Below are 66066 nucleotides of genomic sequence, written 5' to 3' on the forward strand. Positions count from 1 at the left end.
ATTGTGAGGCATTTATTGATGAAGTGGCCTTAGACAGCGTGAGATAAATCAACAGATTTCACCGCACCTTACGTGGCTTGATTCCGTGTGCTTCCTTTGTCAGTGAAAAAAGAAAATCGTCTTGATTCTAGCTCATGCCATTTGGTTCCTGGGGCACTCGTGCACCCTTCACCGGGCACGGGGCACTGCCTAGAAGTTCCAGAGGGTAGATTTACAGGTTATTTATGGCTCTGTTTCCTCTCTTATTGGATTCCTCACCTAGCCCTTGATTTCTGCTTTTATATAGTGAATGCATAGCTAGGAACGGTGGTTCAGCTCTTGCCCTCTCTTCTCCTCTCCTCCAGTCCAGCCATCTGCAGATCGTAAATCCGGGATATAACTTACCTCTGTTATGAAGGGCATGTTGAGAGAACCATGAGGGCGACTTTAAGAGATGCTTTAAGAGATGATTGCTTGACCATGCATACAGTTGGACTTTGATATTCTGTCATTCTAAGCAATAGAGATGTTTTTGATGTTTTTCTATTTTGGTTAAAGGGGACAACTGCATGGATATTTGTTCCATGATCACAGTTAGAGACATAAGGGTATGTCGCTATGCAAATTTAGCAGGATAGTGGCGATATTAATGCTGGTCTCTGATCAGCATCTACTGCCCATGAAGAGGATGAATGATTATATTGCCCCTTACAGGGAGTGGGGAAGGAGGGGCTGAGGGTAGATAGGGACTGCCTGTGAGTGTGTGTGTGTGTGTGTGTGTGTGTGTGTGTGTGTGTGTGTGTGTGTGTGTGTGTGTGTGTGTGTGTGTGTGTGTGTGTGTGTGTGTGTGTGTGTGTGTGTGTGTGTGTGTGTGTGTGTGTGTGTGTGTGTGTGTGTGTGTGTGTGTGTCTGAGGGGAGGGGGTATCCACAGGTGCACTCTCTCTCCACATGGGCCCTCTGGACACGTGACAGGCCCAACAAATGACCCACTGACATGGTCACATCAGTACGGTCGCAAAGACCAATCCCTTTTTAAAAGAGACTTTAAGAGACACTTCAAAAGACAGAGCCAGATGGACTGGGAAAAAAAACATGTGTATGTCTTTTCTTCATCTGCAATCATTCAACTTGACTCACTATTTCTCTCTTTTGCGATGCGTGAAATGTCATGCAAGGATTTATACAATTCTGACGCGGACATACTGTTGTGCTTGAGGAGACTTGAATCGAAAATCACTCAAAAAGAGTTCATTTATTGATATTATCATAAGGTTTCAGTGTGTCAATCGATACAATAAATGCAATTCTGATATCCCCTCCTGATTCATTTGTAATGCTCTAAATTCATGCGGATAAAAACGCTGAAACACTCACACACACTGTACCGTCATCGACCCTGCCATTTGCACATTAGCCTGTCTACCGTGCAGTTCTGTATACACTATGTAGTTGTGTTGACCTTACAGTAGCAGCAGACACGTGGGCTGCTCTTAATGGGGCTAGTCAGAGTTCAGGTGGGTGCTTAAGACACTCTCTCTCTCTCTCCCTCTCTCTCTCTCTCTCTCAGCTATGGGCTCTCGGATTGAGAGGACTTCATGTCAATCACTGGAGGCTTTTAGACGCCTTCTCTAAGCTCAATCTTCGTTTCCCCCTGACACTGATCTCACAATGAGGATCCGGAGGAAAGGGGAATGTCCAGCTATTCATTTTAATGATCCCTCTGTATTGATTGTTAGCAGGGTGGGGGCGGGGAGGAAGGGTAATGATTCTTTGCCTTAGCAGGCCGATCACTCCTCTTAACGGAGTAATCCACTAAATAAGCACTCTAATGGATGCCCAGCATGACCTCAGGGTGACCTGCTGGCACACCCCTGGTGGATTGGCTTCCTGACAGAGAGGAGACTATAGGATTTCTCAATAGGAGGTTTTAGTCTGGGTCACTGTCAGAATACAGTAAATGAGATGGACAGCACACCAGAAAACAATCTTTAATTAATCCAAATTGCTCTGCACGGACACATTTCGGACGCAGCCTTATTCAGCATATTATTTTTGTTTTAATTCACCTTTATTTAACCAGGTAGGCAAGTTGAGAACAAGTTCTCAATTACAATTGCGACCTGGCCAAGACAAAGCAAAGCAGTTCGACACATACAACAACACAGAGTTACACATGGAGTAAAACAAACATACAGTCAATAATACAGTATAAACAAGTCTATATACGATGTGAGCAAATGAGGTGAGATAAGGGAGGTAAAAGCAAAAAAAGGCCATGGTGGCAAAGTAAATACAATATAGCAAGTAAAACACTGGAATGGTAGATTTGCGGTGGAAGAATGTGCAAAGTAGAAATAAAAATAATGGGGTGCAAAGGAGCAAAATAAGTAAATAAAATAAATACAGTAGGGAAAGAGGTAGTTGTTTGGGCTAAATTATAGGTGGGCTATGTACAGGTGCAGTAATCTGTGAGCTGCTCAGACAGTTGGTGCTTAAAGCTAGTGAGGGAGATAAGTGTTTCCAGTTTCAGAGATTTTTGTAGTTCATTCCAGTCATTGGCAGCAGAGAACTGGAAGGAGAGGCGGCCAAAAAAAGAATTGGTTTTGGGGGTGACCAGAGAGATATACCTGCTGGAGCGCGTGCTACAGCTGGGAGATGCTATGGTGACCAGAGAGATATACCTGCTGGAGCGCGTGCTACAGGTGGATGATGCTATGGTGACCAGAGAGATATACCTGCTGGAGCGCGTGCTACAGGTGGATGATGCTATGGTGACCAGAGAGATATACCTGCTGGAGCGCGTGCTACAGGTGGGTGATGCTATGGTGACCAGAGAGATATACCTGCTGGAGCGCGTGCTACAGGTGGATGATGCTATGGTGACCAGAGAGATATACCTGCTGGAGCGCGTGCTACAGGTGGATGATGCTATGGTGACCAGAGAGATATACCTGCTGGAGCGCGTGCTACAGGTGGATGATGCTATGGTGACCAGAGAGATATACCTGCTGGAGCGCGTGCTACAGGTGGATGATGCTATGGTGACCAGAGAGATATACCTGCTGGAGCGCGTGCTACAGGTGGGTGATGCTATGGTGACCAGAGAGATATACCTGCTGGAGCGCGTGCTACAGGTGGATGATGCTATGGTGACCAGAGAGATATACCTGCTGGAGCGCGTGCTACAGGTGGGTGATGCTATGGTGACCAGAGAGATATACCTGCTGGAGCGCGTGCTACAGGTGGATGATGCTATGGTGACCAGAGAGATATACCTGCTGGAGCGCGTGCTACAGCTGGGAGATGCTATGGTGACCAGAGAGATATACCTGCTGGAGCGCGTGCTACAGGTGGATGATGCTAGAGAACATAGAGAAATAAAATGCGTAGTGAACGGCTCGGGCTCTATTCAATATGTATCGCTGAAAAGATAGAAATGTAAAGGTCATTTCTGATTGAGCCCACATATGCAGTGTTTATGCAGTCTCGGCAAACGCGGGAACTTGCCTTTAAATGCCAATCACCCTGTAGCGCTGAACTTTCGCGATACAGATTGAATAGAGCCCCTAGTCTTACCTTCACAAAAATGTATCACAAAGAGCAAAACAATTAGGTAACTTAAGAAAATAGTGTCTTCCATCACTACTAACCTTTGCCATCAATAACTGTTCACTGGTCCTCCCATTCTGTGGTCCAACAGGGTTTTCCTCACCTGATACCATTTGGGATCCAGTAATTCCCCTCACATGAGACATTTTGTGATCCATCTCAAATCGGTTTTGAATGCCCTGCTTCTTGGCCTTCAGCAGACGACTCGCAGAGGACTCACAAGGAAGTGCTTCCGCGTTTTAGAGAGCCAGTAAACACTATGGTATTTCCTCCTCTGTCCGCAGCTCAGACATTCTGTTTCATAGTCCCTACTGTGTGTATTGTAGCACAGAAAACAGTACGAATTTCTCAAAACAGCTGAGTATTATGTTAACAGAAGCCCCTGCACTCTCTGTGATGGGACTGTGTGTGTGTGTGTGTGTGTGTGTGTGTGTGTGTGTGTGTGTGTGTGTGTGTGTGTGTGGTTGTGTGCGTGCGTGTGTTTGTGTGTGTGTGTCTGTTTGTGCACGCGTGTGAATGGTGTGTGTGTGTGTGTGTGTCTGTTTGTGCACGCATGTGAACGGTGTGTGTGTGTGTATGTGTGTGTGTCTGTTTGTGCACGCGTGTGTGTGTGTGTGGTTGTGTGTGTGTGTGTGTGTGTGTGTTTGTGCACGCGTGTGAATGGTGTGCGTTTGTGGTTGTATGTGTCTGTGTGTGGGTGTGTGTCTGTTTGTGCACGTGTGTGAATGGTGTGTGTGTGTGGTTGTGTGTGTGTGTGTGTGTGTGTGTCTGTTTGGGCACGCGTGTGAATGGTGTGTGTGTGTGGTTGTGTGTGTGTGTGTGTGTGTCTGTTTGTGCACGCATGTAAATGGTGTGTGTGTGTGGTTGTGGTTGTGTGTGTGTGTGTGTGTGTGTGTGTCTGTTTGTGCACACGTGTGTGTGGTTTTTGTGTGTGTGTGTGTGTGTGTGTCTGTTTGTGCACGCGTGTGAATGGTGTGTGTCTGTGGTTGTGTGTGTGTGTGTGTGTGTGTGTGTCTGTTTGTGCACGCGTGTGAATGGTGTGTGTGGCCTCATGGTTCACGAATGGTAGAGCAGTGAAGCTTGTCACTCAAAGAGTACCTAACTCAATAATTTAATTAATCTCACAAATGTAATTTATTTTATGAAGAATTGCAAAAATGTATATGTAGCAAAAAAGAAACGTCCCCTTTTCAGGACCCTGTCTTTCAAAGACAATTCGTAAAAATCCAAATAAATTCACAGATCTTCATTGTAGAGATCTTCATTGTAGTGAGATCTTCACAGATCTTCATTGTAGTTTCCCATGCTTGTTCAATGAACCATAAACAATGAATGAACATGCACCTGTGGAACGGTCGTTAACTCTTGCTCCTACTTGAGACGCAGACGTCCCATCTAGACATCAGGAAATGCAAATGTGCTACGCTACATGCTAATAGCACTAGTTAAAACTCAAACGTTCATTAAAATACACATGCAGGGTATCAAATTAAAGCTACACTCGTTGTGAATCCAGGCCACAAGTCAGATTTTTAAAATGCTTTTCGGCGAAAGCATGAGAAGCTATTATCTGATAGCATGTAACACCCCAAAAGACCCACAGGGGACGTAAACAAAATAATTAGCATAGTCGGCGCTACACAAAACGCACAAATAAAATATAAAACATTCATTACCTTTGACCATCTTCTTTGTTGGCACTCCTTGATGTCCCATAATCAATATTGGGTCTTTTTTCAATTAAATCGGTCCATATATGGCCTAGATATCGATCTATGAAGACTGTGTGATAAACGCAAAAAAATAGCGTTTCATAACGTAACGTCATTTTTTTAAAGTAAAAAAGTCGACGATAAACTTTCACAAAACACTTCAAAATACTTTTGTAATGCAACTTTAGGTATTAGTACACGTTAATAAGCGATAAAATTCATCAGGAGGCGATGTAAATTCTATAGGTGGTCGTCTGGAAAAAATGTCCGGAAAAAACTCAACCAATACATCCTGTTGGAGGCCGGAGGGAATCGGTTCCCTTGGGTCGGTTCGACCAAGAATCAAATCCGAAGCAAATGAGAAGACTCTAGACATCCTGTGGAAGCTGTAGGTACTGCAACCTCGGCCTCATTTAATACGGTTCACCTTTAACAATTCCTGGAAGTGGCGCATGGATATTTTTTTCCATTTTCAGTGATCAGATTTTCCTGCGCTTTTCGATGAAACAGACGCTCTGTTATAGTCACAGCCGTGATTTAACCAGTTTTAGAAACGTCAGAGTGTTTTCTATCCACACATACTAATCATATGCATATACTATATTCCTGACCTGAGTAGCAGGGCGCTGAAATGTTGCGCGATTTTTAACAGAATGTTTGAAAAAGTAGGGGGGAGGAGCAAGAGGTTTTAAGACACTAACAGCTTACAGACGGTAGGCAATTAAGGTCACAGTTATGAAAATTTAGGACAATAAAGATGGCCTTCTACTGACTCTGAAAAACACTAAAAGAAAGATGCCCAGGGTCCCTGCGCATGCTGCAAGGAAGCATGAGGACTGCAGATGTGCTCAGGGCAGTAAATTAAAATGTCTGTACTGTGAGACACCTAAGACAGCACTACAGGGAGACAGGACAGACAGCTGATCGTCCTCGCAGTGGCAGACAGGATCGGTACATCCGAACATCACACCTGCGGGACAAGTAAAGGATGGCAACAACAATTACCCGAGTTGGCCTCCCGGGTGGGGCAGTGGTCTAAGGTACTGCATCACAGTGCTAGCTGTGCCACCACCAGGTGCACGGTGTTTCCTCCGACACATTGGTGCGTCTGGCTTCCGGGTTGGATGTGTATTATGTCAAGAAGCAGTGCGGCTTGGTTGGGTTGTGTTTCGGGGGACGCATGGCTCTCGACCTTCGCCTCTCCCGAGTCCGTACGGGAGTTGCAGCAATGAGACAAGACTGTAACTACTACCAATTGGATACTACGAAACTGGGGAGAAAAAAGGGGGTAAAAATAATAATAAATAATGAAAAAACAACTGCCTGAGTTACACCAGGAACGCACAATCCCTCCATCAGACTGTCCGCAATAGGCTGAGAGTGGCTGGACAGGCTTGTAGGCCTGTTGTAGTAAGGTAGGTCCTCACCAGTCATCACCAGAAACAACGTCGCCTATGGGCACAAACCCACCGTCGCTGGACCAGACAGGACTGGCAAAAAGTGCTCTTCACTGACAAGTCGCGGCTTTCTCTCACCAGGGGTGATGGTCGGATTTGCGTTTATCGTCGAAGGAATGAACGTTACACCAAGGCCTGTACTCTGGAGCGGGACCAATTTGGAGGTGGAGGGTCCGTCATCTGCTGCGGTGTATCACAACATCATCGGACTGAGCTTGTTGTCATTGCAGGCAATCTCAAAACTGTGCGTTACAGGGTTGACATCCTCCTCCCTCATGTGGTACCCTTCCTGCAGGCTTGTCCTGACATGACAATGCCACCAGCCATACTGCTCGTTCTGTGCGTGATTTCCTGCAAGACAAGAATATCAGTGTTCTGCCATGGCCAGCAAAGAGCCCGGATCTCAATCCCATTGAGCACATCTGGGACCTATTGGATCGGAGGGTGAGGGCTAGGGCCATTCCCCCCAGAAATGTCCGGGAACTTGCAGGTGCCTTGGTGGAAGAGTGGGGTAACATCTCACAGCAAGAACTGGTAAGTCTGGTGCTTTTGATTTTGACCCCCCCTTTGTTCAGGGACACATTATTCAATTTCTGTTGGTCACACGTCTGTGGAACTTGTTCAGTTTATGTCTCAGTTGTTGAATCTTGTTATGTTCATACAAATACTTACACATGTTAAGTTTGCTGAAAATAAACGCAGTTGACAGTGAGAGGACGTTTCTTTTTTTGCTAAGTTTAGTACACTGATAGTACACTCCTGACGTACGTAGGTTAGAGTGTCTGTCAGCTACAATTGGTTGATAAGGGGTGGGAGAAAGATGACATTAGAAGTAGCCATCTACTTTGTAAACCCATACTGCACTTAACCGCAAGGCAACCCTGTCATCTCCAAAGATTGTTATTTAATATAGCCCATATGGATGTTTTATCATAAAAGCCTTGCTTTGTGTTGCTAGGTGCCAACCTCAAGTGTTGCTTTTAACTTTTGATGGCCGTGTACATCGTTGCACAAAAAGAGTAGCCAAGGTCAAGACAACTGTGTAATGGGCTTCCACAAAGGGCCCAAAATGATACTATGAAGTTGCACTCAAAGTGTTTTTGATGAGTTTGGACAAAGTGGTAATTTTAATGCCTGGGAGTAAGCCAACCTTTGCGCATAACACTTTCAAATGCAGCCAAGCAGGTGGAAAGAGTAGAACGAAATCAGACATGACATAATCATATAAATAATTGTGCATAGCAGGATTCCCATAAGAACCATATGTTTCCGTCCGTCAGGAAATATAGTATGTCAAGCATCACAGTGTTAAAAAAGAAGAAGAATTTAGCAATATTAAAAGTCAGTCGCCTCCAGAGTCTGGAGGTGAATCAAATCTCATTTGGCTCCTCTGATCGCTCAGCATTCCTTTAATATTGCCTTGAATCATTTAGAGACATCCCTTTTTGGTCTCGTCCCTTTTTGGAAATCCCTTTTTGGCTTTCCAGTCCTCCCTCTCAGGCTTTTACCAGACGTGGCGTAAGGAGGGGAGTATGGTCGATTGCATAACGCCAGGCGAGACCTGATTGTCCCTGGCCTTAACACAAAATTCAATCATTCTCAGCATTCTCCTATCCCACGTCGGCCCATTAAAGAGCAGTGGGAGCTAGGATTTCCCCTCATATGTTTTCAATTTAAATTAGGATCACAATGTATGCTGTACGCATAATCAAAGGGAGCCAATAGAGGGAAACAGAGATTTGGGTCAAGAGTGAGATTTGGGTCAAGAGTGAGATTTGGGTCAAGAGCGGGCGACTGAATGAGAGAATTGGTTCGAGAGACAATAGGAGAGAGAGGAGAGAGAGAGAGAGAGAGAGAGAGAGAGAGAGAGAGCGAGAGAGAGATGACCACTGCTACTCCAATGACGAGAGAGATGGCCACTGCTACTCCAATGACGAGAGAGATGGCCACTGCTACGCCAATGACGAGAGAGATGGCCACTGCTACTCCAATGACGAGAGAGATGGCCACTGCTACTCCAATGACGAGAGAGATGGCCACTGCTACTCCAATGACGAGAGAGATGGCCACTGCTACTCCAATGACGAGAGAGATGGCCACTGCTACTCCAATGACGAGAGAGATGGCCACTGCTACTCCAATGACGAGAGAGATGGCCACTGCTACTCCAATGACGGTTTCACCAAAGCACCCACCTTCAAGTAGGTCAGGCAGTCCACCTGCATTACAGTTTGCACATTCACATAAGGAATAGCATTCCTAGAAGCAATGGCATTCACAGAAGGAATAGCATTCCTAGAAGCAATGGCATTCACAGAAGCAATGGCATTCACAGAAGGAATAGCATTCCTAGAAGCAATGGCATTCACAGAAGCAATGGCATTCACAGAAGGAATAGCATTCCTAGAAGCAATGGCATTCACAGAAGCAATGGCATTCACAGAAGCAATGGCATTCACAGAAGGAATAGCATTCCTAGAAGCAATGGCATTCACAGAAGGAATAGCATTCCTAGAAGCAATGGCATTCACAGAAGCAATGGCATTCACTGAAGGAATGGCATTCACAGAAGTAATAGCATTCACAGAAGCAATGGCATTCACAGAAGCAATGGCATTCACAGAAGGAATGGCATTCACAGAAGCAATGGCATTCCTAGAAGCAATGGCATTCACAGAAGCAATGGCATTCCTAGAAGCAATGGCATTCACAGAAGCAATGGCATTCCTAGAAGCAATGGCATTCACAGAAGCAATGGCATTCACAGAAGGAATAGCGTTCACAGAAGCAATAGCGTTCACAGAAAAAGCATCCTAGTTTGCCAGGGCTCTCTCTCGACAAATGGTGGATAAATAAAATGAATCACTTCATATATTACTTAGCACCTAAAGTTATCTAACCTCTGCTATTGATGGGCCCCTGCACACTCAAACCACTAAAGCCACAAAGAGACATAAGAGCATATGTATGGTAGGAGACAACAGGAGATGATGAACCCAGATGTCCATTGGGGATCCTTGGGGGCCGCTGGAGTCTGAATCAGGCAATGACTTGGTTCCTCAGTGCTCTCTATCTTTAGGGCCTGTAGAGAGAAAAAAGCGCACACCTGCACCCGCTCTCACTCTCACTAAGTTACTGTGAGTGGGTGGGATTCGGAAAATGATCGAGACGTGACTCTAGTGGCATGGGGCAATACCCAAGAGACATGCACAACTCCTACGGTACTTTGAGCAATTTCAAGATGCATTCAAAAAGCAGAAGGAAGGGCAAATCGAAAATGAGTAATGTAAGAAATAACAGAAGTATGGAAATTAGGATCACAATATATAGACAATTATCCTTCATCATTATCAATGTGATACAGTGATATTTATACAATTATCTTGAATATGGCTTATTATGAAAGGGCTATTTTCATGGTACAGTTGAAGTCAGAAGTTTTCATACACTTAGGTTGGAGTCATTAAAACTCCACAAATTTCTTGTTAACAAACGATAGTTTTGGCAAGTCGGTTAGGACAACTTATTTTTTTTAAAGTTGTATTCATAGCTAAATACTCTCCCATTAAATCTTGCTGGCAGATTGAAGGCGTATGTGATATCCATAGGTCTGAGCTGTATTCCAGGATGTGGACCCCTGCTCTATTCAGGTCTCGCATCTCACTCTCAGTTTGTGTTACCATTACCTTAGCCTGACATCTACTGGTCAAAGTATCTACAGTTGAAGTCGGAAGTTTACATACACTTAGGTTGGAGTCATTAAAACTCGTTTTTCAACCACTCCACAAATTTCTTGATAACAAGCTAAAGTTTTGGCAAGTTGGTTAGGACATCTACTTTGTGCATGACATGAGTCATTTTTCCAACGATTGTTTACAAACAAATTATTTCACTTATAATTCACTGTATCACAATTCCAGTGGGTCAGAAGTTTACATACACTAAGTTGACTGTGCCTTTAAACAGCTTGGAAAATTCCAGAAAATGATGTCATGGCTTTAGAAGCTTCTGATAGCCTAATTGACATCAATTGAGTCAATTGGAGGTGTACCTGTGGATGTAGTTCAAGGCCTACCTTCAAACTCAGTGCCTCTTTGCTTGACATCATGTGAAAATCAAAAGAAATCAGCCAAGACCTCAGAAAAAAAATTGTGGACCTCCACAAGTCTGTTTCATCCTTGGGAGCAATTTCCAAACGCCTGAAGGTACCATGTTCATCTGTACAAACAATAGTACTCAAGTATAAACACCATGGGACCACGCAGCTGTCATACCGCTCAGGAGGGAGACGTGTTCTGTCTCCTAGAGATTAATGTAATTTGATGTGAAAAGTGCAAATCAATCCCAGAACAACAGCAAAGGACCTTGTGAAGATGCTGGAGGAAACAGGTACAAAAGTATCTGTATCCAGAGTTAAACGAGTCCTATATCAACATAACCTGAAAGGCCGCTCAGCAAGGAAGAAGCCACTGCTCCAAAACCGCCATCAAAAAGCCAGACTACGGTTTGCAACTGCACATGTGGACAACGATTGTACTTTTTGGAGAAATGTCCTCTGGTCTGATGAAACAAAAATAGAACTGTTTGGCCATAATGACCATCGTTATGCTTGGAGGAAAAAGGGGGATGCTTGCAAGTCGAAGAACATCATCCCAACCGTGAAGCAAGGGGGTGACAGCATCATGTTGTGGGGGTGCTTTGCTGCAGGAAGGACTGGTGCACTTCACAAAATAGATGGCATCATGAGTTAGGAAAATGATGTGGATATATTAAAGCAACATCTCAAGACATCAGTCAAGAAGTCAAAGCTTGGTCGCGAATGGGTCTTCCAAATGGACAATGTCCCTAAGCATCCTTCCAAAGTTGTGTCAAAATGGCTTAAGGACAACAAAGTCCAGGTATTGGAGTGGCCATCACAAAGTCCTGACCTCAATCCTATTGAAAATTTGTGGGCAGAACTGAAAAAGCGTGTGCGATCAAGAAGGCCTACAAACCTGTGTCCGTTACACCAGCTCTGTCAGGAGGAATGGGTCAAAATTCTCCCAACTTATTGTGGGAAGCTTGTGGAAGGCTACCCAAAACAATTGACCCAAGTTAAACAATTTAAAGGCAATTCTACCAAATACTAATTGAGTTATTGTAAACTTCTGACCTACTGGGAATGTGATGAAAGAAATAAAAGCTGAAATAAATCATTCTCTCTACTATTATTCTGTCATTTCACATTCTTAAAATAAAGTTCCTAACTAATAAAGATCCTAACTGACCTAAGACAGGACATTTTTACTAGGATTAGATGTCAGGAATTGTGAAAACTGAATTTAAATGTTTTTGGCTAAGGTTTATGTTAACTTTCTGACTTCAACTGTAAGTATGATTAGGATTACAGTGATGCTTTATATCCATGCTGGTGATAAATAAACCACAGAAAGTTGATAATGAGGTCAGCAATTAGTACAGAAATACAAAACATGTACATAAGTATACATTTTAATTGACATGAGCCATACATATACATAATTACAGTACATTACATTATAACTGCAGTAAGGTCGTATACAAATAATGTAACACAAACATTGGTTTTGAAAACTCCCATAAATTATAGACTGGTAAAGAATAAACATAAATGATCTTTTTGTTGACATTTGCAGTACTAGAAACTCAAAAATTAAGACACTGTTTTGTCCCAGTAACATATTCCAATCATCACTATTATATCACTATACTTAATTACCCTTCAAGCAAAAAAAGGCATTCATCTTCTTTAAAGAAGATTTGTAAAAAGCTTAGCAATACAATTTGATAATCTTTGTGGTCTTTGTAACAATAAAAGTCTAGTCTGAGACATCAATACACTGGCCTCCCATGGTGTTTACCTCAATATAGGCAAACTGAGTCGTATTCATTAGGGCACACTGTATAGATTTTGTATCTTCATTTGAGCCAGTTTGCTACAGCAGGAAAATAATCCTGCAACAACAGGCTATTTGAATTATTATTTGGATTATAATTAATGGGCATTTTTGTAGGGGATGATGTTTTTTTCGCAAGGAAAAATTAAGTCTGAAATGTCAAAGTGGAAATTGCAAACTTCAGAAGCCTTTTAAACCTTTTAAACCTTTTAAGTTCCTGCATTGCAGAAAAATCTATCTTGCAACAGGGTGATCAAATTAAGGCCCTACATCTGAGGCAAAACATTTTGAAACTTAATTCAACAGTAAATAAACACAAGCGATTTGGTACCATTTAGTTCCTAATCTGAGAATGTGCTTCAAAGAGATCCTTCTGCAACCATAGGGAGATATTTAATTGCTTACGCAACAGACGAGATACCTCAAAATCAGTTTAAAGAGGCAAACTCACATGATGAAAGATATATTTCCAGTGTCAACCATTTTTGTTTTCTACAGTGAGTTTCAACAGTAAGCCACATCTTGATCCCTACTTTGTGCACTTGGTGTTACAAGGGTCCCCTGATTTGAAGAGTCCATAGACACTGACCAAGGGAAACATGGACAGGGCACCCAGCATGGAGCCAAGCTGCACTACCGCTCCACACCAGACGAGGGCGCTGTGACCCTCATCCCGAAGGATCACCCCAATGATCACCTTCACATAGGAGAGGGTCAGGACAAACAACATCCAGGCTATGACCTACAACAGAGAGTAGGTAGACATTACAAACAAAATATTAGAATTGTGTTAATATGCACAGTACATTAGAGGATCATCATTTAAAAATACAAAAAAATCACCTTTATTTAACCAGATAGGCCAGTTGAGAACAAGTTCTCATTTACAACTGCGACCTGGCCATTGTAACTGCATATTGAACAACATGGACATGAGTTTGAATGTTTACTGTCATTTAGGAAGCCTTTGTTTGACCTCAAACATCCCATTTTCACTCAGAAACACGTTGTTTTCAATGGCCCAATGAAATCAAATTGAAGTCATGTTGTGTTCAGATCATATCAGCAATCTTGCAACATAACACATGTATTTTCTCTATTCCATGACGTAAAAACAGAAAGAGCCTTACTATGAGTGCGGTGCCTGAGACGCTGTGGACCAGTAGAGGACAGGGGCTCAGTGCAGCCATGGCCATGATGTAAGTACCAAACCCTGTCCCAACTATTGTCAGAAGCCCAATCAGCACCAACGACCTAAAAAAGAACAAGGAAGAGCTACACGGTCAGTTGAGGAAGTGGGTTGGAAAATTCAAGGCGTTTGGATTGTGTAAATTATCTGCTGAAGTATTGCATGTTTTAGGATGAGACAGTGCAATGTTATTTAATGCTGTTTATTCTGTATTTTCTTATAGAAATCAACTTGATTCAGTGACTGACAGTCATTCTATTCCAGCCATTACAATGAATCCTCCCCATGTCTACCTTCAACAGCCTTCACTGGTGAAAGCAAAGATCTGAGATTCTGTGTTCAGCAAATGATTCATCAGTCAGTTATGCTAATCCAATGTCGGGCTTACCTTAAGGGCAGGAACATGGCAATGAAGCAGGCCACGGGGTTGGCCACGGCTGCCATGGTGGCCGCCAGATGGTAGGCCTGGTTCCCGTAGGGCAGACAGGAGTAAGACTGCACTGAGGGCAGCACTGCATTGGTCAGGGCATTGACCCAAGCCAGAACCACAAAGATGAACGCCAGCTCCGGCCCACTGTAGAAGCCCGTCCCGAAGGAGCTCCGCCGGGCTCTCCGGTGGCTATCCGGAGAACTGATCATGGCCTTCTCCTCTTGAGGTCTGTGAGACAGGGACAGGGCTTGGTCGCTCTTCTCCTCTGCCAGGCCTCCGTTGAGGTATAGCTCGCACTTCCTCTCCCTGGCCACGGCCGGGTGGTGGTTGAGCAGGAGGAAGGCGGCCAGACACACCACCATCATGGCACTGAGGAAGAGGAAGAAGACCTGGGCCGAGAAGTTAGCGGGCTGGTATTGAGCCTGGAGCTCTCCACTGGCCCCTACAGTGGCGTTAACCCCTAAGGTCCCATTGGCTAGGCTAGCCACTGTAGCATTCCGACAGTGAACCACCCCCACCCCCTGCACCAGAGCCACTACGGCAGGCACCAAGCCACTAACGCCCTCCCCTACAAAGTACGTAGTGAGGTACTGGGGACCGAGGCGCATCATGAAGGGCAGGAAGGTGACCGAGGAGGTGCAGTCCACCACAGAGATTAGGAAACAGAGCACTAGAAGGGGGACACTATGCATAGCGCCCGCTAAGGGCACCGTGTGCTTCCAGAAGAAGGCCAGGAGGAAGGTGGCGACCACGCCCAGGCCCACTATGGAGTAGATGACGGGTCGCTCGTCCAGCTTGCCCGGGCGGAAGCGGTGCATAAGGGTGACGAAAAGGGGCCCCGCATTGGCCATCTGGATGAGCACAGTGAGGTAAGAGGGCAGGTACCAACCCTCTGGAATTTCTGGCACGATGAGGGGCAGCTCCACCCACATCCCGTTGATGGCCACCCAGGAGCCCATGCCAAAAAGGCATGCCAGCACGTGGGTTAGGAGAGTCATGGTGAAGGGCAGGGGCACAGCCAGTAAACAACTTGCATAAAGGACCTGAAACACACGAACAATGCACATTATTAAAAAGCAACAACATACATTGCCATAATACTGATCATGTACTGATATATTCTATTATTTCGTTTTTTTTTATTTTTACGGTGTAGATCAGCTTTAATATTGCAGATAGATTGTAGCTTCCATCAATGTAATTGTCTGCATCACTTCCAATCCCACATTTCTTTTGTGCAAATATATATATATATATATATATATATATATATATATATATATTCATACACACACATACACATATAAATATATACATATATACATACTGTATCTTTATTTCCTTTATTACCCTCCAACCCTACCAGCCTTCCCCCATTTGGAGCAAACTAGTGAACAACATGAAGTGATATTTGTTGGGGTGTTGAAAGGCATAATTACCAGCACACTATTCCTTGTACCAGAACACAGAACTAAATCAATGTGCTGCTAAAATCCCTATTCTCAGCTCTGCAACATCGGCGCAATGACAACATTATATGAACACATTTCCATAGTTTCCTTGGTTCTCCTCAAGGTTAACCTACATGTAAATGTTGGTGGGGTCACACACGTTGTCATTGGTTACAAAAGCCAGCCTGTCTGCTACACAGTATGTGATCATAAGACTCAGACTCAGCAGCCTTCCCTCCCCCGTCCCCCCTGAATGTTGAGTCTGGCACAGAGTACCTGACCTTTCACATACAAACCCACTGGTCTCAGAACAGCCCATACAGACAGGCTGAACCTACACTTCATCCTTTTCTGTGGAAGTACACCATGGTAAGAGGGTGTTACTGTGACTTCTGCGGATTCATAGTTCCCTGTAATTCAACGTCTGTAACTGAATAGTTGATGAGTCACCTCACTCAGTGTATGGAGAGAAACACTGTTTTTATTTACATACATACCGATACGCACGCACGCACGCACGCACGCACACACACACACACACACACACACACACACACACACACACACACACACACACACACACACACACACACACACACACACACACACACACACACACACACACACACACACACACACACACACACACACACACACACACACACACACACACACACACACACACACACACCCACCCCACAGCAATATGAAGGATTGCATCTTGAATGTGATCAAGTAGAGAACTTGTCACTACACTGCTGGTGATAGAGGAACATCATCTTCACATGCAGAATCTTTCCCTCTGGTACAAACAGGGTTTAAAAAAAAAAATTCTTCAACCCTCAACCCTAGTTCCTCTTGTCCTGGTTCTTCTTCAGCTTGAATCCATCCTACACGGAAGAGATCATCATTCCACAAGCCTCTTTTAAGTCCATCTGTTCCACCCTGTAGCTGAGACATTTTGATAATTAGGCAACATGGGATGTGAGTGATGAGGAAATAGTCAAAGCAATAATACCACTGGTTAGACTATTTCCACAACCCATGTTGCCTAATTAACAAACTGGCTCAGCTTCAGTGTGGAGCAGATGGACTTACAGAGGCTTGTGGAATTACTTTCCAATCATGATCTTACCTCGTGATGGAGTGGGACTGCCTATTATATCTCCTTCTCTCTTGGGTAACTTCTCACTCCGTTGTGATCAGAGCATTATTTTTATTACATCAGCCAGCATGTGTGCCCATTCAGTTCATATTCCCTCCCCCCGTCTTTATCTCTCTTACACACACTCTCACATACACGCACACACACACACTCACGTGACTTCTGTGTCTCCCATTCAACTGACAGAACAGGCAGTGCGCAGGCTCCTCATCTCTATGACACTCTAATCCCCCGGGTTTGAAAGGAGCCTCTTTCGAAAATGATTTATCCATGTGCCCTGTCGCTCTGCCTCCCTGCGGCCCCAAGAGCACTAGAGCAAGCTGCAGTAGCAGCGGGGGGGTCAATTACTGTACCCTCCCCCTCGCCTCCACCCCTAGAAAATATGACCTTGGCTCTGCCCCCACTGAACAGAAAATGTTGGCTGTAGCGTGAGAGAGAGAGAGAGAGAGAGAGAGAGAGAGAGAGAGAGGGCGAGAGAGAGAGAGAGAGGGTGAGAGAGCGAGAGAGGCAGCTGCCTGGTAGACTACTACACACTAGTCATAAGAAGCTGTGTATTTATAATTGATTGTTGGAGGGCAGTTCTGACTACTCCAGAATGGTTTTAGGAGAATGTTGCAGTGACCTAAAGGGGTGATGATGAAACAGGTTGTTACTTTGCCCCCGAGTAACCTACTCAAAGGAAATGCAGTATATGCTACTTTGACCACTTTGTGTGAGGGAGAGTTGCAGTACTTTATAACAGAGGAACTCATGAGGAGTGTAGAGGAACTCATGTTCACTGTTGTACAAGGATGCATTGTACAACATTATATTATATTATATTGTCGATGACCTTACTGTAATACAACAACACACCCAAAACACATGAAAGGGCAGGATTTACTTGTTTGCTCAATCTTCTTCCTGTCCCATGTTCTCTCCAACAGCCTCGAGTCCTTGGAGAGTCATTAAATGTGTCTACCCCATAGAATCTTCTTCCTGTCCCATGTTCTCTCCAACAGCCTCGAGTCCTTGGAGAGTCATTAAATGTGTCTACCCCATAGAATCTTCTTCCTGTCCCATGTTCTCTCCAACAGCCTCGAGTCCTTGGAGAGTCATTAAATGTGTCTACCCCATAGAATCTTCTTCCTGTCCCATGTTCTCTCCAACAGCCTCGAGTCCTTGGAGAGTCATTAAATGTGTCTACCCCATAGAATCTTCTTCCTGTCCCATGTTCTCTCCAACAGCCTCGAGTCCTTGGAGAGTCATTAAATGTGTCTACCCCATAGAATCTTCTTCCTGTCCCATGTTCTCTCCAACAGCCTCGAGTCCTTGGAGAGTCATTAAATGTGTCTACCCCATAGAATCTTCTTCCTGTCCCATGTTCTCTCCAACAGCCTCGAGTCCTTGGAGAGTCATTAAATGTGTCTACCCCATAGAATCTTCTTCCTGTCCCATGTTCTCTCCAACAGCCTCGAGTCCTTGGAGAGTCATTAAATGTGTCTACCCCATAGAGATTGATTCATTGTGTTTATCTCTATGTTCTACCCTCTAGTATGGTGCCTATATAATGTTGTCACAATCATATTGTGCTGTTGATCTTTTCCGAATTGCTAATTTGACAAAACACGATTTTGTCTGGGGTTCAATCCGAAACCGTATTACAGCGAGATTGACATTTAAAGGTGATTTCCAACTGAGCTGGCATCTGTTTACCTGGAACGTTGTCGACAAGGCTTTGCCTCAAACCTTTTCTCACAGTGGGATTCAGTCAGCTAACATTTGCTTTAGATTGCTCTGGTTTAACGATTGTCTCCTGATTCAGATGAATGTCGGGCTGTGGAAATTGGACCCAACACTGCATTATCTAGCTGGAGCATATGAACCAGTCTAATGAGAAAAAAAAGGATTATTACCTAACGGTTCTTCCATTGTCCCCGAACAGAAACAGCAGCTATTTCCTCAATCTCTTACAACTTGTTTTTTTGTGTGCCAAAAAACAGATGGGTGCAGCCTATAGTGAACATATGTTTCTTCACAGTGAAGAAATGGCCGTGAAGTGCACTTTTGGCAAAATACAAACATTATCACACATCAGTGTAGCAAACTCTTGTTTTATGAAACAAGTAATTAAACTAAGTCCTTTTTTGTTTAACCATTCACAATAAATCTTCAGTAGAAATCAACAAAATCTCACGCGGCCATATGGTACTACTAAAACGCTATTGAATATACGGCACATTGCCAGTAAACCAGTAGATGGCGCTAAAAGCATCTGATTTCGTTTTTCTTCCTTCACCTCACATTGGAAGTAGCCCAGACAGTTATACAAGAGAAGGACAAAGTGATATGAAGACGGATGAGAAAGTACATTCATCTGCATTTTAGATGACCATGCAATGCAATGGCAATTGTATTTCAACTACCCCATGTAATTCCAAGGAAAAGCGATAACATCATCCATACTGTATTTCACCCATTTCAATTCGTTTGGTATTGTATAGCTGTAGCCAATCCCCAGCCATAATCACGGTGACAGAGAGACCATTCGTCTTTTCCTTCCTTGTGCAACCCTTGGTAAAGTTTCCGTGCGTTGTTGACTGTAAAAATAAAACATGGAAATAAGTGCAGTCAAGTTAGTTTCACACAGGCTACTCGCTAGAAGAAGGAAAACCAAAGAACACCAAACTTCATATCGGATGTACTGCACTGTACCACTAATTGCTAGAAAAGGGGGTATACAACTTAATTCATGTGAATTGGCATTTAAATCCTATGAGGTAGGTCATCTTAGGTAAGATGGGGTTAGTTTGGGACACCTGCAAATACATACAGTACAGCGCGGTAAAGTAAGGAAAATAGAAAGGTCCTCAATTATCTTTGAAGAGACCTGATTAACTTGTTGCAGCTCTCAATCCAAAATGTTACGTCATTTCTCCTCCCAACACAGTCATATATGCTTCTGTTAGTCCATCCCAATTACCGTGGGAACTTGATAAATGATAGTAATGCACACCTGAAAAGTAATTGTCATGGGTCAAATCAAATCTAGAGAAAGACAGTACAATAAAAGTGAGAATTTTATAGCTCAATAAGCAAGCAGGAAATATACCGCCCTCATTATATACCTATACCAGTGATCCCTCAACCTCAGATGGCAATGTAGCATGATGGGAGTCAACACCTAACGCAACTATTTTCAAAACATGATATAGTAGTCCTTGACCTACACATTTCCAAACCTGACGAAACACCTAACAGGAAGCTCCTACCTGACTCTGTAAGCTTCCTCTCGGTCAGACAGAGTTGGATGCAGTTGATGGATGTTGGCTGCCGGTGTTTGAGTCCCACAGCGCGATGTGATGGACCTCTGACAGAGTATGTGTGTGTGTGTGTGAGGTTGCCGTGCTGATACACTACGGTCTGGAGCGACCTTGTGCAGGTTGCTGATGTGTCTGTCTGTTAAAATAACAGTGGGATGGTGCTGTGTGTGTATAACTACTGTATCAGAATGTCACGCGACTCTGGAGGGCTTCGCTGCACTTTGGTTCACGGGGATCCAGTCAGGGAGCCAATGTCCTGTGCTACAGAGGCTGGAGAGGGGTAGAGGAGTTGGGTGGCTGTGGAAGTGAGGTAGGGTGGAGTAGCAGGGTTATGCCCTCCCTAATGGTTGGAAGGCTGGGTGTGTAGCACAGCTTAGCCAACCATACGACGGCTTCAGACAGCGGCTTGTGATGTTTGACTTCAGAAGGAGGGGGGCTGCAGGGTAGCTTTTGTTATGCTGTCAAATTAATGGGCCTGGTTGGCCTGGAGCTTGATTAGATGGGAGTTGATTTGAGTGCAGAGAACGAGCACCCCTCTACCTTCTATCTCAACCCCCCTCCTCTACTCAATTAAGGCCAGATAATGATTCTCTTGAACATTTCCTAAAATTATTTTCACCCTGATTTGAGGCTTCTTCATTAAAACTTGAGCATGCTCACAGTAGATGCATTTTACTGAGTGTCTATCATCTGAATCTTTGAAAGAGGGTTAACACCCACACTACCAAACTTATCACATTTTTGGTGTTGGGAGTTACTGACCCCAAAATCAACATTGTAGAAAACAATTCTAAAGAATCCTGCACACATCCGTTACCTCTGCACATTTGTTGTCAACATTCTTTGTCACATTTATATTTCACAAGTTTTTATTTTGGGGCGTATACTTTTAATTGTTCTCTGCTGATAAAGTTCTGGAGTTATGAAAACATACGGTTTATTATTTTACTACTTTATTTTATTAGTTTTTAGCATGTGCTGTGAATTCCCCAAAACAAAAAAAGTGACAAATAAACTAACAACCACGTTTGTTCTCTGAGCCCTCCCCATTTATCCTACATACCTGTGTGGCAGGGTAGCCTAGTGGTTAGTTCAAATCCCAGAGCTGACAAGGTACAAATCTGTCATTCTGCCCCTGAACAGGCAGTTAACCAACTGTTCCTAGGCTGTCATTGAAAATAAGAATTTGTTCCTAACTGACTTGCCTAGTTAAATAAAGGTAACATACATTTTAAAAATGCCTTTGTTACTATTTGCTCAGATTTACTATTTGCAATCCAGGCTGGTTTTGTCAGATTCATGTGCCCTATAGCCATGGGATTAAGGTGGATCTCAGGCAGTGTTTGGCTGTGAATCGTGAACCATCCTCAGTAAACACAGTTCACTGGTCTCTCATTAAGTTAGCTCTTTCCTGTCTTTGGGAAGGGATCCAAGCTGCAAGGCATTGTTCGGACTGTTCGTTACTTCATTACCAGCACAGTGAGAGTGTTGAGTCTGCCAAGTAGGACGTAAAAAACTCACACTCGACTGTGCAGACGAAGGAGCCCATGATTGGCCTGGAGGAATTTGCTCTCATCGTTCTCACCGGGCACGTTCACTGGAACGCTTCAGCTTTACAGATTGAATAGAGCCCTAGATCAAAGTATTTGAGAGAAAACAACTACTATTTGAACCCAGGCCTGGTGGGCACTCACGAGCTGGACACAAGTCCAGTCACAGGGCACCATGGTGGTTACACTTCAGGCCAAGCCGGTCAAGCAGGTCACTCTCATGACCTGAGTTGGTGCTGGCTGTGTGTATGTGTGGAAACACAATTGAGCGTTTTCTTCCCCTTCTCTCTTTCTGCCGGGTCTTTGTGGCTCCATTTTGCACCATACATATTCGTGCGTTTTGGCTGACATGCATTAATAGGACGTTGGACATGAAGGGTCTGAGTTTGGAGAAAGCCAAAAACAAAGGTTACAGAGTAAGACGACCACCTGGGTATTATGTTAGATGTTGTTCTTTCTACACTCGTATTAGGTACAGGAACAAAAGACGTGATCATTTGAGACTAAGGATAGCTTCTTCCTCGATTTTATGTGTGCATCGTGACCCAGCATCCTTCAGTACCCGGTTCATGCTAGCCGATGCCATCAGGATGTTTTCCTATCTCTAAATGATTTCACAGAGTACTAACATAGAGTACACTATGCATACATTTATGAGCCTCCGTGTCACTTCTCTGTAACATTCAAATATGAGAACATGGGCACATTTGAATTAAAAAGGAGGTTTTGAACCCCATGTTTTTAAATGTAGCAGTGATGATGTCTCAAGGTCAGAAATAAATTATAGGAAATTAACACTAAAAAGTAAGTGTGCAATAAAATATGAAACATTATCTCCATTTCATTACAAATGGTTTATTTTACAATGGACTTAAAACATTATTAGTTTCATTCTTCTACAGTGTTCCTAAATTAGATGCCAGAACAAGCGCTGGATATAGAAATTGACATGTACAGTACAGAAAGATAGGGGTGCATAGCAGTAGAGGAATCTGGATATTGTGTTTTACAGTACATTGAGATTCTGTATTGCCCAACATTCTCACATTGAAGCGTAAAATGACAATGGAATGAATCGGAAACAAAGGAGTTCGACATTTTGTTTTTTGTTTTTCTTAATCATAACTGCATAAGCCCAAACCTTATTGTGTACACACATGTAAAGTACACAATCCATTGCTTTTGTCATGTAAGATTGTACCTTTCTTGGACCAGTCTCAATAAAAAAATGAAAACCCATACTTAACACATGCCCACACACACACTTGCTAACAGTGGTAACACACACACACTTGCTTACAGTGGTACAATTTACCAGATATACAGTAAACCATAGAGAAGGCAAGCACAATACAAGATTAAGCAGGGACAAGTCCAGATGCCACCTATAGACAAAATATTTGTACGTTGTCCATTTTAGGACATCGTCAGCCTCAAGCCTCACACCTCATCTGTCTGAGGTAGAGTTGAGGGTGTAGACTTTCACAAGCGGGTCACATGATATACAGTTTTCTTTGGGGTTTATAATATTGATATGAATTGTAGCACCGGCACAGTCATGGTGAGCGGCATCAACCCTCTGTCTGACAGTTGTTGTATGCAGAGGTGTAATTGTTTGAGACACACGTGGGGAACGTTTGCTATAGGTGGGACATTTTGCTTTTATGCCTAGGCTCAAAAGGAGGAAAGAGACATAAATGAATGTGTTGCTTTGCCTAAAATAGTCAGAATTAAGACCGAATGGAGGAAAGAAAGCCAAGATCTCATTGAGAACTACACTTTTGTATTTTGGGAGGGCCACACCCTGTGAAACCCTACAGTTGTTCATCAGAAATCAAATAAACTCCCGTCTATTTCTCTAGTCTTAAACACTGAAACTAAGTGAATTAAATCACAAAAAGTGACACACACATACAGAACCAAACCAAAGAAAAAGTGCATTCCATGGGGAGAAGTTCATGTGTGAAGAACACAACTTGCCCTTCAAATGTCCCGCCATATAAAACCTCCACTGGCTTCTCAGCGGTGACATAAAAAGTACATCTACAATCTCACAGTAATGTTCCACGTAAACATTCAACCCTTAAACATCAAAAGGCAAAACCAAACCTGAGAAAATAATCTCAACAAAACAATGACCCATGCCCATCTTCATACACGTTTTGACCTTAAAATGTAGCATTTAAAACAATACTTACAGGACGTTAAAAAGAAACCTTTACACTGACAGTGTAGCGTCTGTTCAGGTTGAAGTTGTAACATGAAACAGCAATGTGGCCCCGCCAGCAGTGTTTCCTTAGCCTGGTCCCAGATCTGTTTGTGCTGGCTTGCAAACTCCTATGGACGCTGTTGGCGAAACAGTACAAGCAGATCTGGGACCAGGCTAGTGTTTCCTATTATGTCATGGGAAAAGAATTACAACGGTGAAAGATGATGGAACCATTGGCTCTGTAGGCTTTGGCATCATCCTTTGGACGGTCTGTGTCTTGTTACTAAATACAGCGTCTACTAGCACACCTTCACGTACTTGCATTTGAGCGCATTTTACAGACCCACTTACTTCAAAGGAGAAATGCAGTACACACAGTAACATAAGGGAACTAATTATGACGGTCGCTGATGAAACCCTGACTTCATATAGCTTAGAAAACGATGATCCAGTTTCTGCTAATACACGCGTTTGTTCTTGCAGAGTTTTGTGATTTAGCTTCAGGCCACACCGTTGCTTGATCACAGCTTGCCCTGACATCGTTATAAGGGTGCAGGGGTAAAACAAATGTTGTAGATTGTAAGCTTTGCCGATAGCCGCCATGCGATTCGTATCCATGCAGACTGTTCCAATATCTTTATTCTCGGATACTGTCATATTCGGAAAGCCAGTATTGAAGTTGTTCAGATGATCGAAATGATGACTATGTCAATATAACGACTCAGAGAGGAGAGTAGTGGGTTATGTCCAGGTTTAGGTCAGAGGTCATGTCCAGATCCCTAGCTGACCAATCGATGGCTCTCCAGAGAGCCTGCAAACACAGTGTCCAATAGTGTATCTGGCCCTTTTGTATCACTTTCTGAAGGTTGTGGAGTTTGTGACTGAGGCCTTGTCTTGTTGGTCTCTCGCTCTCTCTCTCTCTCTCTCTCTCTCTGGACCCCAAGGCTGTGGTGGAGCTCATCACTGTGCCGTTCACATGATGCGTGTTGTGGACATACCTTCCTCATCATGTGGGCAGTCTTTCAGCTTCCTCTGAAAAATACAAAAGCCATCATTTGTATTTCTTTATTTCACCTTTATTTAACCAGGTAGGTCAGTTGAGAACAAGTTCTCATTTACAACTGCGACCTGGCCAAGATAAAGCAAAGCAGTGCGACATCAACAACAACACAGAGTTACACATAAGCAAACTTAAAATCAATAACTCATAAGAAAATAAAAATAGAAAAATCTATGTACAGTGTGTGCAAATGATTGTATTAAAAGCATGGGGAAAGAGCTCTACAGAGTTCTTCTTAGGTCCCCACGGCCTCTGTCCCCATGCTTTCTGGACGTTGCTAAATAGGCCCTAGAGGTGAAAATAATTACAATTTAGCATTAATACTGGAGTGATAGATGTGTAGATGATGATGTGCAAGTAGGGATACTGGGGTGCAAAAGAGCAAGAGGGTGAGTAATAATATGGGGATGAGGTAGTCGGGTGTGCTATTTACAGATTGGCTGTGTACAGGTACAGTGATCGGTAAGCTGCTCTGACAGCTGATGCTTAAAGTTAGAGAGGGAGATAAAAGACTCCAGCGTCAGAGATTTTTGCACTTTGTTCCAGTCATTGGCAGTAGTAGAGAACCGGAAGGAAAGCCAGCCAAAGGAAGTGTTGGCTTTGGGGATGACCAGTGCAATATAGTCCATGCGGGTGGGTGTTGCTCTGGTGACCAGTGACCAGTGAGCTGAGATAAGGTGGGGCTTTACCTAGCAAAGATTTAAAGATGACCTGGAGCCAGTGGGTTTGGTGACGGATATGTAGTGAGGGCCAGCCAACGAGAGCATACAGGTCGCAGTGGTGGGTAGTATATGGGGCTTTGGTGATAAAACAGATGGCACTATGATAGACTACATCCAGTTTGCTGAGTAGAGTGTTGGGGGCTATTTTGTAAATGACATCGCCCGAAGTCAAGGATAGGAAGGATAGTCAGTTTTATGAGGGTATGTTTGGCGGCATGAGTGAAGGAGGCTTTGTTGCGAAATGGGATGCCGATTTGAGATTTAATTTTGGATTGGAGATGCTTAATGTGAGTCTGGAAGGAGAGTTTACAGTCTAACCAGACACCTAGGTATTTGTAGATGTCCACATATTCTAGGTCAGAACCGTCCAGAGTTGTGATGCTAGTCGGGAGGGAGGGTGCGGGCAGCAATTGGTTGAAGACCATGCACTTAGTTTTACTGTCATTTAAAAGCAGTTGGAGGCCACGGAAGGAGAGTTGTATGGCATGAAGCTCGTCTGAAGGGTTGTTAACACAGTGTCCAAAGAAGGGCCAGAAGTATACAGAATGGTGTCGTCTGCGTAGAGGTGGATCAGAGAATCACCAGCAGCAAGAACAACATCATTGATATATATTCAGAGAAAAGAGTCGGCCCGAGAATTGAACCCTGTGGCACCCCCATAGAGACTGTCCGGACAACAGGCCCTCCAATTTGACATACTGAACTCTATCTGAGAAGCAGTTGGTGAAACAGGCGAGGCAGTCATTTGAGAAGACAAGGCTATTGAGTCTGCTGATAAGAATGCGGTGATTGGCAGAATCGAAAGCCTTGGCCAGGTCGATGAAGACGGCTGCACAGTACTGTCTTTTATCGATGGTGGTTATGATATTGTTTAGAACCTTGAGCGTGGCTGAGATGCACCCATGACCAGCTCGGAGACCAGATTGCATAGTGGAGAAGGTACGGTGGAGAAGGTATGGCTTTCGAAGATTTTAGAAAGGCAGGGCAGGATGGATATAGGTCTATAACAGTTTAGAGTGTCTCCCCCTTTGAAGAGGGGGATGACCGCGGCAGCTTTCCAATCTTTGGGGATCTCAGAAGGTATAAAAGAGAGGTTGAATAGGGTAGTAATAGGGGTTGCAACAATTTTGGCAGATCATTTTAGAAAGAGAGGGTCCAGATTGTCTAGCTGTCTAGCCCAGCTGATTTGTAGGGATCCAGATTTGAATCCCCATCATGTCAGTTGAGGAGCTATCATGTTGAACTCATTTGAACTTCACTATAATTGCAAGTCAATTTCCATTCACATAGGGTTTATTTACTGTACACACCTGATGGTGAAAGAGAATCGTCATCCCCCGCAGTGGAGAACTGTAGATCTGACCCCAGAGCAGCTATGGAGCTCCTGGGCCGGATGCAGCGGTCACCTGAGAGACTCCTCCGCAGTAAGGCCTGGAACATGGGCTTAGAGATGAGTTAACCATGATACTAGCCATCTCAATGACATGAATAGGTGAGCTTACCTTATTGCTTTGAGGACTACCATACTACTACAAAGGAGTGTGTGTTATTTTTATCTATTTATTTTACCTTTAATTAACTAGACAAGTCAGTTAAGAACAAATTCTTATTTACAATGATGGCATAGGAACAGTGGGTTAACTGCCTTGTTCAGGGGCAGAACGACAGATTCTTACCTCGTCAGCTCAGGGATTCAAGCTAGCAACCTTTCAGTTACTGGCCCAACGCTCTAACCACTAGGCTACCTGATGCCCCAACAGAGTGTGTTGGTTTTGGGCTAGAACAAAGTTACAGCAGCAAGCTTACCTTGTTGGTTTGTAGGCTTATACACAGTTAGTGATGTGACTGTTTCTGGGTCTGGTAGTACACTACGATGGAGGAGATCTTACCTTGCGTGTTAGGGGGCTGCTAGGAGCCGAGGCGCTGCTGTAGAGACTCAGGCTGGAGTTGGACCTGCTGACCGTCAGGGTTTTAGATGAGCCTCCTCTCCGAGAGTTGTCGAACAAGTACTTCTCCTTTATCTTTAGGTTCGTCCGACCTTTCACTGTGACATAAGTAACAGATGTCAATGGTCATTATGAATCTGGCTTCATTTTTGGAGGATGTAGTGGATGCAATGCTAGTGGAAATTGATTGTATTAAAAGTATGGGGAAAGAGCTCTACAGAGTTCTTCTTAGGTCCCCACGGCCTCTGTCCCCATGCTTTCTGGACGTTGCTAAATAACCAGCTAACAAACTTCAAAACGGTTTGGATGAAATGACAACATCCAAGATAAGTTAAAACCTTATTTTTGAGAATTATACGGTCCTACTGCACTTTAAGTCTCCACTAACCTCTACAAGGGTCGTTCTTGACCAGGAATTCATCAAGTGCTGTCCAGCCTCCTCCCACCCGTACCATTAGGGTACTGCGCAGGATACGCACCATCCGCAACTGTTGGGAATCCCCAAACTACAGCAGAGACCAACAAAAAACATAACTAGTTTTAATAGTCTGGCATTAATCAAGGCATTAACAACCCTATATCCAACATTTTCACTGGGTTCAGTTAAACACATGTTCCTTGTTCCAATGACCTACATACAATCAAAAGGTCAAAGGTTAAAGGTCCCTCACCCTGTAGCGGTTGGCACTGATCTGCTCCACCTGGAACCTCTTGGGACAGTTGCACTGAGACACCTGTCGACCCACCTGAGGGAGATACGGGAGTCAGTCAGTCAGACAACTTTCATCAAACCCAACTGTGGTTAGGTGTAATACGTTGAACTGTATGCTGTTACATTGTTGAAGATCATGGGCATGAAAACAACTCTGAGAGACATTTCACCTCCTCGTTGATCTGATCTGCATCTAGCGTCCTCCTGTAGGGATCCCGGCTGGGATGGAGGGCACTCACAAACTCATAGTAGTCAATGAAACCGTCCCCATTCATGTCAAAGATATTGGCCACTGCATTCATCTCCAGGGAGTTGGTGGGGAATTCTAAAAAGGTCATATGTGGATTTGTTCATGTGGATTTGTTTAAGTTTTAGACTTTGAATCAGTGATGGAAGTTGAAATTTCAATAACATTTTAATAACAGACTGATCAAAGTTTTATGCTGATTTAGTAAGGCCATCGTTCTCTCCAGGACATTAGTGCCAAGTGGCAGTTTTATACATGAATCAAATCAATAATGAATGGGCGTTGAGTAAATGAACATAGGGCTTGAGGGACAGATGCTGAGAGGCTGGGAGTGGGGATGGGGGCAGGGCTTACTGGATGCCAGGACGTTGTCGATTAACTCCTTCTTGCTGATTCGTCCGTCCTGGTCCCTGTCGATGTTTCGGAACACATCTAGGATCCGAGACTTGAGGTGGCTGATCCACTGCATGTAGCGCTTTCGCCAGACGTTGAAGTCGAAATTCGCAAATTCATCCATCTGTTTGTTGAAAATCAATAATATTAGCGACAAATGACATTAACACTGTACAACGAGTAATTTCTGTCTGGTTTTGAAGCTATTGAAAGGGAAACTAACAAACTAGAGCTAACACATCGGTGGCAGTATGTTGTGCCAGTCACCTCTTGAAGTCCCTGCTCGTGCTGCTCTAGGCGGCCCTGTCTGGCCAGAGCCAGGAGCCAGAGTTTCTGCCAGTGGCTGACCAGCTGACATAGCTGAGGGGTCTGAGGGTCCAGGTTCTCCAGGGGGAGAGGGATTACTGTAGGCTGGAGTTTCAGAGTGCTCCTCCTCTCTGGAGCAAATGCAGAAGATGGATACCTCAAATAGCTTAGTAGATACAAACTTCAAGGAACATTTTACCTTAACATACATATATATATATTTTTTATCTCAATATAAAATAATTTCTGGGTAAAAAACAAATACAAAAATAGCAAAGAACAATTTCTCAAGCAATAATTTATCAAGGACTGTCTGGGAGTGATCTGATTGGGGGGACGGGGGACTGAAAACAAGCAGTTATTGACCGAGAGGTTTGGAACTCTCTTTCGTCTTTTCAGTAATTTACCACCTGGTGATGTCAATAGGCAGGCCGAAACTCTTACATGAGAAGGGCATTATCATAATTTTCACAATTTCACAGTATTATTCCAACTTCATAGCGTGGAAATATATATAAAACACAGGACAATTACGTGTTTGACTGCATTGGGCCTTTAATGTAAAATTAGTCCATATTTCACATAATCCCTCAAAAAAGGTGCACATCAACATTTTAATATGGCTCAGATTAGAGCCGTAAGTAAAACAGTTATTCAATAAAATACAAAGTCCCGAAGCCAAGTGGTTGCTAACCCTAACCCTTCACTTACTTGTCAGTGCCTTGCGGCACGGTGAAGCCTGCTGTTTGGGGATCAGCTTCACTTTGCAGGATTTTGTGGCATGTTCAACCTCTGGTAGTTTTCGATTCAGCTCCTCCATGAATACCTGGAGGTAGGAATGGTGAGTTATTAACAGTCTTAACAAAAAAATATTTGAGTCTGTAAAAAAATTTTTTAATAGTATTTTGGGAACTAATACTCACACTTTTTCCCCCTTAATAACTCTGACTTCGCTGATAGCTACTTTATTGTGGGAAATATATGTGGTTGTCCCACCTAGCTCTTAAGATGAATGCACAAACTAACTGTATGTCGCCCTGGATAAGAGTGTCTGCTAAATGACAAAAATGTCAAATGTAAATGTATTTGATAATTGTATACTGTGTGAATTGGAACTGTTTAGCTGTGTTTGTTAGTTCTGTGCTCTGCATGGTTTGAGACTGCGTGTTTATATGGTTTGAGACTGTGTGTTTATGCACGATACCATGTGTTGGACGATGAGTTCCTGGTTGTGTTCTATGCTCTCAGCCGGTGGCTCCTGGTCTCTGAGGTTGAGGGCCTCCTCGGCGGATGAGATCCAGTCCAGTAGACGCTGTAGCTTCTCCCGCTCAGCCTCCAGAGCAGACAGGCTGGCCTGGATCCTCTGGCCCTGCTGCTGGGCCCAAGTCTGCACCTGAATCAGAGAGAGAGAGAGAGGGGGGACACCAGCAAAAAGTCACACCTGGATTCTGTGTTGTCTACAGGGAATCAGCGAGAACACCTAACAGAAAATGACTAACTGCAGACTGACTGCAGATTGACTGACAGGCTGCCAAAGCAGCAACAAAAACATAATTTTTCTTCAAAATGGATCAAACATTCACAGTTTTTTTTTTTTGGGGGGGGGGTCAATGTAAATATAACCTAGTGTAGTAGCAGGCGTAGAAAGATGCTTGAGTAGAGTTCCCACTTCAGTTTTTAGGGGAAGCAGAATGTTTGGCTGTAAAATACTGTATCCCTGAAAACCGGATGTTAGTGTTTTCTGGCGACTCCGCAAAGGCTAATTTAAATACCTCAGAGAAATAAGACTACAACGCTCAAGTCATAGTTATTATATTTTTGTCCTACGTAAAGTCCCAAGTAGGTAAGAGTGGACTCACCTCTTCGTAGCGGGTCTTGGTGACGCTGATCCAGGACTTGAGTGTGATGATGGAGTCTGGATGACAGGAGGACAGGATTTCCTCATTCAGACACCGGATGCTCTCTAGCTCCATCTCCTGGGAGCGCAGGGAAGTGATTGACTCCTACACACAGGGCATAAACACAGAGCTCGTTACACCCCTGTCTACTGGGTAATGCCATCAAAATATACTCTGAGTAAATACAAAATGCTTGGTAGCTTGAAAGCTTGGTATCTTGAAAGTCAGTAAAACTGTAAAGGTAAACACAAAACTGAAACGACCTTCCTCCAGCCATCTGAGTCCATCACCATCTTTCAGTCTAGCCCTACCTCTTCAGCATGGCTTACCCTTAACCCCACTATCCTCACACACTCTTCTCAAGCACCCGCTATTTTCCACATACTCACACACACAACACCTGCTCGCTCAGTCATGCACCGACACATCACACCTTTTCCCTTCCTTGAGCCCAGACCCTACTCTTTATTCCATGTTTTTGTCCCTTTCTTTAGTTTGGCATTGTTTTGTTTTGATTTCAGTTTCTAAATTTCTAAATTTTAAAGCAACTTTGGGTTCTTGAAAAATGCTTTGTAATTTCCATGACCTATTATTATTCTTATTATTACTATAATTATTAATATAAAAAGCTAGATAAAGCATCAGGCTTTTATAACTTGTATTTTGCAACCTCTACAAGCCCTGATGTTAATTGTTATTATGCTATTTATACACCTTAATAATGGAGGCTACAGTCATATTAGGCCTACATGTCTACCTACCTCATGTTGTTTGCGGAAGGCCAGCAGAGCTTCCTCCTCCTCAGGGATGACCCCGTACCTCAGCACCCTCTCTGCCTCCGCCAGATGCTCCAGGAAGGAGTGGACCAACCTGTCAAACTTCTCAGCCTGACAGAGACACACATATGAAAGGACAATTGAGACAAACCATCCTTCAGAGAAAGACATAAAGCCTCAAGCATGTTTATAACAAGTCATAAATCATTATACCTGCAAAGCTTTAAGTAAAGTGTTTAGGAAGGATAGGCTTTATTGTCCAAGAGGTGGGAAATTGTCTCGGACTATTTTTGGGGGCTCATCCGAGATGTGAACTTTGATATACCCTGTCCACACGAGACAATTACATAACAAGATAGGTCAGTGTTATCATAAAATGTGAATAAGATAGTATGGTGAGTTACCTGTTGAAGGGCTGCCTCCAGCCTGGCCTGCTTGGATACGGACAGTTTACACACGTCCTCCCATCGTGCCTCCAATTCGTCCATCTGCTCCTGCAACCAATGGGCATCAGCAGTGCTGCTCCTGGTCAGGTCCCTCACCGAGCGCTTCAGGGTCCTAATGCACCCGGCTCGCTTCCCCAACTCCTTCTGGAACACCTGAGAAACAAGAGAGTCCAAGAGAGTGTCAGCTGTCCGCTGTCTGCTGTCACACAGTTTACAGGTGAAGCCTCAAAGAAAGGCATTTTTATGGTGTCCATAGAAAAGCCTCAATATCTTATCGGATCAAATACACAGAATGTATCAAAAAAATGACCTTGTGCTTGTCGATCAGATTGTTGACCATGTCTTTTTCCCCGCCGACAGGTACGTCTTCAGCCAGCTGTGGCTCTGCTCTGTATAACCAGTCATTCAGGGCTTGAAGGGCGTCTGTGAATCTGCCTGAAAACAGCAGTGCTTCCTCCAGTTTGTGTTGCCTGAGGAAAATGTAATTGGATTATATACTCTATCAAAGTTGCCATGTTGCCCAAACTGATTCCGATCACAATCCACTCTCTATCCCTACCCTTGGCTTTGATGTTTGCAGATCCCTTCAATGTTTGCGAATCTGTAAGGTGGAAGCAAAATTGTGGATAGTCCACAACTATTTGGATTGAACCTATCCTATCACTTCAGGTCTACAGATATCAAAGGCCTAGGGGAAGAGGTAGGGAGCGAATTGGGACCAGTGTTTGAAATCATTTTAGGTGTGTGGAAATGCTATTTCTCAGTGCATTGTGTCCCTCACCTTTCCATGGATTTGCCGCTGATGGTATCCCATGAGTCCCGGAGCTCAGAGAGCAGGTTCTCCAGGTGCTGTCTGTCCTGGGCGCTCTGAGACCTCTCATGGAGGCCCCGCCCACTCTTTAGAGTGGCCTCATACATGGGTCGCTTCGAGCGCAGAAGCTTCTGGAAGTCCTAGGAGCACACAAACAGAAAAATACAGGAATGAAAGGGATAGTTCAGTGAAATATGTCATTTAAAAAGTAAAAACTATGGATTTAAATTATACATTCCAAGCTAGAAAAATATTCACAAGAGCTATAATTATTTATATAATTTCTTTAGGCCTACCTTCTGTTCGGTGAGCTGCAGTTTAATTTCCTCGTGGTCCACAGCAATCTCTTTATGTGTGTCCAGCGTCTGCTCCACCTCAGTCATCCAGTCCACTAGGAGGCGCCAAGATTCACTGAACTGAAATATTAGAGGTTTACACCCGCTTGTTATCATGAGAGCCCTTCTAAATTGGACTATTGAAACTGAGGCATTAGCTGTTTGGAAGGTTATTATGAGTTACTAGATAGAGGATGTTGGGAAAAATGACTATGTGGGGTGGAAAATACAGAATAGTTAACAAAAAAAACGATATTTCAGAGAATATCTGATGGCTCTGTATCTCTACCTGTTTTGCATTCTTCTTGACGTCCTCTAGTGTTCGGCCCCTCTCTGTGGCTCGCTGGTGAAGTTTCCTGTAGCGGTCGTGTACGGTCATGATCAGGTTGTGAACCACGTCACAGTCCTCCTTCCTGCTCAACTCGGTCAGCCTGGAGCCTGCAGTCTCCACCACTGTCTTCTTCTCACCGTAGCAGTTCACCTCACTCACCAGAGTCTGAGGGGGTGGTGGTGGGGGTGGGGGTACACTATGATTTATCATATACACGCAGACATAATTCGCACATGCACACCCATATGCACAAACATACACTTTACTCTCACACACATAGACACACAAATGCATGTGCATATGCATGCTAATATGCACAAATACAAACTCACGTGCAGGCACAGAGACACACACACAAACCCACCCGGTGGTCTTGAAGCTGGCCACAGACTGTGTCCAGGACAAAGCTGGGGACAGGCAGGACTCCTATGGCCTCCTCACACTTGGCCATCCTGGTCAGCAGCTCCTGGACATTACAGTGGAACTCCTTCGCCAGGCTCAACCCTTCGGTTAGCTTAGCCTACAAACAGAACAGATACCACACTTTTACTCAGGTCGTTCACAAACATATTGTAGTTAATCATCCTGTTTTTAGGCCCCTAGTCGGTGTCACTTAGCCTGGTCCCAGATCTGGGTTGGAAGTAAACTGACTGAAAAAGGGAGGGACTACCTGAACTTATCCAGTAAGAAAGGCTCCTTTTCGTTTTCTGTAGCTAAAACATTGCTGCCTGTATGTGATGCCTGTATGTGATGTTAACAATGGCCAGAGGAGTTGGCTAATGCACGTAGATCCGGGAGCAAGATAAGTCTCACTCTCACCTTGCGGTCCTGTACTTTCCCATAGACGGTAGTCCACTTCTGCTCCAGGATACAAAGGCTGTGTTCCGTGCTGGAGCCCCGGGTCACGTTGCTGCTCTCCAACATCCTGCGGATGGCGTTCCTCACGTCTGTGTAGGCATGGAGCTTGGAGTCCATCTCATTACACAGTTCCTGGTGTGGGGGGGGTACAGAGAGGGAAAGGGAAAGGGGGGATACCTAGTCAGTGGTACAACTGAAGGCCTTCAACTGTAATGTGTCTTCCGCATTCAACCCAACCCCTGAGAGGGGCGTTGAAAAGAGATACTAGAGTGTGGCGTAGGCCTTGTGGTTGACGCAGCGGACTCTGGACCACATCCCCTTGCAGTGGGGGATTGAACCCTGCTCAGCATCCACTATGTCCACTTATATACAGTACGTCCACTTTCCTTTCAAACTGATATATATATATATATATATATATTTTAAATGTACAAAATATTATTCTTTATGTATGCAGTCAAACAGTCATCTACTCACTAGTTTACCGTCCACCATAACTGTGTAACACAGGAGAGGAATAGCCTATTGACTAATTGTCATCTTTTTGCAAATCGGTTGATATGAGGCTGCAATAAATGTGACACCGTTATACTCTAGTGATAACATTATTAAATATGCTCTCTGAGCCATTGCCATCAATACCTTCCGTCTGTGAGTCTGTGCAGCAAGGAGGAGCTCTACAGCACAGTGGCATTGTGACATTGAACAAAGAGGATGAGGGTATTTTGGGACAGGCACTGAGCATTAGCACCCAGTCCTTTCTCAGGACCCTCTGGGGAGTGCCAGTGTTGTAGTACTAAAGTCCAGTTTAGCGACTTGACTACAACACTAGGCCCAGCACACTGACACTGTGCTGTCAGCTCAAGAGGAAGATCATATTTTGGTACAGGCACTGGGCTCTAGCACCCTCTCCTGTCCCAAGGACCCTTGGGGAAGTGCAAACCACACTGACACTCTGTACTGTCAGCTCCGTAACACCCTGAGAGTGGTGTGAGACTGGTGGAGTGGTCTTGATGCACTCCAGAAGGCATCTGTCACTGAGACTAGTCCCAGGGAGAATAGTAAGAGAGAACACCATGTCAAACTGCCTAAGCTCATTAGAACCTAGGGGGATTGACAGCCATCCTCAGCCCTAATAAGGCTCCTAGCTTCCTGGCTGCCTGGGAGGAAGAACATTGGACAGTGTGAGATAAGTAATTCATCACTAAGCCTGTGTCCATCGCATTGCCTGCCTGCCGCTCCATCTTAAAGAGAGAGAGAGAGAGAGAGAGAGAGAGAGAGAGAGAGAGAGAGAGAGAGAGCGAGAGAGAGAGAGAGAGAGAGAGAGAGAGAGAGAGAGATGGCAGACAATAACATTTAGTTGAAGCTCTTAGAAGCTCTTAGAGTTGCTTGCTAATAAGATGAAAGCATACCTTGGGACAGGTTTACTCTGACTGGGATTCACGGTGACTTTTCTCCACCAGATTTTAAAGGTAAAATGTTACATACTGTATTACAACAGTCTCAATGGTGACCATGGCTTCATGTTTACACCGTTTTAAGCAATACCTTCATCATTTCCATGTCTTCACCATGTCTGGAACTTACTGACATCTAGTGGTAAAGAGGTGTGCTCACATAGGCAAAAGTCCTCACCAAATGTCATTTTTGTTGTTGTTTTATGTCTAATAGTTTGTACAATATTTTGCCTTTGCTAATTGTTTGCCATATTGCTATAATCATAAACAGTTGACATTATTTTCCAAGACTGAACGGAGGCAGAGTGAGTTTGGTTTCTGTTATGTTTCTTGGTAACTCGTGGGAGGAGTCCATTTCAATCATATTAACATGCCCTTTGATCCAGCCCCAGCTCACATCGACGAGGAAGGAATAGCACAGACGATCCCTGTGTGTGAAAAAGAATGGCTGCCAGTTTGTCTCTCTTGGAGGAGCACCTCTCTTGTCCCGTGTGCTGTGACATCTTCAGGAACCCTGTGGTCCTGAAATGCAGCCACAGCTTCTGTGAGGAGTGTCTGCAGAAATACTGGAAGGATATGGAGAATCCGCTGTGTCCTGCATGCAGGGCAGAGTGTTCATCTGAGGAGCAGGGTTTAAGCCTCGCCTTAAAGAGTCTCTGTGATTCCTTACAGAAGGGGGGTGAAAAGATCAGATCTGATACCTGCCGGCTGCATGGAGAGAAAATGAAAATCTTCTGTTTTGATGATAAACAGCCCATCTGTGTTGTCTGCTACACATCAAAAAAACATAAAGGTCATAACTGTTATCCCATTGAGGAGGCTGTACCGGATTTGAAGGTGAGACCATTATGTAAACTTTCTGTTTACTTTGCTTTCATTTACCTGCCAATGTGTCTCCCTCAGTGACGGAATAAAGGTCTTAATCAGCATTATTTTGTGAGTTCAGTGGACTTTGAGTTCAATTTGAAAAGGCTTGTTGGGTAAAATGACAAATTCCTGTTTGCCTGTGGAAGGCAATGACAAAAGACATTGCACAAACGCACTTTCATCTTGGAAGAGGAACTTTCATCACCAGAGAGGAAACCACAATCTACTCTCTTTGGCAACACGATTTCCCAACGTGCCGCCTGTTGGTCTTGTCCTGGACCCGTATTGAAAAAGCGTCTCAGAGTAGGTGCCTGGCTCCCAAGTGGATGGGCTTATGCCCTCCCAGGCTGGAGGAAATCCATACATTAGGGCCTAAATAATTGACTTCCATTAACCAATTTCCTTATATGAACTGTAACTCAGTAAAATTGTTGAAATTGTTGCATGTTGTGTTCATATATTTGTTCCGTTTAAATTATACACCAGATAGGTGCGATGGAATAAATCAAATCAAATCAAATCAAATTGTATTTGTCACATACACATGGTTAGCAGATGTTAATGCGAGTGTAGCGAAATGCTTGTGCTTCTAGTTCCGACAATGCAGTAATAACGAGCAAGTAATCTAACTAACAATTCCAAAAAAACTACTGTCTTATACACAGTGTAAGGGGATAAAGAATATGTACATAAGGATATATGAATGAGTGATGGTACAGAGCAGCATAGGCAAGATACAGTAGATGATATCGAGTACAGTATATACATATGAGATAAGTATGTAAACCAAGTGGCATAGTTAAAGTGGCTAGTGATACATGTATTACATAAGGATGCAGTCGATGATATAGAGTACAGTATCAACGTATGCATATGAGATGAACAATGTAGGGTAAGTAACATTATATAAGGTAGCATTGTTTAAAGTGGCTAGTGATATATTTACATCATTTCCCATCAATTCCCATGATTAAAGTGGCTGGAGTAGAGTCAGTGTCATTGACAGTGTGTTGGCAGTAGCCACTCAATGTTAGTGGTGGCTGTTTAACAGTCTGATGGCCTTGAGATAGAAGCTGTTTTTCAGTCTCTCGGTCCCAGCTTTGATGCACCTGTACTGACCTCGCCTTCTGGATGACAGCGGGGTGAACAGGCAGTGGCTCGGGTGGTTGATGTCCTTGATGATCTTTATGGCCTTCCTGTAGCATCGGGTGGTGTAGGTGTCCTGGAGGGCAGGTAGTTTGCCCCCGGTGATGCGTTGTGCAGACCTCACTACCCTCTGGAGAGCCTTACGGTTGAGGGCGGTGCAGTTGCCATACCAGGCGGTGATACAGCCCGCCAGGATGCTCTCGATTGTGCATCTGTAGAAGTTTGTGAGTGCTTTTGGTGACAAGCCGAATTTCTTCAGCCTCCTGAGGTTGAAGAGGCGCTGCTGCGCCTTCCTCACGATGCTGTCTGTGTGAGTGGACCAATTCAGTTTGTCTGTGATGTGTATGCCGAGGAACTTAAAACTTGCTACCCTCTCCACTACTGTTCCATCGATGTGGATGGGGGTGTTCCCTCTGCTGTTTCCTGAAGTCCACAATCATCTCCTTAGTTTTGTTGACGTTGAGTGTGAGGTTATTTTCCTGACACCACACTCCGAGGGCCCTCACCTCCTCCCTGTAGGCCGTCTCGTCGTTGTTGGTAATCAAGCCTACCACTGTTGTGTCGTCCGCAAACTTGATGATTGAGTTGGAGGCGTGCATGGCCACGCAGTCGTGGGTGAACAGGGAGTACAGGAGGGGCTCAGAACGCACCCTTGTGGGGCCCCAGTGTTGAGGATCAGCGGGGAGGAGATGTTGTTGCCTACCCTCACCACCTGGGGGCGGCCCGTCAGGAAGTCCAGTACCCAGTTGCACAGGGCGGGGTCGAGACCCAGGGTCTCGAGCTTGATGACGAGCTTGGAGGGTACTATGGTGTTGAATGCCGAGCTGTAGTCGATGAACAGCATTCTCACATAGGTATTCCTCTTGTCCAGATGGGTTAGGGCAGTGTGCAGTGTGGTTGAGATTGCATCGTCTGTGGACCTATTTGGGCGGTAAGCAAATTGGAGTGGGTCAAGGGTGTCAGGTAGGGTGGAGGTGATATGGTCCTTGACTAGTCTCTCAAAGCACTTCATGATGACGGATGTGAGTGCTACGGGCGGTAGTCGTTTAGCTCAGTTACCTTAGCTTTCTTGGGAACAGGAACAATGGTGGCCCTCTTGAAGCATGTGGGAACAGCAGACTGGTATAGGGATTGGTTGAATATGTCCGTAAACACACCGGCCAGCTGGTCTGCGCATGCTCTGAGGGCGCGGCTGGGGATGCCGTCTGGGCCTGCAGACGTAGTAGTACGGCTTGGGTATTCGAACCAGCGACCTTTCAGTTACTGGCCCAGGGGGTAACCTCCTGGTTCTATGTACATATACTGTTCCCCGAGGGGTTCAGTCCTTAACACCACCTTTCCAACTATTTATCCCACTATCCCTTATTCTGCATTTGTCTGAATAAAGTACAAAACCCTTTAAAAATATAAATATATATTTAAATATATCAGGGGAGAGCCCAGCAGGAGGTTAGAGGGCTTCAGATCATTCAACACAGGCAACCAACCAGCTGCAATACGATTTCTTGTTATTCATTTGTTGGTTGAGCTAATATGCCTAAATGTTGAGCAAACTAAAAACGGTACTGCAGCTGGTTGCCTAGATGTTCTGAAGCTCAATCAACACGTTTTTGTTTTTTTGTTTTTTTACAGTGTGACAGAGTTGTGTAACTAAAAAAAAGATGTGTTCCAATTATCACTTCCAATCTAGAGTGAAATTCAGGCTGTGGTTTCCACTTTGAAGAACAAACTAGCAAACAGGAATGCAGCCAAGATGGGCCATCAAAGCTGGGAGGAGCACATCAAGGTAGCTATCGCAGTACAATTTAAGCAACATGCGAATTGGAGTGAGCACTTGAGCAGTGTTGAAAAGTGAGCCGAATGTTTTCTACTGTAGGGCCAGGCCCAATGTGCAGAGGAGCAGATAAGGAGGGAGTTTAAGAAACTCCAGCAGTTCCTAGAAGAGGAAGAGACGGCCAGGATAGCTACCCTGCGAGAGGAAGAACAGAAGAAATCTGAAGTGATGCGAGAAAGAGCCGAGACATTGGCCAGAGAGATCACAACCCTTTCAGAGGCAATTGTAGCTATCGATAAGGAAATGGAAGTGGACAATATCACATTCCTCAAGGTAAGGGGTCGGTCAAAATGTTTCAAATCCCATTGCTGTGAAACTATTTCTCTCACAGTTACCTAATAACAAAAGTGATGTTTGTCCTCATTCTTTTTTTATAGAACTACAAGGCCATACTTAACAGGTAAATCAATAAAAAATATATCTAAATATCTATATTTTTTTCCATTTCTCTGACGCCATATCTTTTTTACCATAGAGCCGACTGCACATTCCCAGATACTGCAGATACTGAGGTAGTATCAGGAGCACTGATTGACATGGCCAAACATGTAGGATCTCTCAAGTTCAAAGTTTGGGAGAAGATGCTTGAGTTTGTTGACTACAGTGAGTGCATTCCCCTCCCGCCCAAAATAAATGTGTTTCTCTACTGTCTCCCCCACCAATATAGTTCAATATTAATATACAACATCTCTGCACACATCCCTATAGCTCCTGTGATCATGGATCCGAACACAATGTCCACTAAGTTCACCCTCTCTGATGACCTCACCACTATGACATACTGTGACGAGAGGCAGAGTCTCCCAGACAATCCCGAAAGGTTTCTTAACGTAGGAGTGTTGGGTTCTGAAGGGTACAGTAAAGGCACCCATTACTGGGACGTGGACGTCGGAGATAATGATAACTGGATCTTAGGAGTAGCCAAAGAGTCCATTCCACGCAAGACGCAGGTCAAAATGGAGCCTCGGAGTGGGTTGTGGATCATCAAATACATCCGTGGGAAATACAAAGCAGGTATAAAATCATACGTCCAGATCGAGGTAGACGAGAGCCCACGAGTGATCCGAGTACAACTGGACTGTAACAGAGGGGAGGTGAAATTCTTTGACCTCACCAAGAACACGACCCTCTGCACCTTCAAAGACAAATTCACTGAAAAGATGTTCCCATACTTTAACAGTGGAAGTGGGATTTGCCCACTACGCCTTTTAGGAAAGGCAAAAACTAGCTAAATTGCCAGGGTCAAGTGAGGACAAAATGTACTAACATATGAAATGATGTAATGACTTCATGTACTGACTAGCTGAAGGGTTGTGAAGATAGTTAATGACTCAAACGCCATGTAATTAACAGTAAAACTCGCCTTTGATATAAGACACACTGCCATCTCAGAAGTAATGAACAAGTGTTTCAAGCAGTTGATACAGTATATAAAAAAATGTAATGTCAGTAACACAAATAAATAATATATGTAATTTTCCATTGCACCTTTCAATTCACCCTTGAATTTACACATTCAAAGAAAAAGTTTGAATTAAAGAGATCAACTACTAGATGGGGTTATCCAGGTATATAGATATCACTGTTGCTCGATGTAAATGTGCATACTCAAAGATTAGGTTCCTCTGAGCTGAGGCAAAACCTTGTAGAAATCATACAATTCCAATACACATTGGGTTTTAATGAGATGCAGTTGGATGGGGAAAGTGTTCTCACCCTATATTATTATGAATCTCTGAACTTGGATATCATTTTTTCAGCAAGGCACAGGACAGTTTCAGCGGCAGTTACTAGATAGGTTACTGCGGTGGGGTACAGTTGGTGTGAGATGTTGGGTTGGCCTTACCAGATGTGCATTGAGCCTCTCGCTGGCAGAGTCAGGCATCCCCCACACTGTCTTACTGGAGGACAGTCTCAGGTCTGTGTTCTCCAACCACTGAAGAAGGTCCTGGATCTCCATGGTAACATCTTGGACCTAGGGCAGAAAAAAATGAAGATAAATAAATTTCTGAAAACCACATTTATAATTATTTAACAATCAATTAGTTATCTGTTACGACTGCAATATTTCTTATTAGTCGGATTCAGACACTGGCCCCTAGAGGGCACCACAGAGCAGATGATCATTCAGTACTGTGGACTAACGATATCGCAATGTTGGGGCGAAAACCTACTAAGTAGCTAGACCTAAGACTTCTAATAAGTTTGGCATCTCTTTGCGATAGCAAATGAAAAAGAGAGATGAAGGGACCATGAAAAAATAACCTTTAACTTGCCTCTTGGTCTATTCCCCCATTCCCAATCTCTCCCCACCTGACTGAGGTTGTTCTCCAGCCGTAGCTGTCTGCGCTCTGTCTCACAGCGGACAAACTCCCAGCGTTCGTTCAGCTGCTCCAGCCGCAGGTGCAGACCGTGAGGGCTGTCCCCAGTCCCCACCTCCAACAGGCCCCGCCCCGCCTGGTTCAAAGACTCCACCGTACGCACGTGGGACATGACGTCATTACGCAGCACCTAGAGTGGGGAGAACATAGTACATGCATATCCAATATATCCAATGAGTATCATCCTTCCTCAAACACACACATCCATAGGTGTCAGAAGCATTAAAATGGCATTGATCCCAATAAACTGTGTTGATTCATTTAAGTCACGAACCTTGTGTTTGGCCAGCTCTATCTCGCATGCCTGCAGGTCGATGCTGATTGGGCGGCTGCCCTGGAGGAGGTCGGCTGTGTGGGAGAGCCAGGTGTGCAGCTCGTCCAGAGTGTTCTGGAACTGACCCAGACCCAGCAGAGCACACTCCAACTGATGCTGCAACCACAAGTAGTGAAAACACATTCACGCATTGTCCGACCTCTTCAATAACATAACCCTTAAAAAAACACTGAACAGGCATCGGTTTCCCGAACACAGGCTAAGCCTTATCCGAGACCAAAAAAACATCCTCAATGGAATTTCTCCATGGAAAGTGCTTCTTAATCCAGGACTCGGGTTAATCTGTGTCTGGGAAACCAGTCCCAGCCAATTGGATCCCACATATTGATGAGTGATTGAGTGGAGTCTGACCTGTCTGCTGACGGTCTCTGCCTCCAGGCTGTCCCAGCGCTGTCTGAAGTCACACAGGGGAGAGACTGATCCGGGACGCTCAGAGCCTGGAGACAGCCTGCACACGAAGCGGTGGTTCAGGCTCTCCACCTCGATCTTCTTCTGGTACAGCTCCCGTTTAAAGTCCTGAGGAGAAAGGGGCACCTGGTTTTATATACTTTACAGAGCTGGCAACGTGGAAAGACCTGTCAAAGACTCAAAGGCTTAAAGTGACAATTATGGAATGTCTTGCTTCTCGCTCCCATGATAAACCATTGGTTTGAGTTTAGAAAAGAGTGGGAGCTCTTCAGTATGTTTTGTTTGCGTAGAGTAGACTGACCTTGAGATCACACAGTTGCTCTTTGACTGACTCCAGGTCAGTTCCTACCAAGAACTCCTCTGTGGATCTCAGCTCTGCTGACCTGAGCCACTCGAAAAGCCCCTGTGGAAAAATAAGGAACGGATTGTTTTTGTATGATTAAAAACATCATTCATTCATATACGCACAAGTTTGTGTCACAGGAGACTATGAATAGTTGCTATGTATTTTGAAGTGGTGAAATAACTTCCATATTTAACAATGAAACATGCGATCCTGCGGACTTGTATAAGTGGTGACACTGAGGCTGGCTTCCCAGACCTCGGGTATAGACGGGTGTCTCTCACAGTTAATACCATCAACACCATTTGTTTCCCACTGGCAGGGAAGTGCACAGTCTGTCAGTCCCTCATCACCAACATTACAGGGAGCTAGAGTCTGGTTTCTGCCATTGTAATGGACATAAAAGACTAGTGGAGGTCTTTGTTGGCTGATTTCCACCGCACTGGGGGGAGTTAAGAGGAGAAGCGGCAGCCAAGCAAAGTTATGTGACAATACGGATATGTTAGTGACCAGCTCCCACACACAGACGCGCACAAACGCATTCACGAATGCACGCACGCACTACACATGCACGCACACACACCGTACACACGCACCTGTATGGTGTCCTGGTAGTGTAGAGCCATCTGTAAAGATTCCTCCAGCGTTTTGTGACACTCACTCCAGAGTTTACTCAGGTTGTTCCATGTGCAGTAGAGCTATGGAGTCAGTGACGAAGTTGTTTCGAAAACACATTGGAAAATGATTGTCTGGCGGAAAGTGAATGTTAAAATGAATGTTACCGCCTCTCACTCCTCACCTCATCTAGGCTCTTGGTGACATCAGGTTTGTCTGTATCCCCACATGCTGACATCAGGTCCATTCCCAGTATGCCAAGCGTGTCCAGCTCCCCCTGTAGACTGTCAATGTCCTTCCTGAGTGTCTGTAAGGCGATATCGTCAGGGGTGAGAGGACCCACAATGCAATTGGTAAGAAGGGAGATAAATAGAAGCAGGCAGCATAAAGTACATTAGTTGAAATACATCGTCTTGGTACCTGACAGAGGACGAAACAAACACATGACAGAAGATGAAAAAAAAACACATTCACTGGAAATATTAAGATCAAACCAACAGCTCCACCGGCCGCAGTTACCTGCATGGTCTCCAGGCTCTGGCGGATGGTCTCTGAGTCTGTCCTACTGGCGTTCAGGTCCAGGACAGCCTGTTGGGCATCGTTCAGGCCGGCCGCCACGTCACTAACATCGCTCCAGAACTTGAGAGCCAGGTCCAGCAGATTGAGCAGCCAGCCATCTCTCTCCTGAGCCTGCGTCTGAGCCTCCTCCCACAGCTGGGTCAGGCTGGACACCTGCTCCTGGATCGCTAGGTAGAACACGGAACACAGTCAATATAAGACATTGTGTTTTAGTCGTTTAGCACACGACACACACGTCAACCGCATATCACAAACATTGCAAGTCACAGTGACATCTCTGCGTTTTCTCTCAAATTACGTTCTCTACACACTCCAAAAAAAATGGAACCCATTGTAGGGAACCTATGCAGCATCTCTGTCAAAGGTGTTTCAAGATAAATTCATGACACACAGGCAAGCAAGCAAAACACCTGCTATGTATTCCCCCTCTCCAGATGTCTGCTGCTAAACAAGAAAAGCTCCCTATTGGTGGAAACAACTCACACAAAAGAAAGTTACACACCCTTTAGTTACACACCCTTTAGTTACACCGTGTAACGCAAAGAACCGACATGGGTGTACCTGTACCGATGGAGGCGTCCCCAGCTGCCAGCGTGTTGGCCAGGAGCTCGTCAGCCTGGGTCCGGACACTCCCCAGCCCCAGCTCCAGCTTGGAGAGCTCAGCCAGGGTGTGCTTGTTGTCCTGTAGCTGCTCCTGGATGCGAGGGGTCTGGCCCTGCAGAGAGACTGGGGACTGCATGTGGCCAAGCAGACGATCCAGACTCTCTCTAATCAGCGTCATCCTCTCATTCAACTACAGAGACAAGACACCATTGTGTTACTGTGTGCGTGTGATGGTCAAACGTTTACATGTGTATAGTCTATTCTCACAGTATGTAGTCTGGCAACACTGCTGTGTGTTCTGTATTTAAATATACATGTACCATGTGCGTGTCTTCATGTGTGTCTCTTTATGCATGAGTGTGTGTGTGGGTGCGTGTGCTTCGGGTGTGTGTGTGTGTGTTTGTGTTGCACGTGTGTCTTTTTAAAAATGTTAACCCTTATTTTACCAGGTAACTTGACTGAGAACACATTCTCACTTACAGCAACAACCTGGGAAATAGTTACAGGGGAGAGGAGGGGGATGAATGAGCCAATTGTAAGCTGGGGATGATTAGGTGGCCATGATGGTATGAGGGCCAGATTGTGAATTTAGCCAGGACACCGGGGATAACACCCCTACTCACGATAAGTGTCATGGGATCTATAGTGACCACAAAGAGTCCGAAAGACAGTCTTCGTGCATGCTTGCGTGCGCATGTGTTCATGCAGCAGTGCGTGTATAACTGTCACCTGTGTGTATCTTGGCAGGGACTCTTCCAGCAGATTGGCAGCCTCTCTGACCCTGTCCCTGATGGCCCTGTGCTGCTCCTCAGCCTCTGTGGCGCTATGACAGAACTCCTCCCCCTGGGCGGGACTAAGCTCTGACAGACGCTTCCCCAGCGAGCACAGCCGTGCTATCAGAGGTCTATGCTCTGCTATGGACTCCCTTAGGCCCTAGGTGAGAAACGGTTAGGGGTCATAGAAATAGATCCCTAGACACAAAGATCTGGGTTGTATTCATTTAGGGCACACAGTAGTAAAACATTTTAAAACTGAAAACTAAAAGGACCGTTAGGTAATTCCTCTACGTTTTCTTCCGTTTGGTACCTAATGAATATGACCCAGATAACTTTTTGGACATGGTAAAGGCATTGTAGAGTGCACTTAAATGGCTATGTTTGAAAAACGAGGAGTCTCAATTCTATCCCTGAGAACTGTTGAAGAGGAAAGGTAAAACGGGTCACCTTGTCTCACTTTCCATTAACTACCTAGGATAATGGAGATGTCTTTATGTACCTGTGGGAATGTTCAATGTTATCCTTTCAGGAAGTAGATTAAAGTACACTAATGAACGGAGCCAAACAATCTACAAGGGAAGAACAGTAGAACAGCACATTTGAGCAGAAAACGTAGGGGGAGCTATGAAGTCTAAAAGGGAATCATTGTTGAACGGGGAGAAAAAAGACGACAAAAAAAGAATTGTCACTCCACTCAAAGGCAGGTCTCTGGTACAGTACCTGTAAGAGGTCCTGTTGTTCTCGGAATGCCTTGTAGCTAATGGTGCTCAGGGAGAGCTGGCCAATGAGCGCTTGGGTTTCCTGTAGCCATGGTGACACCTCAGCAAAGCCCTCAGTGAACTGAACCAAGAGGGATTGGGCATGCTCCAGCTGCAGGACCACATGGGAGTTGGTGGCTGATGTGGTGTTGCATTGTTCCTGTAAGCCATCCAACGGGGTCTGGGGAGATCGGATGACAACAGCTTTAACGTGACCTGTATGCTAGTAGCTTGTCTCATTTGTTTGAACGTTTTCTATTCAGATGATATCACGGCTAAGATGGTACAGTATGTACCTGCAGATCAGTTATTTCCCCTTCATCGCCGTATGTCTGCAAGATTTCAGCGATCTTCACCATCTTCTCAATGTTGAACTTGTGTTGCAGAATCTCCACCGCAAGGATCTTCATGCACACAACAACACAAAAGCAAGGCATATTTTACAATCTAAAATGAAGGCAATGTAAAATACTGTGCAAACACACAAGCCTTTGCAAACCAAGAAATATTTTCTAACTTCACACATCATCAGACCTCTACACAAATCTACATAGCTGGTTGTGAAACAAAACACGGCATACGTAGAGGTGGCTGAACAGGCTTGTATAGGGTGGCCCTAAGGGACAAAGTAGCTTTTAAATTGTAGTTCGAATGGGTCTCTTCACCTTCTGTTCATAGAGTTGGGCAGAGATAAGCTCAGGCTCCAGAGTAATGGCTTTGAGTTGCTCCAGGCCTAGGGCAGTGTCTCTGAACCAGGCCATCTCCTTCACCACAGCCTGCTCCAACTGACAATAAATAACACACACATACAGACAGGTTAACAAAAGGTTAACACAAGTACACATTGCTGTTTAGTTGAAGTGTGTGCAGAGTTCCTACTACTTCATCCTTATCAGAAGACTATCAAAATGGACTAAATGCACAGGACCCAATGAGTAGTCGTAACTGGTGAGTAAGCAATCCATCAACCTCATATCAATTATTGTACACAGGCAATATTGCTAAGCCCCGCTTCTTACCCTCTGTCTCTCTGCAGCACAGAGCGCCGTGTCTCCACCCCCAGTCTGCCCCCCAGCAGGCCCCAGCAGTTCCCTCTCGATGCGGCCCAGCCACAGGTGGAGGTCTTCCTGGCTGGAGGTACAGCGGCTGGATGCCTCCAGGGCCTGCTCCAGTCTCTGCAGCACGTCACCACTGGTCAGGCTCAACACCGAGCAGCGTATCCTCAGGCTGTCCACACGCTCTTGCACCTGCTGGGCTTCCTCTTCTGTGGGGACCACACCAACACAAAGACGTGTAGGATTAGCATGTTGCTACACTTAGCATGTGGATAATCTTAGCATGTTAGTACTCTTAGCATGTTGGTACTCTTAGCATGTTAGTACTCTTAGCATGTTAGTACTCTTAACATGTTAGTAGTCTTAACATGTCGGTACTCTTAGCATGTTAGTACTCTTAGCATGTTATTACTATTAGTATGTAGCACAGGAGGTTGGTGGCACCTTCATTGGGGAGAACAGGCTGGTGGTAATGACTGGAGCGGAATGGGTGGAATGGTATCAAATACATCAACCACATGGTTTCCATGTGTTTGATGCCATTCCATTTGCTCCGTTCCGGCCATTATTATGTGTTGTTCTCCCTCCTGTGGAATGTCGCTTCTCATGTTGTTTCTCTATGTAAGTCATCTGTTGATGGATTTTGTGTATTGGTAAGGGTAAACACTTACAAACGCATTGATTTTGCAACATTCATTTATGTACCTGAAATCTTCTCCTTGAGGTCATGACCGCTCTGTTGAATTTTCACCAAGTCAGCGTTTTTCGCCTTGATCTCTTCCACCACAGCCTGAGGGGTATTCCAAAAATAGGTCAGCCATTTTGTGTCAGACGATTTCTCCGCCCACCAGCCTCCACTGGTATATAAACATGCAGTATATGGCACTGTATATAGGTCTGCATACAGAAGAAACGTATACATAGATGATGTCCTACCTTGGCTTCCTCCGTACCCTCGGGGAGGTGTAGCATTTCCCTCTCAGCATTGCGTAGCTTGGCCAGGTCCTGCTCCACAGAGATGAGCCATTGCTGCAGGCTGTCCACCCTCTCCTGGAAGAGCTTGGCCCTGGGCAGGATGAGCTCCAGATTGCCCCGCCTGTCAACACCAATACACAACACCCATTACATTACAGCTCAGCCACGCTGCCAACAGCATGATAGCATAGCATAGCATAACATAGCAAAGCAAAGCAAAATAAAACATAACATGACATAGCATAGCAAAGCATAGCATAGCTTAACATGAAGGGAGAGCACCACAGTTCAATGAGCTGACCTGTTCACCGCATCTACCAGTAAGGCCTCCCATTTGTGTCTGAGCGTGGAGAGCTGGACCCTGGCCTGCTCCCCCTCCTCCCCTGGGAAGGCCTCGGCCATATGAGGGCCCTCCAGCATCATGGTGTCCATACTATGCCTTCGGTCCTCCAGGAGACGCTGCAGGAGCTGTGAGATGATAATGGATACTTAGCCATTGCCTTATTGTTGTTATGACCAGGAGTTTTACCTGACCACAGTACCTGACCAGGGAAAACGCCAATTCTTACTCGTTGTCTTTCTGATGGTGAGACTCATAGATATTTTCTCAGTGATAAAAAAAAGTAAAAACCTGTGATAAGTCGGGGATGGGCTACTTTGGAACATTCCGTGTAATCTTACAAATGCTTGAAAATAGGCTGCAACTATTGAGAAGTGAAGTGTAAAGCCAGAGATGACCTCAAATAGACGTATTAGGAGTTAGGACAACCCCAGCTCAGACGACTCCGGTCTTAGCTGCAGGGAGTCACTGCTACTTGCTAGCCCTGAGAATTTACATTTGGGTATACAGTATGTGCCTTTTCTTGTCTCTCCTGCCTTTGTGTGAGTGCAGTGAAAGCACCATCTCAAGTGTCAGGCCTGCATTGTGAGGAGCCAGGCAGGTTTCACCTCACCCACTGTACTCACAATGGGCGCCGGTTCACACTGAAAGGTGAATGGCTTAAAAAAAAAAAAATCATTCCAGGAATTGTACGAGTGAACCTTCCCTATTCATCCCTGAATACAAGGGATTTAATAGAATAAAGGGAGCATTTGACTATTTCCATGATCTCAGTGCCATTTTCCATAGATAAAGTGTCCTCATGCGATTGATCGAACATTGTAGTTACTTAGCCGTGGGTGCTGTGTGTAAGTTTAGATATTTTGTGTACCGTGTTGTAAATGAAAGTACCAGTCAAATGTTTGGACCCACCTACTCATTCAAGGGTTTTTCTTTATTTTGACTATTTTCTACTTTGTAGAATAAAAACGAGGAAGTAACACATATGGGATCATGTAGTAGACAAAAAAGTGTCAAACAAATCAAAATATATTTTAGATTCTTCAAAGTAGCCACCCGTTGCCTTGGCGACAGCTTTGCACACTCTTGGCGTTCTCTCAACCTGCATCCTTGAGGAAGGCTTTTCCAACAGTCTTGAAGGAGTTCCCACATATACTGAGCACTCGTTGGCTGCTTTTCCTTCACTCTGCAGTCTAACTCATCCCAAACCATCTCAATTGGGTTGAGGTCAGGTGATTGTAGAAGACAGGTCATCTGACGCAGCACTCCATCACTCTAATTCTTGGTCAAATAGCCCTTACACATCCTGGAGGGGTGTTGGGTCATTGTCCTGTGGAAAAACAAATCATAGTCCCACTAAGCGCAAAACAGATGGGATGGCATATCGCTGCAGAATGCTGTGGTAGCCATGCTGGTTAAGTGTGCCTTGAATTCTAAATAAATCACTGACAGTGTCACCAGCAATGCACCCCCACACCATCACACTTCCTCCTCCATGCTTCACGGTGGGAACCACACATGCGGAGATCATCCGTTCACCTACTCTGGTTCTCACAAAGACACAGCGGTTGGAACAGAAAATATCAAATTTGTCCTCACTAGACCAACGGACAGATTTCCACCAGTCTAATGTCCATTGCTCGTGTTTCTTAGCCCAAGCAAGTCTCGTATTATTATTGGTGTCCTTTAGCAGTGGTTTCTTTTAACCAATTTGACCATGAAGGCCTGATTCACACAGTCTCCTCTGACCAGTTGATGTTGACATGTGTCTGTTACTTGAACTCTGTGAAGCATTCATTTGGGCTGCAATCTGAGGAGCAGTTAACTCTAATAAACGTATCTTCTGCAGCAAAGGTAACTCTGAGTCTTCCTTTCCTGTGGCGGTTCTTATGAGAGCCAATTTCATCATAGCGCTTTATGGTTTTTGCGACTGCACTTGAAGAAACAAGTTCTTGACATTTTCCTGATTGACGGACCTTCATGTCTTAAAGTAATGATGGACTGTCATTTGTCTTTGCTTATTTGAGCTGTTCTTGCCATAATATGGACTTGGTCTTTTAGCAAATAGGGCTATCTTCTGTATATCACCCCTACTTTGACACAATACAACTGATTGGCTCAAATGCATTAAGAGGAAAGAAATTCCACAAATGAACTTTTAACAAGGCACACATGTTAATTGAAATGCATTCCATGTGACTACCTCATGAAGCTGGTTAAGAGAATTCCAAGAGTGTGCAAAGCTGTCATCAATGCAAAGGGTGGCTACTTTGAAGATGTCTTCACTATTATTCTACAATGTAGAAAATAGTAAAAATCAAGAAAAACCCTTGAATGAGTAGGTGTGTCCAAACGTTTGACTGGTACTGTACCTTCTGCTCTTGCAGCTGTGCTTTCACTACTTTGACCTCTGAAGATGGAGGCTTCTGATTGGCTGTCAGCTCCTCTATCTCACAGACCCAGGTCAACAGTGCTTCCAGGGATTGATGGAACGTTTCAGAATCTGCAAAATCATCTCTCAGAGTCAAGACAGATCTCGTTCCCTGGGGAAAAAGAGAGCATGACACAGCATTAACACTGTTTATAGTAACTCAACCATATGAAAACATGGACACCATGGAACCATTCTGTAATATCAGTGTTACCTTCATACTGTGCAGAGGCAATTGAGATAAAGCTAAATAGTAAATCACATTAAAAAAACAGACCAATGCACTGGATATCTTACCCTCCAACGATCCAAGCTGGAATCTTGGTCTGAACTAGAATGTCCATCACTTTGCAGCTGGGATAGAAATATAAAAGTCAACACAACAGCCGACTTCATTGCGCAATCTACTTCTCTGAAAAAGAGCACCGTCCTGACAAAAATATAACACATTCTGTAGCACATGCTGCTGAAGAGATGTTAAGGAAATTGCAGAGCGGTAAAGATGAAAAGGTGAAGTTCAGGCGTTCAATGAAAGAATGGAATGGAAAGGGGGGAAAAGGAAAGTCAAATCCTAGTCTACTGTACTGAATAATAACAGACACTTTAGAGAGGCTGTTTGCTGTTGAAGTTATATTGACCTCAGCGAGTTCCTCAGCTGCTCCAGTCAGAACCCTAACAGTCCTGGTGACTATGGGGTCTCCGCCCTTCTCTCCAGACGGGTACTCCGTCACCTCCACAATCTCTGTCACAACTGTCTCTGTCACTTCCGTCACCTCCGTGACCTCGCGGGAGGCCAAGGTCTTCCAGGACCAGGGGCTGCCCTCTCTAGAGTCTCTCCTTTGGAGGCTTCCTTCTCTGGAGTCTTTCCTCTGGAGGCTGGCCCTCCTCTCCGCTGAGCCTGGGACTGAGCCAGGCTGGGCTAGAGGGGATCTCCCATAGGGGATCTCTTGGACCACGGCCTTCCTAGTCAGGGTGCTGTTCCTGGAAGTCTTGATGGGGGAGGGGGTGCCTTGCCAGGCATTGTCCAGAGTACTGGTGGTGGTGACCGTGGGGGCGGGGGAGGGGTTGGTCCTTAGGGGTTTGTCCGAGGGAGGGGTGTTGCTGTGAGACACCTCATCCTCTACCTCATCCTCCTTCGTCCTGTCTGTCACCCTCTCCTCCTCCTCCTCCTCCCTCTCTCTGACCACCTCCTCCCGCCTGGTCTCCCCGTGGTGCGTCAGGGGCGGAGCTTGCCATTCGCGGCGCCGCTGGTAGCACTCTTTCAGGAAGTCCTCGTCGGACCTCACCTGCTTGGACTTCTGGCCCAGGCAGCTGGGCCGGCTGATCAGATTACCCATAACCTTTCAGCCCAGGGGATAGTGAGGTAATAGGCGAGAGTGGGCCCCTCTGCCATGCATGCAGGAGATCCTTCAGATGCCTAGAGTGAGACAAGGGGGCTTGGGGTGAGCATCCAGCTTAACTGTAAAATCATTCCTCTTTGACCCCCCAAAACAGTTTGATTTATATTACATGTTTTGTTGATCTCTGATGTTATTGCACCAAGTTTGGATAATGGTAAATATCATTATTTGCAATGTGCACGACTTGTGAAAGCAATCACTAACTAAAATATGGTGAAAACTACTACAACTGCAGAAAGATATCCATCGCTAACCACGTGCCACCACAGCCACAGCCCATTTGTTGAGAGAGAGAGAGAGTAGAACAGTAAAATCAACTGAAGCACAGCAGAGCCAGGGACTCCTGGCTGGCTTACTGTGCAGACAAGCCTAGTTCTTTGTCATACATGCACGGATCTGGGCTCTCTTGGTCTTGGATGGTCTGCACCAGGCACCAGCTAAGACACTCTGGCTATTGAAATGTGTGTGACAGGCCTGTCCACTGAAAGCAGAATGTTCAAGGATACCCACTGTTAGGAAACCCACTGTTGAGCTCTGGCAGGCAGGACCACTATTTAGGAAACTATTTAGCCCATAATCAAATATGACAGGCATAAAAACACCCCCTCAGTGATGCATAGTCGGGGAATCACAGATAAAAGATGTCTATGATGACACAGGACACCGTTCCGCTTTCTGATCTTCTTGTGATGACCTGACATAACTGCAGTGACACTGGGCTCACGAAGCATTGTGAACAGGTTGTACTGTACAGAATTGTGAATGGTAATAGCAGCAATATTGCTGCTGTGACTGATCACTAACAAATCACATCATCACAACAATTTGGACTGTAAGCCACAGTCCACCATTTTCAAGTATTAAACATCTTTGCGTGGCTTACAATGCATCCTTTTCCAAGAGTTCATTGGCTAATTCCAACAAAACTGCCATGAGTTTTATCCATGACTAGGGACTCAAAGGGTTCAAAGGTGAGTGTATTTGTCCTGGCCTATAGGGGCTGAGGTGGGCCCATCAGGGGCTACCAGGGAGGGGCTCTGCTATACTCGGCTGCGACTGCTTCCTCTGAGGTCAGAGTGGATTAGTGCCTCTGGATCGACAACAGGTCATTCCAGGTCACGGCTGGTCGCAACTGGTCCCGGCTGGTCGGGTCAGATAAAGTGAGGAAGTTGGCTCCAAAAAACCTGCCAAGCGGGGTTTTCTGTTTTACTGGCTCGCTGAACCAGAAGACACCAAATTTTACAGTGCCGTCTTTGCTGGCTGTATCCGCTCTTTGTTCTTTGGTTACAATGAATATTCAGTACTCACAGGTTAGGAGCTCGAAACAGTTAGCTGCATGACTAGATTTGGCTGCTCCCTTTGCTGGAGAGAAAACAGCTTGTTCGGCTTGTAGCAGAACACAAACCCCATTGTGCCTCTGTCAGCAGTTTCATGTCATACTGGAATTCTATTCTATTCTATTCATAATTCATAATTCTATTCCGTTCATTCTGCTTCACAGCCATGATCCCCATTATAAACCAGGACGTATCTGTCCTCTATGATATAATAAGGGTGTAGCTGAACTGAACATTTTGATTAGGCCTCTCTCGGTGCATTTTTGTAATTACAGTCGTACTATGCACGTGTCTTCAACGCAGATGATTTAGGCCATAGCATGGATCCCAGGGGGAACTCTGTGAATACACAGGATCAGAGAGGAGAGTGGCTCACAGACAAAGCCCCAGCCCAAGATCAATGATTACCCTGTTAGCCTTAATCACATCCTCATATTCTCCAGAGGAGAGTGTCTGTGGCCAGGAAGCTGTGCCCATGTTCAGTAGGTTAACAAACCAAGGCAAAAAGGGTGAGGGTGTGCCATGTCTGACAGGCTATTGCACCTGATGTGCTCCCAAGTGGTGCAGCGGTCTAAGGCACTGCATCTCAGTGCAAAAGGCATCCCTACAGACCCTGGTTCGATTCCAGGCTGTATCACAACCGGCCGTGATTGGAAGTACCATAGGGTGGCGCACATTTGGCCCAGCGTCATCCGGGTTAGGGTTTGGCCAGGGTAGGCTGCCGTTGTAAATAAGAATTTGTTCCAAACTGACTTGCCTAGTTAAATAAAACTTGTAGGCTGGAATTCAAACTGATACGTCCTGTTTGCCCATTGTTTCACTTCAAAATAGCAGACAATGGAAACCGAGCATATCAGGTTGGATCCCAGGCTACCTGAGTGCGCTATCGTAAACTATTCCTATGAGACATACTGTATTTAGCATGAAGATGCTGTTTGTGTATGTAGCGTGAAGATGCTGCATCCTACTGACACACTTACTACATTAACAGTGAGATGCCATCTGAAAACAAACACAGAGGACGTTAATTACCGCATCAATCCAATCAAATAAAATCGAATTGTATTTGTCACATGCTTCGTAAACAACAGGGGTGGACTGACAGTGAAACGCTTACTTACGGCCCTTCCCAACAATGCAGAGAGGAAAACTTGAAAAATGACAACACAAAGAATAAATACACAATGAGTAACGCTAACCTTGCGATTTGCAGGGGTACGAGGTCATTGAGGTAGACATGTACATATAGGTATGAGTAAAGGGACTAAGCAACAGGATAGATAATAAACAGTGGTGGCAGCGTATGTGAAGTGTCAAAGGTTAGTGCAAAAAGTGTCAATACAGATAGTCCGGGGTAGCTACTATTATAGCGACCAAACTAGCAGTTATGTATTTCAACTCTACTGTACGAGGTAATTGGGTCATTCTAAGAGCCCATCTTCCAGGTCCATCAAAATCTCAAATAATCTGCAAGGACATACTGCAATTTAACTAAGAACTCAAACAACCCAGGCAATCATTCGACAACAGGTTAAATGATACTGTTTTGACACATTTTATTAAGGCCATGTTGCTATATGATACGATTGTGCACAGTAGCTTGTCCTGCGCTAAAGCTGAAGCCAGGCAACCATTTCACCGAACCCATATCTCAGATGACCTGGTCCAATCCACCACTTAACCTCTCTAGAAATGACCCTCGATTTAGACTCTGCCCTTTGTGTGCTCTCTGCAAGACCCTTTCCCGATGAATCAAATTTAGAGTAGCAATAAAGGGCTACTCTGCAATATATGAAACATGCAATGAGACCTGAAAGGGCAGTGAAATGTCTGATACTGTTATCTCCATCATTACAAATGGAAATCTATGTATCCTATCACTGATGGACACTAGACAGTTTGAATGTGTGTGTGTTTCTTTTTCGGTGAGTGTCTGTGAGAAACCCACACCTACACCGACATACACTCACACACAAAAGAGAATCTGGTGTTTTTGGCACCATTGTCCCATAATGTATCCCAAACCCCAAAAAATGCATCCATTGACGGGCAAAACCAGACCCTTGATTCCATTAACCACAGAATAATAATCATGAATTACAATCTTGGAGCCACACAAAGACAGGCCAGTCCCAATTCACGAAGGGTCTCTATGTGGTAATCAAGATAGCGGTCTTCTAATTAAAGCCGACAGCTGTGCGTTCACCCGTCACGGGTCTTATCACAGATAAAGGTCATCCGTTCGAGACTAAAACACAAACAATTGTAGCAAACTGTTTTGTTTATTTAAACACCTCACATTGCACCTAGGAAATAATATTAAATATCTAATACATTAAACCCAAGATGCAAATTGGCTATGGTAAGACAACATGTGACGGTTGCATCCAATGGTGAAATGGTTTGATATATTGGTGAATTGCATTTAAAACTGCACATGTTTGTTCTAGCACCACAATGCTATTTTTTAAATCATTCTGATCATGACAAAATGTAGCAAGGGTCCATAGAATCGTCCCAATTTCACATATCAAACTCACTACTTTTTTCCTGAATCAAATCTGTAAATTAGAATATTCTATCTTGCACATTACCATTATCATGAAGACATTATACTTACAACTGTGTGAAACAATCAAAAATACATATTTCCTATGTGTGGAGTAAAAATAAAAACATACTTCTAGCTTCACATTCACTGTTCAGACTCGGAACTGTCCCTTTTGCCCAATGAGGACCAGTGAACCAATGGCCATAGCCACGTTGCATCATCACATGCTCTTCCAAGCTACAATCACAGAAGAGTAAACTCCTACTGAACTTTTCTTACAAGCCAATCCAGGCCTGGTGGCAGTTTTGGCGGTTTGAGATTTAGGTGACGCACACTTACCCTGGAGCAGAGATGAGGCACAACGGCTAGAGCAAAGGAATTCAGCTAGTCCTCAGTCACCATTCAAAAAGGAGAGAAAAAAATTCCTGCCTTGTTTGAGCATCCTTTGAATTGGCCTCCCTCCCTTCCCAAGAAGTCTCCTCACGCACATACACTCACAACTCACTCAGACATCCTCACATCAAAACACACTCTCTAAACAAAAACACACAAGCCCTGATAACCCATGCTTTCCGTTGCTCACAGCCACAGGCAAACAATGTCCTCCTCTCCCCTCTCACAACACCCCCTCCTCCCCTCCCACCAGCTCCGCTCCTCTCCCTCTCTCCTTTGTTGTTGGAGCTCCGATAGAGGAATTCCTTCCTTGTTCACACCACCAATAGGATGATGGTGCACCCGGATCAAGACAATGTATTTTCAACGGCTCAACTAGATTCCCTCGGTTCCCAGCCAGAAAATGGTTATTGCATTGTGATCACACTCTGGTAGATCCATATGACCGCAGGCCAGAGGCTTGTGCTCCTGTGCCAGACAGTTAGACAGCAAAGTGCTTCCCTTACCTTCCTCCTTTCTACCCCCCTCGATAGCCCCTCCCCTAGAAGGTTTTATTTGGGCTCTGAAACTCCATGCTGCTTGTGGTGGAAAAAAAAGAGAGAGTGAGAAAAAAAGCCTTCTAAAGAGCTCCGGGTCGCCCTTCTGGAAACATTCACATGCCTCCAGCTGCCTCCAGCCCCTTCTCTCTGCCTCTAGCTCACACAGCGCCGGCAGGGGCAAGCAGCGCAAGGCCACAAAAGGAGGAACCTTCACCCACCCACACCCATTCCCCCCATCTCCATTCAGTCAGTGCAGCAGCCTTCACAGCAGCAACAAAGACAGCAAATTACTGTAAAAACATCTCTGATTACTTTTCTCAACTCACTTCCAGACTCATACAACTCCTATGAAAAACAAAGAAGGTAAATGAAGACGAAATTGAGAAAATTGGATGTTGGCAAAAATAGACCTTTCTGACTCATGGGAAAGCTACGACGGAACCCTGTGGAGGTCATTTATCAAACTACATTTGCATCTAACTAAATCTCAACTATACAATAGCATCTACATGTGATTTCTCTTTTTACATTAACACTGTGTAACCTACTTGTTTTATGTCCTATTATATCTATTATAGGGAGACTAAGACTAGGGAAACCAACACCCCAGTTGAATGAAACCAGCTAATCACACACTCATGTGATCACCTGGAGATGATGTGTGTCGTGATCTCCCCTGGGATAAGAGCTGGGAGTACTACTAGCTGTGAGTAAGTGGACAGGTGCAGGGCAGCAGGTGCACTGGAAGCCCTGGAGGACAGGTGCATTTTAGGTCACTCCCTTCAAAGAGGTGTTTATTCCCTGAAGCCCTGAACAACCTAATTTAACATCTCTGTCTGTCTCTCTCTCTCCGTATCTTTCTCTCTCCCTCCTCCAAAATTCTCCCTCTCTCTCACACGCACTCTCGGTCTCTCTCTCATGGACACGCGCAAGCCCCCTCCCTCTTCTATAATCTACAGTCTTTCAAAATCAAATCAAACTTTATTTGCCACATGCGCCGAATACAACAAGTGTAGACTTTACCGTGAAATGCTTCCTTACAAGCCCTTCACCAACAGTGCAATTCAAGAAGAAGAAAATATTTACCATCTAGGCTAAAATAAAAAGTAATAATAAAAAGTAACACAATAAGAATAACAATAACTAGGCTTATATACAGGGGGCACCGGTACAGAGTCAGTGTGCAGGGGGTGCAGGCTAGTTGAGGTAATCTGTACATGTAGGTGGTGGCGAAGTGACATCGGAATCAATGTCTCTAGAATGATTAGTCAGAGGAGAAAGTGCATGGCAGATGGAACAGGGGGCGAAATATGGACTCTTTCTGTGCAAAGACAGAAGGGGACACGAAATCACATGTCCCTCCCTTTTCACTGTGCCAGGATTAGCTGATTACCAATACACCATCTTTCTGTAGTGTAAACACAACATGTTTCACACTGATGCCAAGATACTGTCATACCGGTATTTCACGTCTTCATGCGAGATTTAACCTTGCTTAGGCTTATTTTCTCAGGCGTGAATGTTTGTTTATGACAGTGTTACTTGCCACTTTGAAAACAATGAGGGACAAGGAGTAACTGGGAAAGAGGTGATAGCATGAATCACAAAGGAGACTGAAAATGCCCTGGCTGCGAAGGAAAAGTGAATTCAATAGCGTGACCCCCATGGGGTCAAGTTATTTAACCCTGTGACTACTCCATCCCTGTGTGTCCTAAGTTATACTAGCCTCACATATTAGGACCTCCCATACTTTACCTTCTCCTTCCGTCCCAGAGATCTGAACCTGCAGGCAATGACACAAATGCACGGACATCTGAAACCGACAGTTCAGAGAGATTGATACTTTCGGCAGACAAGATCAAGCTTTCGAAATAGTAGCAATACTCCAGACAAGGGTTTGGTTGGTCCCATAAGAGAGCAGCAGTGTCTTCAGCTGTTGAACGAAGAGCAAGTGTGCCGGCCCTCCTCCTTCTTCCTGAGTGGGTCTGGCATGGATGAGACCCCGGTATGCCAGTTACACTGTTCTAAACCCACAACACCTGATCCTGGTTTTCAGCTAGCTCCAAATCCTCTTCGAAATAATTGAATCGTTTCACCAAACCCGCTCTCCCTTTCCATCTCACACCATGGCCTTAACCACACGTAACCCCTGTTCCAAAAGACTGGCTGGTGTACAGTAGTTGAAGAAGCACTGGAACACTGGCTATCAATGGGGCTACGAAGCAACACACCATTAACAGGCTGGGCAGCCAAGCAATTGATAATTTCCCAGTTTCTCTACCATTAACCTCCCATCTGCCCCCTATGCTGTATGTAAGACTGGGAAGTGTAGGTTCTGATATGGGGGATATAGGGGCCTGACAGAACACGATTCCAAATTGGTTGCAAATGGGGCCAAATTTGATCACAGAGCCCATGTGCCAGAAGACCTGAGAGCACTAAAGTAGATTAATCCTGCTGGCTGCCTGGCATGTCCCCCCTTCTCCTCCACAACCTTCCTTCTCTTCCCTCTCTGCTCTGCCTTCAAATTAAACAAGACCTCAGTGGATCCTCTGTGGCTCCAGTAGCCTATGTGGTAATTAGCACTTTGGCAGCCACACCCACCCCTCAGATAGGGAGCCCTCTTCATGAGGAAATGAAAAAGGGGTCCCTTTTATGGGTCAAAACTAAAGCACCATTCAACACCATTACACACACACTCACGCATGCACGCAGGCAGGCACACACACACACACACACACACACACACACACACACACACACACACACACACACGCACACACACACACGCACACACTTCCATGAAATGTGTGGGTTTGGGTGAAAAGGAGTTAGGGGCTTCCCTGGGGTGCCTGGATACTGGAAATCTTAGTCACAGGGTGGAGGGATTCAACAACAAAATCAACAACCCAACCCCCTTATGTGATTGGTCTGTTCACAGGAAGATTCGATTGAAAGCTTCCACAACAAGTAAAGAGTCAGAACATAAAAGAAGCCGCTACATTGTCAATAACCTTTCAATATTCCGATGCAAAGGTTGTTGACAACAAATGTAAAAGAAACACAAAAACACAAACAATCCCAGGACCAGAAAGAAGTGGATAACCACAATTCAAAACATGATGAAAACACGCACACACATACACACATACACACCACCGCACACACAATCCCTCCCCTCCTTATCTTTACCACTTGGTGATTCACAGCAATCAACACCAACGCATCTTCCCAAGTCATTATCTGCCGTCATCAGAGAGAGGGGCTTCTGTTTTCCCACTGTCATCAAGACAGAGGAGAGGAGAATAGGCTGCTATCTCTCACCCCTCTTCCTGGTCTGTTTACAGGTTATGTATGCAGGGCGTATTTGAGATGCAGACTCTGCAGTGGACCAAGGGAAATTAGAGACCTTTAGAGACAGAGGGACACAGACACTCTTTATCCAGCAGTTCCTCAATAGCGGGGGGAACGGAACAAAGAGAGGAACTTTTGGCCTTAATACGTCCCTCTGAATGGAGAGATCGCTTTTCTGACTTTTGAATGACTCAAACGCAGCACTTCCTACACAGTGCCATCACTTCAAGTCATTTTCAACAGGTGGAACATTCAGCGTAAACTTCTAGGCCGACTTTTTATTTTAAACGCATCAAATTTCTGCTTCACAGCTGTTTATGAATCTCCTTCACTTGGTTTATGGAGGCTGTTAGGCTGTATGGAGAAACAAGGTGCTGTTCAACAGCCACGGAATGAAATCAAATGTCCCAAAGTGGAGTGAAACAGTGAAGTCGTTCAAAAGTCAAATGTCAAATTTTCCATTGCAAAACATTTTGCTACAGTATGTTCTAATGAACATGGCTCCACTTTGAGCATGTGTAAAGGAGCAGGTGTGTCTCTCTCCTGTGTATTGTTGGCGTGTTGAGGGAAGTTGTGTTGTGTCTCATTCATGCAGTTCGGCGAGCTAACGAACGAGTTCCCACAGACCAGACTGAAAGCAGCAGTGGTGCAGACTAGCAGCATTAACATGACAAAAGGCTTATGGAGGGATGCACTGTGATAAAGGCACAGTGCTGATAAAAGACTACCTGCATTTAACCCCATGCTCACTGGGAGAGGCACAGGAGCCCCCCCCCCTCCCCACACCCTCAGCTCACCACTGAACATAGGGGTCTACCTTATAGCTCATTTAAAAAAATCTGAAACACTGACTCCTTTAAGTTGAGTCATGCATGTGTCATACACACATTTCTGAGTCGCACGCACAAAATAAAGTGTGACGATGGCATCATAATGCAAAAGTATTTCGCAATTGAAGACTAGAGAAAAACAATTAGCTTTGGCTTGATGGATAAGTTCACCCGAAGGTCATGTGTATTTATCCAGTTTAAACCCGGATTATAAGATGAAATAATTCAGTTGTTACGCCAGTTAGCGTTATAATCAATGAATCAATCAAACAAACTGTCACGACTTCCGCCGAAGTTGGCTCCCCTGCCTGTTCGGGCGGTGCTCGGCGGTCGTCGTCACCGTCCTACTATCCACCACCGATCCCTCTTTCGTTTGTCTGTTGGTTTTGTCTTATTAGTTTCACCTGTGTTTCTGTTGTTTGGTTTAATTAGCTTCCCTATATTTAGTAGGTAGACCCGCCCTTATTTTGTGCGGGATTGTCTTTATGTTTAGGTAGTGGTGGATTTTCTTTTCTTTAACTTGGCACCCTGTGGTTTTTGGGTTGTCTCGTTGTGTGTCCCGCGCCCTGTATTTGTTGGGCTTATTATTTTGTTGTGCCTGAGTAAAGCACTTAACCTCAGTGGAACTCTCTCTCCGTCTGATTCCTGCACCCACCCAGTCCCGCGTGACAAAAACAATTAGGACAATGGAACTTTTAGTAACACTAAATGTCCCAAAACCTATCAATCACAATAAGGTCCTCCATTCCCCCTGAGGTAACACAGTGCTCACAACCACACAAAAAAATAAACACAAAGAAGACAAAAAGGCTAAAGGAATGCAGAGAGGAGCGACATGATGCTGAAACACACAGTATGGCGATTGATTCGATCAGTGTTCATGTTGTAAAGAGTCTCGGTGTGCTCTTCAGTCTGGTCATATTGATGTTTCATGCTAGTCCGCTTTAAATCTGTGGATTGGGCTAGTTATCGGAGTCGAGGCCCTTGTTCATTATCCTAAGTCTAAAAGAACACTGTTACTGTTCTTGATATAAAATGTCACCCTTCAAGACACACTAATTATTGTGCAACGCTGAGATGTCATTGTCCGCCACTAACAGATAAAAAAGACTAATGGCTGGGGGAAACACAACAAATGCCTTTATGGCCAGACCACAGGACTCGGTAAGATCCTGTTTTTCTTTCCTTCTTTTCTCTCCGTCCTCATCCTCCCATCTGAGTCTAATGTCCTTTTCAGTCTGTTCGCTCATGTGTGCAGGGGGCCTCGACTGCTGAGCGTTTCTCCAGCCTCCCTGTCCCAGCACAGCACAAAAGAGCTTGCCTGCCTGCCCCTCTCCCCAAAGGAAACTTGCTGCAGGACACGGAGGAGCTAAGACCACCACCTCGATCTCCGCTTGAGTCCGCCTGGCTCTAGATTCTTCTCTCTCACTGATTCCCTTGCTCTTTTTCCTTCTGTCTGAAGTCATACACCTGCATGTGTAATGTGTCTCCCTCTTCTGACTCGTGCTGTTGTTTGTACAGTTTTTCTCTCGTTCTCTGTTTAGTGGTATCATGCCAGCCCCCTGGGTGGGAGAGCATTTATTTCTCTGGGGCTTAGGGCATATTATTCGATAGTGATGCTCAGCCCAGCGCCATGGCGTATTACACAATAGGGGCCAGTCTCAAATCACTGTTTTTCTTTGAAATCATCTTTGGATTTCTCCCAGCCCAAACGATTACCGTTACACCAACAAGTTGCATCATGGGGGATGGGTATTGTCCAGTCTTCTAGCATCCTGTGAATGGATAATATATCAACATTGTTCACTCATTCTTCTCCTTCACTTAATATCCAGCCGCCTCTCCATCAGTGTATTTTACTCTGTGTAATTGGATGCGCAGCAACAGAGGATGGAGGACGATGTATGTCTTTAATGGTTCAGTGGATATCCATTGATGATGATGGCGATAGATTGATAGCCTCATTCAGCAGATCTCACTACAAGGATGTTGCTTTACTAAATATGCCAAGGCCCTGTTCATTCTACTGTTAACTGCGTAATGTGCACTAAACCTCTGAGAATAATTTTACGGAGGGAAAAGACTGATGTTTAGCAATGTTGACATAAAATGTATTTTTCATATATATAAAACAAATGACATTCAAGCTGTAGGTTAAATAGGTGAACGAGAGAAAGGTAAGAAACCGAGCAACTCAACAACCCAACTGACCGTATGGTCCAGAGGAGGTAGCCTCATCTCCATGCTCTTCAACCAGTGTCGCAGGGCTCGGATTTGACCTCTGAACTCCCCCTGCCATTGGCTCCACTCCTCTGACTCCCTCCTGGAAGCATACAAGCCCCACAAAGCTTGTGTCAATATCACTATTAATTTCATACATTTGAAGTCGGAAGTTTACATACACTTAGGTTGGACTCATTAAAACTCATTTTTCAACCACTCCACAAATTTCTTGTTAACAAACTAGTTTTGCCAAGTCGGTTAGGACATCTACTTTGTGCATTACACAAGTCATTTTTCCAACAAATGTTTACAGACAGATTATTTCACTTATAACTCACTGTATCATAATTCCAGTGGGTCAGAAGTTTACATACACTAAGTTGACTTTGCCTTTAAACAGCTTGGAAAATAATGTCATGGCTTTAGAAGCTTCTGATAGGCTAATTGACATAATTTGAGTCAATTGGAGGTGTACCTGTGAATGTATTTCAAGGCCTACCTTCAAACTCAGTGCCTCTGCTTGACATCATGGGAAAGTCAAAAGAAATCAGCCAAGACCTCAGAAAATAATTCTAGACCTCGACAAGTCTAGTTCATCCTTGGGAGCAATTTCCAAACGGCTGAAGGTACCACGTTCATCTGTACAAACAATAGCACGCAAGTATAAACACCATGGGACCACGCAGCCGTCATACCATTCAGGAAGGAGACAAATCTACTTGAGATTAATTTACTTTGGTGCGAAAAGTACAAATCAATCCCAGAACAACAGTGCACTGGTGCACTTCACAAAATAAATGGCATCATGAGGGAAGACAATTATGTGGATATATTGAAGAAACATCTCAAGACATCAGTCAGGAAGTTAGAGCTTGGTCGCAAATGGGTCTGCCAAATGGACAATGACCCCAAGCATACTTCCAAAGTTGTGGCAAATGGCTTAAGGACAACAAAGTCAAGGTATTGGAGTGGCCATCACAAAGCCATGACCTCAATCCTATAGAAAATGTGTAGGCAGAATTGAAAAAGCATGTGCGAGCAAGGAGGCCTACAAACCTGACTCAGTTACACCACCTATGTCAGGAGGACTGGGCCAAAATTCACCCAACTTATTGCGGGAAGCTTGTGGAAGACTACCCAAAACGTTTGACCCAAGTGAAATAATTTAAAGGCAATGCTACCAAATACTAATTGAGTGTATGTAAACTTCTAACCCACTGGGAATGTGATGAAAGAAATAATGACACATAACGGAATCCTATATACAGCCCTTAGCCGTGGTATATTGGCCATATACCACAAACCCCCGAGGTGTCTTACTGCTATTAAAAACTGGTTACCAGGGTAATTAGAGCAGTAAAAATAAATGTTTTGTCATATCCATGATATACCACGGCTGTCAGCCAATCAGCATTCAGGGCTCGAACCACCCAGTTTATAATTTAGAATCTTAGCATTTTTTGGAAGGATAAATACTGTCATTAAGATATTTCTTCCATATCGGGTGCACCATTTAGAAAGATTAGCACTTTTTTGTATACTGAACAAAAATAAATGCAACATGCAACAATTTCAAAGATTTTACAGTTACAGTTCCTAGAAGGAAATCAGTCAATTGAAATAAATTCAATAGTCCCTAATTTATGGATTTCACATGACTGGGCAGGGGATTTCACATTCTGGGAGGGCATAGGCCCACCCACCCACTTGTGAGGCAGGCCCACCCA

At 44.6% G+C, this 66066-nt stretch overlaps 3 protein-coding genes across 5 annotated transcripts; 1 reads left to right on the forward strand and 2 right to left on the reverse strand.

Moving 5' to 3' along the window:
- Positions 1-12230: 12230 nt before the first annotated feature.
- Positions 12231-17208, reverse strand: LOC112245253 (riboflavin transporter 2). 2 transcript variants are annotated; one of them, XM_042313363.1, is made up of 4 exons: positions 17064-17208; positions 14251-15335; positions 13804-13927; positions 12231-13415 (listed from the first exon to the last, which is right to left on the reverse strand). In XM_042313363.1, the coding sequence occupies exons 1-4, from the start codon at positions 17178-17180 to the stop codon at positions 13203-13205; spliced, it is 1539 nt and encodes a 512-aa protein (XP_042169297.1). In that variant the 5' UTR covers positions 17181-17208; the 3' UTR covers positions 12231-13202. The 2 variants fall into 2 exon arrangements, with proteins under 2 accessions (XP_042169297.1, XP_042169301.1); XM_042313367.1 differs by lacking the exon at positions 17064-17208 and adding an exon at positions 16879-17043.
- A 5642-nt stretch (positions 17209-22850) lies between these two features.
- LOC112233160 (microtubule-actin cross-linking factor 1) lies at positions 22851-57899 on the reverse strand. Of its 2 annotated transcripts, none has more exons than XM_024400591.2 (40): positions 57340-57899; positions 52351-53129; positions 52010-52066; positions 51654-51824; positions 49243-49409; positions 48903-49062; positions 48672-48756; positions 47931-48175; positions 47577-47696; positions 47208-47315; positions 46874-47092; positions 46107-46310; positions 45336-45567; positions 44715-44941; positions 44380-44502; positions 44177-44278; positions 43539-43640; positions 43181-43345; positions 42770-42925; positions 42428-42625; positions 41961-42089; positions 34772-34942; positions 34317-34472; positions 33911-34117; positions 33583-33702; positions 33257-33426; positions 32786-32945; positions 32434-32628; positions 32015-32140; positions 31215-31358; positions 30560-30748; positions 30067-30181; positions 29317-29486; positions 29011-29173; positions 28580-28734; positions 28369-28443; positions 28086-28203; positions 27641-27795; positions 27062-27182; positions 22851-25001 (listed from the first exon to the last, which is right to left on the reverse strand). In XM_024400591.2, the coding sequence occupies exons 2-40, from the start codon at positions 53047-53049 to the stop codon at positions 24976-24978; spliced, it is 6405 nt and encodes a 2134-aa protein (XP_024256359.1). In that variant the 5' UTR covers positions 53050-53129; positions 57340-57899; the 3' UTR covers positions 22851-24975. The 2 variants fall into 2 exon arrangements, with proteins under 2 accessions (XP_024256359.1, XP_024256368.1); XM_024400600.2 differs by lacking the exon at positions 57340-57899 and adding an exon at positions 57070-57288.
- LOC112232436 (nuclear factor 7, brain-like) lies at positions 36127-41594 on the forward strand. Its single transcript, XM_024399453.2, has 6 exons — positions 36127-37104; positions 39971-40066; positions 40157-40387; positions 40492-40514; positions 40590-40717; positions 40823-41594. The coding sequence occupies exons 1-6, from the start codon at positions 36712-36714 to the stop codon at positions 41344-41346; spliced, it is 1395 nt and encodes a 464-aa protein (XP_024255221.1). The 5' UTR covers positions 36127-36711; the 3' UTR covers positions 41347-41594.
- Positions 57900-66066: the final 8167 nt, after the last annotated feature.

Source organism: Oncorhynchus tshawytscha, linkage group LG03, assembly GCF_018296145.1.
Source record: "Oncorhynchus tshawytscha isolate Ot180627B linkage group LG03, Otsh_v2.0, whole genome shotgun sequence".
Classification (NCBI taxonomy): Eukaryota; Metazoa; Chordata; class Actinopteri; order Salmoniformes; family Salmonidae; genus Oncorhynchus; species Oncorhynchus tshawytscha.

What these genes read in the sequence shown, in the direction of transcription:
- LOC112245253 (XM_042313363.1), bottom strand. Translation starts at nt 17,180, where the DNA reads ATGGATAAATCATTTTCGAAAGAGGCTCCTTTCAAACCCGGGGGATTA. An exon ending in ATGGGAGACACAGAAGTCAC is followed by an intron (nt 15,336 to 17,063) that starts GTGAGTGTGTGT and finishes CGTGTGTTTCAG; the next exon opens with GTCCTTTATGCAAGTTGTTT. An exon ending in TCTCAGGCACCGCACTCATA is followed by an intron (nt 13,416 to 13,803) that starts GTAAGGCTCTTT and finishes TCTCTGTTGTAG; the next exon opens with GTCATAGCCTGGATGTTGTT.
- LOC112232436 (XM_024399453.2), top strand. Translation starts at nt 36,712, where the DNA reads ATGGCTGCCAGTTTGTCTCTCTTGGAGGAGCACCTCTCTTGTCCCGTG. An exon ending in GCTGGGAGGAGCACATCAAG is followed by an intron (nt 40,067 to 40,156) that starts GTAGCTATCGCA and finishes TTTCTACTGTAG; the next exon opens with GGCCAGGCCCAATGTGCAGA. An exon ending in GCTTGAGTTTGTTGACTACA is followed by an intron (nt 40,718 to 40,822) that starts GTGAGTGCATTC and finishes ACATCCCTATAG; the next exon opens with CTCCTGTGATCATGGATCCG.
- LOC112233160 (XM_024400591.2), bottom strand. Translation starts at nt 53,049, where the DNA reads ATGGGTAATCTGATCAGCCGGCCCAGCTGCCTGGGCCAGAAGTCCAAG. An exon ending in CAGAGACCGTCAGCAGACAG is followed by an intron (nt 42,926 to 43,180) that starts GTCAGACTCCAC and finishes TTGTGGTTGCAG; the next exon opens with CATCAGTTGGAGTGTGCTCT. An exon ending in CGACAACGTCCTGGCATCCA is followed by an intron (nt 28,735 to 29,010) that starts GTAAGCCCTGCC and finishes TGACCTTTTTAG; the next exon opens with AATTCCCCACCAACTCCCTG.